This window comes from Oncorhynchus nerka, unplaced genomic scaffold (genome assembly GCF_034236695.1).
Source record: "Oncorhynchus nerka isolate Pitt River unplaced genomic scaffold, Oner_Uvic_2.0 unplaced_scaffold_1232, whole genome shotgun sequence".
NCBI lineage: Eukaryota > Metazoa > Chordata > Actinopteri > Salmoniformes > Salmonidae > Oncorhynchus > Oncorhynchus nerka.
This window is the reverse complement of record NW_027040103.1, coordinates 84,130-156,218: the sequence shown is the minus strand read 5'-3', so window position 1 is coordinate 156,218 and position 72,089 is coordinate 84,130. Positions and strand designations below refer to the sequence as shown.

At 48.7% G+C, this 72,089-nt stretch overlaps 1 protein-coding gene across 1 annotated transcript; it reads right to left on the bottom strand.

The window, feature by feature from the left end:
• Window positions 1-17,614: 17,614 nt before the first annotated feature.
• LOC115128051 (protein FAM91A1-like) lies at window positions 17,615-63,255 on the bottom strand. Its single transcript, XM_065015885.1, has 12 exons — window positions 63,015-63,255; window positions 60,005-60,089; window positions 57,500-57,651; window positions 56,274-56,331; window positions 44,025-44,076; window positions 43,871-43,920; window positions 41,433-41,500; window positions 40,984-41,097; window positions 31,042-31,132; window positions 23,846-23,908; window positions 18,044-18,150; window positions 17,615-17,809 (listed from the first exon to the last, which is right to left on the bottom strand). Exons 1-12 carry the CDS (start codon window positions 63,084-63,086, stop codon window positions 17,627-17,629), a joined length of 1,095 nt encoding a protein of 364 aa, XP_064871957.1. The 5' UTR covers window positions 63,087-63,255; the 3' UTR covers window positions 17,615-17,626.
• Between the last annotated feature and the right edge of the window lie 8,834 nt (window positions 63,256-72,089).

Here is a 72,089-nt window from a genome sequence, read left to right as displayed (position 1 = left end):
CCCTAGCCACAGCCACAGCCACAGCCCTAGCCACAGCCCTAGCCACAGCCCTAGCCCTAGCCACAGCCCTAGCCACAGCCCCAGCCACAGCCCTAGCCACAGCCCTAGCCACAGCCACAGCCCTAGCCACAACCACAGCCCTAGCCACAACCACAGCCCTAGCCACAGCCCTAGCCACAGCCACAGCCCTAGCCACAGCCCTAGCCACAGCCACAGCCACAGCCCTAGCCACAGCCCTAGCCACAGCCCTAGCCACAGCCCTAGCCATAGCCCTAGCCACAGCCCTAGCCACAGCCACAGCCCCAGCCACAGCCACAGCCCTAGCCACAGCCCTAGCCACAGCCCCAGCCACAGCCCTAGCCACAGCCCTAGCCACAGCCCTAGCCACAGCCACAGCCCTAGCCATAGCCCTAGCCACAGCCCTAGCCACAGCCACAGCCCCAGCCACAGCCACAGCCCTAGCCACAGCCCTAGCCACAGCCCCAGCCCTAGCCACAGCCCTAGCCACAGCCACAGCCCTAGCCACAGCCACATTCCTAGCCACAGCCCTAGCCACAGCCACAGCCCTAGCCACAGCCACAGCCCTAGCCACAGCCACAGCCACAGCCCTAGCCACAGCCCTAGCCACAGCGCTAGCCACAGCCACAGCCACAGCCCTAGCCACAGCCCTAGCCACAGCCCTAGCCACAGCCACAGCCCTAGCCACAGCCCTAGCCACAGCCACAGCAACAGCCCTAGCCACAGCCCTAGCCACAGCCCTAGCCACAGCCACAGCCCTAGCCACAGCCCCAGCCACAGCCCTAGCCACAGCCCTAGCCACAGCCCCAGCCCTAGCCACAGCCCTAGCCACAGCCACAGCCCTAGCCACAGCCCTAGCCACACAGCCCTAGCCACAGCCCTAGCCACAGCCCTAGCCACAGCCACAGCCCTAGCCACAGCCCTAGCCCTAGCCACAGCCACAGCCACAGCCCTAGCCACAGCCCTAGCCACAGCGCTAGCCACAGCCACAGCCCTAGCCACAGCCCTAGCCACAGCCACAGCCCTAGCCACAGCCCTAGCCACAGCCACAGCCCTAGCCACAGCCCTAGCCACAGCCACAGCCCTAGCCACAGCCACAGCCCTAGCCACATCCACAGCCCTAGCCACAGCCCTAGCCACAGCCACAGACCCAGCCCTAGCCGCAGCCCTAGCCGCAGCCCTAGCCGCAGCCCTAGCCACAGCCTAGCCACAGCCCTAGCCACAGCCACAGCCACAGCCCTAGCCACAGCCCTAGCCACAGCCACAGCCACAGCCCTAGCCACAGCCACAGCCCTAGCCACAGACCTAGGCACAGCCCTAGCCACAGCCCTAGCCACAGCCCTAGCCCTAGCCACAGACCTAGGCACAGCCCTAGCCACAGCCCTAGCCACAGCCCTAGCCACAGCCCTAGCCACAGCCCCAGCCACAGCCACAGCCCTAGCCACAGCCCTAGCCACAGCCCTAGCCACAGCCACAGCCCTAGCCACAGCCCTAGCCACAGCCCTAGCCACAGCCACAGCCACAGCCCTAGCCACAGCCCTAGCCACAGCCCTAGCCACAGCCACAGCCCTAGCCACAGCCACAGCCCTAGCCACAGCCCTAGCCACAGCCACAGCCCTAGCCACAGCCCTAGCCACAGCCCTAGCCACAGCCCTAGCCACAGCCACAGCCACAGCCACAGCCCTAGCCACAGCCCTAGCCACAGCCACAGCCCTAGCCACAGCCCTAGCCACAGCCCTAGCCACAGCCACAGCCCTAGCCACAGCCCTAGCCACAGCCACAGCCCTAGCCACAGCCCTAGCCACAGCCCTAGCCACAGCCACAGCCCTAGCCACAGCCCTAGCCACAGCCACAGACCCAGCCACAGCCCTAGCCACAGCCACAGCCCTAGCCACAGCCCTAGCCACAGCCCTAGCCACAGCCCTAGCCACAGCCACAGCCCTAGCCACAGCCCTAGCCACAGCCCTAGCCACAGCCCTAGCCACAGCCCTAGCCACAGCCACAGCCCTAGCCACAGCCCTAGCCACAGCCACAGCCACAGCCCTAGCCACAGCCACAGCCCTAGCCACAGCCCTAGCCACAGCCCTAGCCACAGCCCTAGCCACAGCCCTAGCCACAGCCACAGCCCTAGCCACAGCCCTAGCCACAGCCCTAGCCACAGCCACAGCCACAGCCCTAGCCACAGCCCTAGCCACAGCCCTAGCCACAGCCACAGCCCTAGCCACAGCCCTAGCCACAGCCACAGCCACAGCCCTAGCCACAGCCCTAGCCCTAGCCACAGCCCTAGCCACAGCCACAGCCCTAGCCACAGCCCTAGCCACAGCCACAGCCCTAGCCACAGCCACAGCCACAGCCCTAGCCACAGCCCTAGCCCTAGCCACAGCCCTAGCCCTAGCCACAGCCCTAGCCACAGCCCCAGCCACAGCCCTAGCCACAGCCCTAGCCACAGCCACAGCCCTAGCCACAACCACAGCCCTAGCCACAACCACAGCCCTAGCCACAGCCCTAGCCACAGCCACAGCCCTAGCCACAGCCCTAGCCACAGCCCTAGCCACAGCCCTAGCCACAGCCACAGCCATAGCCCTAGCCACAGCCCTAGCCACAGCCACAGCCCTAGCCACAGCCCTAGCCACAGCCACAGCCCCAGCCACAGCCACAGCCCTAGCCACAGCCCTAGCCACAGCCCCAGCCCTAGCCACAGCCCTAGCCACAGCCACAGCCCTAGCCACAGCCACATTCCTAGCCACAGCCCTAGCCACAGCCACAGCCCTAGCCACAGCCACAGCCACAGCCCTAGCCACAGCCACAGCCACAGCCCTAGCCACAGCCCTAGCCACAGCGCTAGCCACAGCCCTAGCCACAGCCCTAGCCACAGCCCTAGCCACAGCCACAGCCCTAGCCACAGCCCTAGCCACAGCCACAGCAACAGCCCTAGCCACAGCCCTAGCCACAGCCCTAGCCACAGCCACAGCCCTAGCCACAGCCACAGCCCCAGCCACAGCCCTAGCCACAGCCCCAGCCCTAGCCACAGCCCTAGCCACAGCCACAGCCCTAGCCACAGCCCTAGCCACAGCCCTAGCCACAGCCACAGCCCTAGCCACAGCCCTAGCCCTAGCCACAGCCACAGCCACAGCCCTAGCCACAGCCCTAGCCACAGCGCTAGCCACAGCCACAGCCCTAGCCACAGCCCTAGCCACAGCCACAGCCCTAGCCACAGCCACAGCCCTAGCCACAGCCCTAGCCACAGCCACAGCCCTAGCCACAGCCCTAGCCACAGCCACAGCCCTAGCCACAGCCACAGCCCTAGCCACATCCACAGCCCTAGCCACAGCCCTAGCCACAGCCACAGACCCAGCCACAGCCCTAGCCACAGCCACAGCCCTAGCCACAGCCCTAGCCGCAGTCCTAGCCACAGCCCTAGCCACAGCCCTAGCCACAGCCCTAGCCACAGCCCTAGCCACAGCCCTAGCCACAGCCACAGCCACAGCCCTAGCCACAGCCCTAGCCACAGCCACAGCCACAGCCCTAGCCACAGCCACAGCCACAGCCCTAGCCACAGCCTAGCCACAGCCCTAGCCACAGCCCTAGCCACAGCCCTAGCCACAGACCTAGGCACAGCCCTAGCCACAGCCCTAGCCACAGCCACAGCCACAGCCCTAGCCAAGGCCACAGCCCTAGCCACAGCGCTAGCCACAGCCACAGCCACAGCCCTAGCCACAGCCCTAGCCACAGCCACAGCCCTAGCCACAGCCCTAGCCACAGCCCTAGCCACAGCCACAGCCCTAGCCACAGCCACAGCCCTAGCCACAGCCCTAGCCACAGCCCCAGCCACAGCCCTAGCCACAGCCCTAGCCACAGCCCAGCCCTAGCCACAGCCCTAGCCACAGCCACAGCCCTAGCCACAGCCCTAGCCACAGCCACAGCCCTAGCCACAGCCCAGCCCCTAGCCACAGCCCTAGCCACAGCCTAGCCACAGCCACAGCCACAGCCCTAGCCACAGCCTAGCCACAGCCACAGCCCTAGCCACAGCCACAGCCCAGCCTAGCCACAGCCCTAGCCACAGCCCTAGCCACAGCCCTAGCCACAGCCCTAGCCACAGCCACAGCCCTAGCCACAGCCCCACAGCCACAGCCCTAGCAGCCCTAGCCACAGCCCTAGCCACAGCCCTAGCCACAGCCACAGCCCTAGCCACAGCCCAGCCCTAGCCACAGCCACAGCCCTAGCCACAGCCCTAGCCACAGCCCCCTAGCCACAGCCACAGCCCTAGCCACAGCCACAGCCCTAGCCACAGCCCTAGCCACAGCCTAGCCACAGCCTAGCCAGCCCAGCCACAGCCCTAGCCACAGCCCTAGCCACAGCCACAGCCACAGCCCTAGCCACAGCCACAGCCACAGCCCTAGCCACAGCCCTAGGCACAGCCCTAGCCACAGCCCTAGCCACAGCCCTAGCCACAGACCTAGGCACAGCCCTAGCCACAGCCCTAGCCACAGCCACAGCCACAGACCTAGCCACAGCCCTCTAGCCCAGCAGCCACAGCCACAGCCCTAGCCACAGCCTAGCCACAGCCACAGCTAGCCACAGCCGCCACAGCCCTAGCCACAGCCACAGCCCTAGCCACAGCCCACAGCCACAGCCCCAGCCCTAGCTACAGCCCTAGCCACAGCCCCAGCCAGCCACAGCCCTAGCCACAGCCCTAGCCAGCAGCCACAGCCACAGCCCTAGCCACAGCCCTAGCCACAGCCACAGCCCTAGCCACAGCCACAGCCCTAGCCACAGCCCTAGCCACAGCCCTAGCCACAGCCACAGCCCTAGCCACAGCCCTAGCCACAGCCACAGCCCCAGCCACAGCCACAGCCCTAGCCACAGCCCTAGCCACAGCCCTAGCCCTAGCCACAGCCCTACAGCCCTAGCCACAGCCACAGCCCTAGCCACAGCCCTAGCCACAGCCACAGCCCTAGCCACAGCCCTAGCCACAGCCCTAGCCACAGCCACAGCCCTAGCCACAGCCCTAGCCACAGCCAGCAGCAGCCTAGCCACAGCCCTAGCCACAGCCACAGCCCTAGCCACAGCCCTAGCCACAGCCACAGCCCTAGCCACAGCCCTAGCCACAGCCACAGCCCTAGCCACAGCCCTAGCCACAGCCCTAGCCACAGCCACAGCCCTAGCCACAGCCCTAGCCACAGCCACAGCCCTAGCCACAGCCCTAGCCACAGCCCTAGCCACAGCCCTAGCCACAGTCCTAGCCACAGCCCTAGCCACAGCCCTAGCCACAGCCACAGCCCTAGCCACAGCCCTAGCCACAGCCCTAGCCACAGCCACAGCCCTAGCCACAGCCCTAGCCACAGCCACAGCCCTAGCCACAGCCCTAGCCACAGCCCTAGCCACAGCCACAGCCCTAGCCACAGCCACAGCCCTAGCCACAGCCCTAGCCACAGCCCTAGCCACAGCCCCTAGCCACAGCCCTAGCCACAGCCCTAGCCACAGCCACAGCCCTAGCCACAGCCCTAGCCACAGCCCTAGCCACAGCCACAGCCCTAGCCACAGCCACTAGCCACAGCCCTAGCCACAGCCCTAGCCACAGCCCTAGCCCTAGCCACAGACACAGCCCTAGCCACAGCCCTAGCCACAGCCACAGCCCTAGCCACAGCCCTAGCCACAGCCACAGCCACAGCCCTAGCCACAACCCTAGCCACAGCCCTAGCCACAGCCACAGCCCTAGCCACAGCCACAGCCCTAGTCACAGCCCTAGCCACAGCCCTAGCCACAGCCCTAGCCACAGCCACAGCCCTAGCCACAGCCCTAGCCACAGCCCTAGCCACAGCCACAGCCCTAGCCCTAGCCACAGCCACAGCCCTAGCCACAGCCCTAGCCCTAGCCACAGCCACAGCCCTAGCCACAGCCCTAGCCACAGCCCTAGCCACAGCCACAGCCCTAGCCACAGCCCTAGCCACAGCCCTAGCCACAGACCTAGGCACAGCCCTAGCCACAGCCCTAGCCACAGCCTAGCCACAGCCCTAGCCTAGGCACAGCCCTAGCCACAGCCCTAGCCCTAGCCCAGCCCTAGCCACAGCCTAGCCACAGCCCTAGCCTAGCCACAGCCTAGCCACAGCCCTAGCCACAGCCTAGCCACATCCCTAGCCACAGCCCTAGCCACAGCCCCAGCCCTAGCCACAGCCCTAGCCACAGCCCTAGCCACAGCCCTAGCCACAGCCCTAGCCACAGCCCTAGCCACAGCCACAGCCACAGCCCTAGCCACAGCGCTAGCCACAGCCACAGCCACAGCCCTAGCCACAGCCCTAGCCCTAGCCACAGCCCTAGCCACAGCCACAGCCCTAGCCACAGCCCTAGCCACAGCCACAGCAACAGCCCTAGCCACAGCCCTAGCCACAGCCCTAGCCACAGCCACAGCCCTAGCCACAGCCCCAGCCACAGCCCTAGCCACAGCCCTAGCCACAGCCCCAGCCCTAGCCACAGCCCTAGCCACAGCCCTAGCCACAGCCACAGCCCTAGCCACAGCCCTAGCCACAGCCCTAGCAGCCACAGCCACAGCCCTAGCCCTAGCCACAGCCACAGCCCTAGCCACAGCCCTAGCCACAGCGCTAGCCACAGCCACAGCCCTAGCCACAGCCCTAGCCACAGCCACAGCCCTAGCCACAGCCACAGCCCTAGCCACAGCCCTAGCCACAGCCCTAGCCACAGCCACAGCCCTAGCCACAGCCACAGCCCTAGCCACATCCACAGCCCTAGCCACAGCCCTAGCCACAGCCACAGACCCAGCCACAGCCCTAGCCACAGCCCTAGCCACAGCCCTAGCCACAGCCCTAGCCACAGCCCTAGCCGCAGTCCTAGCCACAGCCCTAGCCACAGCCCTAGCCACAGCCACAGCCACAGCCCTAGCCACAGCCCTAGCCACAGCCACAGCCCTAGCCACAGCCACAGCCACAGCCCTAGCCACAGCCACAGCCCTAGCCACAGCCCTAGCCACAGACCTAGGCACAGCCCTAGCCACAGCCCTAGCCACAGCCCTAGCCACAGCCCTAGCCCTAGCCACAGACCTAGGCACAGCCCTAGCCACAGCCCTAGCCACAGCCACAGCCCTAGCCACAGCCACAGCCCTAGCCACAGCGCTAGCCACAGCCCTAGCCACAGCCTAGCCACAGCCACAGCCACAGCCCTAGCCACAGCCCTAGCCACAGCCACAGCCCTAGCCACAGCCCTAGCCACAGCCCTAGCCACAGCCACAGCCCTAGCCACAGCCACAGCCCCAGCCCTAGCCACAGCCACAGCCCTAGCCACAGCCCTAGCCACAGCCACAGCCCTAGCCACAGCCCTAGCCACAGCCCTAGCCACAGCCCTAGCCACAGCCCTAGCCACAGCCACAGCCCTAGCCACAGCCCTAGCCACAGCCACAGCCACAGCCCTAGCCACAGCCCTAGCCACAGCGCTAGCCACAGCCACAGCCACAGCCCTAGCCACAGCCACAGCCCTAGCCACAGCCCTAGCCACAGCCACAGCCCTAGCCACAGCCCTAGCCACAGCCACAGCCCTAGCCACAGCCCTAGCCACAGCCACAGCCCTAGCCACAGCCCTAGCCACAGCCACAGCCCTAGCCACAGCCCTAGCCACAGCCACAGACCCAGCCACAGCCCTAGCCACAGCCACAGCCCTAGCCACAGCCCTAGCCACAGCCCTAGCCACAGCCACAGCCACAGCCCTAGCCACAGCCCTAGCCACAGCCACAGCCCTAGCCACAGCCACAGCCACAGCCCTAGCCACAGCCCTAGCCACAGCCCCAGCCCTAGCCACAGCCCTAGCCACAGCCCTAGCCACAGCCACAGCCCTAGCCACAGCCCTAGCCACAGCCCTAGCCACAGCCACAGCCCTAGCCACAGCCCTAGCCCTAGCCACAGCCACAGCCCTAGCCACAGCCCAGCCCAGCCACAGCCCTAGCCACAGCCCTAGCTACAGCCACAGCCACAGCCCTAGCCACAGCCACAGCCCTAGCCACAGCCCCAGCCACAGCCCTAGCCACAGCCCTAGCCACAGCCACAGCCCTAGCCACAGCCACAGCCCTAGCCACATCCACAGCCCTAGCCACAGCCCTAGCCACAGCCACAGACCCAGCCACAGCCCTAGCCACAGCCACAGCCCTAGCCACAGCCCTAGCCACAGCCCTAGCCACAGCTCCTAGCCACAGCCCTAGCCACAGCCTAGCCACAGCCACAGCCACAGCCCTAGCCACAGCCCTAGCCACAGCCACAGCCTAGCCCAGCCACAGCCACAGCCCTAGCACAGCCACAGCCACAGCCCAGCCACAGCCCTAGCCACAGACCTAGGCACAGCCACAGCCCTACAGCCCTAGCCACAGCCCTAGCCACAGCCCTAGCCCTAGCCACAGACCTAGGCACAGCCCTAGCCACAGCCCTAGCCACAGCCACAGCCACAGCCCTAGCCACAGCCACAGCGCTAGCCACAGCCACAGCCCTAGCCACAGCCCTAGCCACAGCCACAGCCCTAGCCACAGCCCTAGCCACAGCCCTAGCCACAGCCCTAGCCACAGCCACAGCCCTACAGCCACAGCCACAGCCCTAGCCACAGCCCTAGCCACAGCCCTAGCCACAGCCCTAGCCACAGCCACAGCCAGCCACAGCCACAGCCCTAGCCACAGCCCTAGCCACAGCCACAGCCCTAGCCACAGCCCTAGCCACAGCCACAGCCCTAGCCACAGCCTAGCCACAGCCCTAGCCAGCCACAGCCCTAGCCACAGCCCTAGCCACAGCCACAGCCACAGCCCTAGCCACAGCCCTACAGCGCTAGCCCAGCCACAGCCCAGCCTACAGCCACAGCCCTAGCCACAGCCTAGCCACAGCCACAGCCCTAGCCACAGCCACAGCCACAGCCCTAGCCACAGCCCTAGCCACAGCCCTAGCCACAGCCACAGCCCTAGCCACAGCCCTAGCCACAGCCACAGCCCTAGCCACAGCCCTAGCCACAGCCACAGCCCTAGCCACAGCCCTAGCCACAGCCCTAGCCACAGCCACAGCCCTAGCCACAGCCCTAGCCACAGCCCTAGCCACAGCCCCCTAGCCACAGCCCTAGCCACAGCCCTAGCCCCACAGCCCTAGCCTAGCCCAGCCAGCCCTAGCCACAGCCACAGCCCTAGCCACAGCCCTAGCCACAGCCCTAGCCACAGCCACAGCCCTAGCCACAGCCCTAGCCACAGCCCTAGCCACAGCCACAGCCCTAGCCACAGCCTAGGCACAGCCTAGCCACAGCCCTAGCCACAGCCCTAGCCACAGCCTAGGCCTAGCCTAGCCCTAGCCACAGCCCTAGCCACAGCCCTAGCCACAGCCACAGCCCTAGCCACAGCCCTAGCCACAGCCCTAGCCACAGCCACAGCCCTAGCCACAGCCCTAGCCACAGCCACAGCCCTAGCCACAGCCCTAGCCACAGCCCTAGCCACAGCCACAGCCCTAGCCCTAGCCACAGCCCTAGCCACAGCCCTAGCCACAGCCCTAGCCACAGCCACAGCCCTAGCCACAGCCACAGCCACAGCCCTAGCCACAGAAAGAAAAAGTGAAGAAAAATGTGCAATCTAGAACCATAAAGAGTTCTTTGACTGGCCCCATAGGAGAACCCTTTTTGGTTCTAGGAAGAAACACTTTGGGTTCCATACAGAACCATTTCTACAGATGGTTTAACCTGGAACCAAAACGGGTTCTACCTGAAACCAAAAAGGGTTCTCCTATGGGGCCAGTCAAATAACCCTTTTGGTTGTAGACGTGAAATTCCTTTTAAAACCAGAGAGAGACTATAAAAGAATAGAGCAAACCGATGGTGTTTTTATGAGTGAGTTCATGTATACATTTAGATTTAGCACTGTCAATACTGTTTTTATTCAACACTGTTTTTATTCAACACCATTACATACATAAACGTGCTTCTCCCTACTTCCACTGGTGCTGCAATGAGTATTTATTTATGCATAGCTACTTTAACACTACCTACAGGTACATATTACCTCAACAAACCGGTGCCCCCGCACATTGACTCTGTACTGGTACCCCCTGTATATAGCCTCCACATTGACTCTGTACCGGTACCCCCTGTATATAGCCTCCACATTGACTCTGTACACACCCCCTGTATATAGCCTCCACATTGACTCTGTACTGGTACCCCCTGTATATAGCCTGCACATTGACTCTGTACTGGTACCCCCTGTATATAGCCTGCACATTGACTCTGTACTGGTACCCCCTGTATATAGCCTCCACATTGACTCTGTACCGGTACCCCCTGTGTATAGCCTCCACATTGACTCTGTACCCCTGTATATAGCCTCCACAGACTCTGTACCAGTAGCCCCTGCCATAGCCCTCCACATTGACTCTGTACCAGTACCCCTGTACAGCCTCCACATTGACTCTGTACCAGTACCCCCTGTATAGCCTCCACATTGACTCTGTACCACCCCTGCCATATAGCCTCCACATTGACTCTGTACCAGTACCCCTGTATATAGCCTCCAGCCCTCCACATTGACTCTGTACCAGTACCCCTGTATATAGCCTCCACATTGACTCTGTACCAGTAACCCCTGTTATAGCCTCCACATTGACTCTGTACCAGTACCACCTGTATATAGCCTCCATGGTTTGACTCTGGAACCAAAACCCCCTGTATATAGTCTCCACATTGACTCTGTACCAGTCAAATAACCCTGTTGTAGTCTCCACATTGACTCTGTACCAGTACCCTATAAAAAGAATATAGCCTCCACCCTCCATTGACTCTGTATTACCCCCTGTATATAGCCTCCACATTGACTCTGTACCGACTCCCTGTATATAGCCTTACATTGACTCTGTATTCAACACTATTTTTATTCAACACCATTATATAGCCTCCACAATGACTCTGCTGCAATGACCCCTGTATATAGCTCCACATTGACTCTAACACTCCCTGTATACAGCCTCCACATATGACTCTGTACCAAACCTGTATATAGCCTCCACATTGACTCTGTACTGGTACCCCTGTATATAGCCTCCACATTGACTCTGTACTGGTACCCCCTGTAATATAGCCTCCACATTGACTCTGTACCGGTACCCCCTGTATATAACCTCCACATTGACTCTGTACCAGTACCCCCTGTATATAGCCTCCACATTGACTCTGTACTGTATATAGCCTCCACATTGACTGTACCAGTACCCCCTGTATATAGCCTCCACATTGACTCTGTACTGGTACCCCCTGTATATAGCCTCACATTGACTCTGTACCGGTACCCCCTGTATATAGCCTCCACATTGACTCTGTACCAGTACCCCCTGTATATAACCTCCACATTGACTCTGTACCAGTACCCCCTGTATATAGCCTCCACATTGACTCTGTACCAGTAACCCCCTGTATATAGCCTCCACATTGACTCTGTACCAGTACCACCTGTATATAGCCTCCACATTGACTCTGTACTGGTACCCCCTGTATATAGCCTCCACATTGACTCTGTACCGGTACCCCCTGTATATAGTCTCCACATTGACTCTGTACCAGTACCCCTGAATATAGCCTCCACATTGACTCTGTACCAGTACCCCCTGTATATAGCCTCCACATTGACTCTGTACCAGTACCCCCTGTATATAGCCTCCACATTGACTCTGTACCGGTACCCCTGTATATAGCCTCCACATTGACTCTGTACCGGTACCCCCTGTATATAGCCTCCACATTGACTCTGTACCGGTACCCCCTGTATATAGCCTCCACATTGACTCTGTACCAGTACCCCCTGTATATAGCCTCTCCACATTGACTCTGTACCACCCCTGTATATAGCCTCCACATTGATTCTGTACCGGTACCTGTATATAGCCTCCACATTGACTCTGTACTGGTACCCCCTGTATATAGCCTCCACATTGACTCTGTACCGGTACCCCTGTATATAACCTCCACATTGACTCTGTACCAGTACCCCCTGTATATAGTCTCCACATTGACTCTGTACCGTAACACCCTGTATATAGCCTCCACATTGACTCTGTACCAGTACCCCCTGTATATAGCCTCCACATTGACTCTGTACCGCTACGCCCTGTATATAGCCTCCACATTGACTCTGTACCGGTACCCCCTGTATATAGCCTCCACATTGACTCTGTACCAGTACCCCCTGTATATAGCCTCCACATTGACTCTGTACCAGTACCCCCTGTATATAGCCTCCACATTGACTCTGTACCGGTACCCCTGTATATAGCCTCCACATTGACTCTGTACCGGTACCCCTGTATATAGCCTCCACAATGACTCTGTACCGGTACCCCCTGTATATAGCCTCCACATTGACTCTGTACCGTACCCCCTGTATATAGCCTCCACATTGACTCTGTACCGGTACCCCCTGTATATAGCCTCCACATTGACTCTGTACCAGTACCCCTGTATATAGCCTCCACATTGACTCTGTACTGGTACCCCCTGTATATAGCCTCCACATTGACTCTGTACAGTACCCCTGTATATAGTCTCCACATTGACTCTGTACCAGTACCCCTGTATATAGTCTCCACATTGACTCTGTACCAGTAACACCCTGTATATAGCCTCCACATTGACTGTACCGGTACCCCCTGTATATAGCCTCCACATTGACTCTGTACCAGTAACCCCTGTATATAGCCTCCACATTGACTCTGTACCAGTACCACCTGTATATAGCCTCCACATTGACTCTGTACCGGTACCCCCTGTATATAGCCTCCACATTGACTCTGTACCGGTACCCCCTGTATATAGTCTCCACATTGACTCTGTACCAGTACCCCTGTATATAGCCTCCACATTGACTCTGTACCAGTACCCCTGTATATAGCCTCCACATTGACTCTGTACCGGTACCCCTGTATATAGCCTGCACATTGACTCTGTACCGGTACCCCTGTATATAGCCTCCACAATGACTCTGTACCGTACCCCCTGTATATAACCTCCACATTGACTCTGTACCGTACCCCTGTATATAGCCTCCACATTGACTCTGTACCGGTACCCCCTGTATATAGCCTCCACATTGACTCTGTACCGGTACCCCTGTATATAGCCTCCACATTGACTCTGTACCGGTACCCCCTGTATATAGCCTCCACATTGACTCTGTACCGGTACCCCCTGTATATAACCTCCACATTGACTCTGTACCAGTACCCCCTGTATATAGTCTCCACATTGACTCTGTACCGTAACACCCTGTATATAGCCTCCACATTGACTGTACCAGTACCCCTGTATATAGCCTCCACATTGACTCTGTACCGGTACCCCTGTATATAGCCTCACATTGACTCTGTACCGGTACCCCCTGTATATAGCCTCCACATTGACTCTGTACCGTAACACCCTGTATATAGCCTCCACATTGACTCTGTACCGGTACCCCCTGTATATAGCCTCCACATTGACTCTGTACCAGTACCCCCTGTATATAGCCTCCACATTGACTCTGTACCGGTACCCCTGTATATAGCCTGCACATTGACTCTGTACCGGTACCCCCTGTATATAGCCTCCACATTGACTCTGTACCAGTACCCCTGTATATAGCCTCCACATTGACTCTGTACTGGTACCCCTGTATATAGCCTCCACATTGACTCTGTACTGGTACCCCCTGTATATAGCCTGCACATTGACTCTGTACCAGTACCCCTGTATATAGCCTCCACATTGACTCTGTACCAGTACCCCCTGTATATAGCCTCCACATTGACTCTGTACCGGTACCCCCTGTATATAGCCTCTCCACATACCCCCTGATATAGCTCTGTACTAACAGGTACCCCCTGTATATAGCCTCACATTGACTCTGTACCAGTACCCCCTGTATATAGCCTCCACATTGACTCTGTACCGTACCCCTGTATATAGTCTCCACATTGACTCTGTACCGTACCCCCTGTATATAGTCCTCCACAATGACTCTGTACCGGTACCCCTGTATATAGCCTCCACATTGACTCTGTACCGGTACCCCCTGTATATAGCCTCCACATTGACTCAGTACCGCAGTACCCCTGTATATAGCCTCCACATTGACTCTGTACCGGTACCCCCTGTATATAGCTCCACATTGACTCTGTACTGGTATCCCCTGTATATAGCCTCCACATTGACTCTGTATCGGTACCCCCTGTATATAACCTCCACATTGACTCTGTACCAGTACCCCCTGTATATAGCCTCCACATTGACTCTGTACCGGTACCCCCTGTATATAGCCTCCACATTGACTCAGTACCAGGTACCCCCTGTATATAGCCTTCACATTGACTCAGTACCGGTACCCCCTGTATATAGCCTCCACATTGACTCTGTACCGTACCCCCTGTATATAGCCTCCACATTGACTCTGTACCGTACCCCTGTATATAGCCTCCACATTGACTCTGTACCGGTACCCCCTGTATATAGCTCACATTGACTCAGTACCAGTACCCCCTGTATATAGCCTGCACATTGACTCTGTACCGGTACCCCCTGTATATAGCCTCCACATTGACTCTGTACAGGTACCCCCTGTATATAGCCTCACATTGACTCTGTACCAGTACCCCTGTATATAGCCTCCACATTGACTCTGTACTGGTACCATCTGTATATAGTCTCCACATTGACTCTGTACTGGTATCCCCTGTATATAGCCTCCACATTGACTCTGTATCGGTACCCCTGTATACAGCCTCCACATTGACTCTTGTACCGGTACCCCCTGTATATAGCCTCCACATTGACTCTGTACCGGTACCCCCTGTATATAGCCTCATTACTAACAGGTACCCCCTGTATATAGCCTCATTACTAACAGGTACCCCCTGTATATAGCCTCATTACTAACCGGTACCCCCTGTATATAGCCTCCACATTGACTCTGTACCGGTACCCCCTGTATATAGTCTCCACATTGACTCAGTACCGGTACCCCCTGTATATAGTCTCCACATTGACTCAGTACCGGTACCCCCTGTATATAGCCTCCACATTGACTCAGTACCGGTACCCCCTGTATATAGCCTCCACATTGACTCAGTACCGGTACCCCCTGTATATAGCCTCCACATTGACTCAGTACCGGTACCCCCTGTATATAGTCTCCATATTGACTCTGTACTGGTATCCCCTGTATATAGCCTCCACATTGACTCTGTATCGGTACCCCCTGTATACAGCCTCCACATTGACTCAGTACCGGTACCCCCTGTATATAGCCTCCACATTGACTCTGTACCGGTACCCCCTGTATATAGCCTCCACATTGACTCAGTACCGGTACCCCCTGTATATAGCCTTCACATTGACTCAGTACCGGTACCCCCTGTATATAGTCTCCACATTGACTCTGTACCAGTACCCCCTGTATATAGCCTCCACATTGACTCAGTACCGGTACCCCCTGTATATAGCCTCCACATTGACTCAGTACCGGTACCCCCTGTATATAGCCTCCACATTGACTCAGTACCGGTACCCCCCTGTATATAGCCTCCACATTGACTCTGTACCGGTACCCCCTGTATATAGTCTCCACATTGACTCAGTACCGGTACCCCCTGTATATAGCCTCCACATTGACTCAGTACCGGTACCCCCTGTATATAGCCTCCACATTGACTCTGTACCGGTACCCCCTGTATATAGCCTTCACATTGACTCTGTACCGGTACACCCTGTATATAGCCTCCACAATGACTCTGTACCAGTACCCCCTGTATATAGTCTCCATATTGACTCTGTACTGGTATCCCCTGTATATAGCCTCCACATTGACTCTGTATCAGTACCCCCTGTATACAGCCTCCACATTGACTCAGTACCGGTACCCCCTGTATATAGTCTCCACATTGACTCTGTACCAGTACCCCCTGTATATAGCCTCCACATTGACTCAGTACCGGTACCCCCTGTATATAGCCTCCACATTGACTCAGTACCGGTACCCCCTGTATATAGCCTCCACATTGACTCAGTACCGGTACCCCCTGTATATAGCCTCCACATTGACTCTGTACCGGTACCCCTTGTATATAGTCTCCACATTGACTCAGTACCGGTACCCCCTGTATATAGCCTCCACATTGACTCAGTACCGGTACCCCCTGTATATAGCCTCCACATTGACTCTGTACCGGTACCCCCTGTATATAGCCTTCACATTGACTCTGTACCGGTACACCCTGTATATAGCCTCCACAATGACTCTGTACCAGTACCCCCTGTATATAGTCTCCATATTGACTCTGTACTGGTATCCCCTGTATATAGCCTCCACATTGACTCTGTATCAGTACCCCCTGTATACAGCCTCCACATTGACTCAGTACCGGTACCCCCTGTATATAGCCTCCACATTGACTCTGTACCGGTACCCCCTGTATATAGCCTAAGGTCTAGTACACCGGTTGTATTCAGCATTTCACTGTGAGGTCTACTACTACACCTGTTGTATTCAGCATTTCACTGTAAGGTCTACTACACCTGTTGTATTCAGCATTTCACTGTGAGGTCTACTACTACACCTGTTGTATTCAGCATTTCACTGTGAGGTCTAGTACACCTGTTGTATTCAGCATTTCACTGTGAGGTCTACTGTTGTATTCAGCATTTCACTGTAAGGTCTACTGTTGTATTCAGCATTTCACTGTAAGGTCTACTGATGTATTCAGCATTTCACTGTAAGGTCTACTACACCTGTTGTATTCAGCATTTCACTGTAAGGTCTACTACACCTGTTGTATTCAGCATTTCACTGTAAGGTCTACTACACCTGTTGTATTCAGCATTTCACTGTAAGGTCTACTACACCTGTTGTATTCAGCATTTCACTGTAAAGTCTACTACACCTGTTGTATTCAGCATTTCACTGTAAGGTCAGCTACACCTGTTGTATTCAGCATTTCACTGTAAGGTCTACTACACCTGTTGTATTCAGCATTTCACTGTAAGGTCAGCTACACCTGTTGTATTCAGCATTTCACTGTAAGGTCTACTACACCTGTTGTATTCAGCATTTCACTGTGAGGTCTACTACACCTGTTGTATTCAGCATGTCACTGTGAGGTCTACTACACCTGTTGTATTCAGCATTTTATTAGACCAGGCATATAGCCAATATGCTGTGATAATGTATTAGACCAGGCATATAGCCAATATGCTGTGATAATGTATTAGACCAGGCATATAGCCAATATGCTGTGATAATGTATTAGACCAGGCATATAGCCAATATGCTGTGATAATGTATTAGACCAGGCATAAAGCCAATAGGATGTGATAATGTATTAGACCAGGCATATAGCCAATAGGATGTGATAATGTATTAGACCAGGCATATAGGCAATATGCTGTGATAATGTATTAGGGAAGGCATATAGCCATTAGGATGTGATAATGTATTAGGGAAGGCATATAGCCATTAGGATGTGATAATGTATTAGGGAAGGCATATAGCCATTAGGATGTGATAATGTATTAGGGCTACTACACAAACATCATTCTTACGAAACTGTTTTTATTCGGTTAAAGTTATATATTTTTAAGTCATGTTTTTAAAAAGATTCTGAGCGGTAGATCTCGGCTTGCTTCTTGACTGTGAAAGTGATCTTGAGTCGTAAAAGGTTGGCGACCGCCGCCATGGACAATATAACAGTGTGTGATCTGTATCGCCGTAGATACATACCTTCACCAGGCCCAAGTCGATCTCCAGAACATTAGCCAGCTGGAACAGAACAACCAGAGGATGAGGATCAAGACCAAATGGGACTGAAATCACTTTAATCAAGTCAATAAGAAAACACACCAATAAACAACATGTTTAAATAATTAATTTAATAATTAAATAATTATCCTTATATTTTATTAGCTTTATTTGAATGCTCCTACGGTATGAAATGTAATATGATCAAGACCTGGACGGTCTAACGAGGCTGAGACATAATATTATTTCACCTACCTCTGACACATTAGTCTGCTCGTCGATGGAAACAAATATTTTGTACAAAAGGGTTTCAAAGTAGTCTCCCTGGACCCTGTTCATCACGAAGCCTTCCAGGGGGGGCACTGGGAAACACAGTAATGTATTCATTAATAGATAATATATAATATCTCCCTGGACCCTGTTCATCACGAAGCCTTCCAGGGGGGGCACTGGGAAACACAGTAATGTATTCATTAATAGATCATATATAATATTAAATAATAAAATAATTACAAAGCCTTCCGGGGGGGGGGGGGCTGGGAGAGAGATGGAGCGCAACAAAAATACATAAAGGGTTGTCAATGGCAACCGACCGGGAAGTGAACAACCAACACTCAGCCCTCAGCCAGTTATAGACGGTAATGTTGTGGGGCCTCTTCAGAGCCCTCAGCCAGTTATAGATGGTAATGTTGTGGGGCCTCTTCACAGCCCTCAGCCAGTTATAGATGGTAATGTTGTGGGGCCTCTACACAGCCCTCAGCCAGTTATAGATGGTAATGTTGTGGGGCCTCTTCACAGCCCTCAGCCCTCAGCCAGTTATAGATGGTAATGTTGTGGGGCCTCTACACAGCCCTCAGCCAGTTATAGATGGTAATGTTGTGGGGCCTCTTCACAGCCCTCAGCCCTCAGCCAGTTATAGATGGTAATGTTGTGGGGCCTCTACACAGCCCTCAGCCAGTTATAGATGGTAATGTTGTGGGGCCTCTTCAGAGCCCTCAGCCAGTTATAGATGGTAATGTTGTGGGGCCTCTTCACAGCCCTCAGCCAGTTATAGATGGTAATGTTGTGGGGCCTCTTCACAGCCCTCAGCCAGTTATAGATGGTAATGTTGTGGGGCCTCTACACAGCCCTCAGCCCTCAGCCAGTTATAGATGGTAATGTTGTGGGGCCTCTACACAGCCCTCAGCCAGTTATAGATGGTAATGTTGTGGGGCCTCTTAACAGCCCTCAGCCCTCAGCCAGTTATAGACGGTAATGTTGTGGGGCCTCAGCCAGTTATAGACGGTAATGTTTTGGGGACTCTACACAGCCCTCAGCCCTCAGCCAGTTATAGACGGTAATGTTGTGGGGCCTCTTCACAGCCCTCAGCCAGTTATAGATGGTAATGTTGTGGGGCCTCTTCACAGCCCTCAGACAGTTATAGATGGTAATGTTGTGGGGCCTCTACACAGCCCTCAGCCAGTTATAGACGGTAATGTTGTGGGGCCTCTTCAGAGCCCTCAGCCAGTTATAGATGGTAATGTTGTGGGGCCTCTTCACAGCCCTCAGCCAGTTATAGATGGTAATGTTGTGGGGCCTCTACACAGCCCTCAGCCAGTTATAGATGGTAATGTTGTGGGGCCTCTTGACAGCCCTCAGCCAGTTATAGATGGTAATGTTGTGGGGCCTCTTCACAGCCCTCAGCCCTCAGCCAGTTATAGATGGTAATGTTGTGGGGCCTCTACACAGCCCTCAGCCAGTTATAGATGGTAATGTTGTGGGGCCTCTTCACAGCCCTCAGCCCTCAGCCAGTTATAGATGGTAATGTTGTGGGGCCTCTTCACAGCCCTCAGACAGTTATAGATGGTAATGTTGTGGGGCCTCTACACAGCCCTCAGCCAGTTATAGATGGTAATGTTGTGGGGCCTCTTCACAGCCCTCAGACAGTTATAGATGGTAATGTTGTGGGGCCTCTACACAGCCCTCAGCCAGTTATAGATGGTAATGTTGTGGAGCCTCTCAGCCAGTTATAGATGCCCACAGCCCTCAGCCAGTTATAGATTATAGATGGTTAATGTTGTTGGGGGCCTCTTCACAGCCCTCAGCCCTCAGCCAGTTATAGATGGTAATGTTGTGGGGCCTCTACAGCCCCTCAGCCAGTTATAGATGGTAATGTTGTGGGGCCTCTTCACAGCCCTCAGCCCTCAGCCAGTTATAGACCCTCAGCCAGTTATAGATGGTAATGTTGTGGGGCCTCTTCACAGCCCTCAGCCCTCACCAGTTATAGATGGTAATGTTGTGGGGCCTCTTCACAGCCCTCAGCCAGTTATAGATGGTAATGTTGTGGGGCCTCTTCACAGCCCTCAGACAGTTATAGATGGTAATGTTGTGGGGCCTCTACACAGCCCTCAGCCAGTTATAGATGGTAATGTTGTGGGGCCTCTTCAGAGCCCTCAGCCAGTTATAGATGGTAATGTTGTGGGGCCTCTTCACAGCCCTCAGCCAGTTATAGATGGTAATGTTGTGGGGCCTCTTCACAGCCCTCAGCCAGTTATAGATGGTAATGTTGTGGGGCCTCTACACAGCCCTCAGCCCTCAGCCAGTTATAGATGGTAATGTTGTGGGGCCTCTACACAGCCCTCAGCCAGTTATAGATGGTAATGTTGTGGGGCCTCTTCACAGCCCTCAGCCCTCAGCCAGTTATAGACGGTAATGTTGTGGGGCCTCAGCCAGTTATAGACGGTAATGTTTTGGGGCCTCTACACAGCCCTCAGCCCTCAGCCAGTTATAGACGGTAATGTTGTGGGGCCTCTTCACAGCCCTCAGCCAGTTATAGATGGTAATGTTGTGGGGCCTCTTCACAGCCCTCAGCCAGTTATAGATGGTAATGTTGTGGGGCCTCTTCACAGCCCTCAGCCAGTTATAGATGGTAATGTTGTGGGGCCTCTACACAGCCCTCAGCCCTCAGCCAGTTATAGATGGTAATGTTGTGGGGCCTCTACACAGCCCTCAGCCCTCAGCCAGTTATAGATGGTAATGTTGTGGGCCTCAGCCAGTTATAGACGGTAATGTTGTGGGGCCTCTACACAGCCCTCAGCCAGTTATAGATGGTAATGTTGTGGGGCCTCTACACAGCCCTCAGCCAGTTATAGATGGTAATGTTGTGGGGCCTCTACACAGCCCTCAGCCCTCAGCCAGTTATAGATGGTAATGTTGTGGGGCCTCTACACAGCCCTCAGCCCTCAGCCAGTTATAGATGGTAATGTTGTGGGGCCTCTTCACAGCCCTCAGCCAGTTATAGATGGTAATGTTGTGGGGCCTCTTCACAGCCCTCAGCCAGTTATAGATGGTAATGTTGTGGGGCCTCTACACAGCCCTCAGCTCTCAGCCAGTTATAGATGGTAATGTTGTGGGGCCTCTACACAGCCCTCAGCCAGTTATAGATGGTAATGTTGTGGGGCCTCTACACAGCCCTCAGCCAGTTATATATGGTAATGTTGTGGGGCCTCTTCACAGCCCTCAGCCAGTTATATATGGTAATGTTGTGGGGCCTCTACACAGCCCTCAGCCAGTTATAGATGGTAATGTTGTGGGGCCTCTACACAGCCCTCAGCCAGTTATAGATGGTAATGTTTTGGGGCCTCTTCACAGCCCTCAGCCAGTTATAGATGGTAATGTTGTGGGGCCTCTTCACAGACCCAAATGTTTCTCCTTGCCCTCCATTATCTGATTTAGATCAAGGAGCTGCTGCCATTACACATGATCCTCGCTACCATTGCCCATGATCCCCGTGACCATTACCCATGATCCCCACTACCATTGCCCATGATCTCTGTGACCATTACCCATGATCCCCACTACCATTGCCCATGATCCCCGCTGTCATTACCCATGATCCATGTGACCATTACCCATGATCCCCGCTACCATTACCCATGATCCCAGCTTCCATTACCCATGAACCCCGCTGCCATTACCCATGATCCCTGTTGCCATTACCCATGATCCCCGCTGCCATTACCCATGATCCCCGCTGCCATCACCCATAATCCCCGCTGCCATTACCCACGATCCCCGTGACCATCACCCATGATCCCCGCTGCCATCACCCATGATCCCCGCTGCCATTACCCATGATCCCCGCTGCCATTACCCATGATCCCCGCTGCCATTACCCATGATCCTCGCTGCCATCACCCATGATCCCCGATGCCATTACTCATGATCCCTGCTGACACACCGCCCCAGACCATGACGGACCCTCCACCTCCAAATCGATCCCGCTCCAGAGTACAGACCTCGGTGTAACGATCATTCCTTTGATGATATTGGCGAATCCGACCAGCACCCGTGGTGAGACAAAACCACGACTCGGGCAGTGAAGAGCACTTTTTGACAGTCCTGTCTGGTCCAACGACGGTGGGTTTGTGCCCATAGGCAACGTTGTTGCCGGTGATGTCTGGTGAGGACCTGCCTTAAGTCTACAAGCCCTCAGTCCAGCCTCTCTCAGCCTATTGCAGACAGTTTGAGCACGGATGGAGGGATTGTGCTTTCCTGGTGTAACTCGGGCAGTTGTTGTTGCCATCCTGTACCTGTCCCGCAGGTGTGATGTTCAGATGTACCGATCCTGTGCAGTTGTTACACGTGGTCTGCCACTGCGAGGACAATCAGCTGTCCGTCCTGTCTCCCTGTAGCGCTGTCTTAGGCATCTCACAGTACAGACATTGCAATTTATTGCCCTGGCCACATCTGCAGTCCTCATGCCTCCTTGCAGCATGCCTAAGGCATCTTTCTTTTGGTGTTTTTCAGAGTCAGTAGAAAGGCCTCTTTAGTGTCCTAAATTATCATAACTGTGACCTTAATTGCCTACAGTCTGTAAGCTGTTCGTGTCTTAATCGTTCCACCGGTGCAGGTTCATTGTTTATGGTTCATTGAACAAGCACTTTCTTTGTTGAGTTTACCTAGGGGGAAAAATGTTCTTTCTTCCAATGCCTCTGACCTTCTCCCCAACCCATGTTGCCTGAGAGTATGTCGGGAGCTCCTCCAGTTGACTTTCGGGGGCTGAAAGAACGACGTATCCAGGATAATTTGGAGAGTTATGCGACCTCGAAAGCATCATATTCGGTTCACTTCCTGACGTATTTGTGGTTCCCGTCTGTAGGTGTAACCTTCATGCACCAGGATATTCTTTTGAGGCATAAATTCGGTTTCCATTGTTTGTCAGGGACGTCACCGGGAACATGGATTAGTGAGCGTCGCCACTGGGAAGTTGGTGAACAACAATTTCCTCCTCATATTGTAGACCAACAATCGGTGTATAAATTGGCCTAAGCTATTGGTTGCATTTAACACAATGGGTGGTTCATTTTATTGATCTCAAGTATGTCAATGTCAGAGTCTCTTGTCATGTTGGTAATTCATGAAAAAAATATTAATTGTAATGTCTCCAGTCATGTAAAAGGACAAAGAATTGCAGGATTTTTTCATTTATTGTTTTCTCAGACCAGCAAAATACGATTATTTGCAGGTCCCTGTCACCCCCTGGTATTGGGGCCTGAGCCCCTGGTATTGGGGTTTGAGCCCCTGGTTCTGGCGCTCCGGTGAGGTCCCTGTCACCCCCTGGTATTGGGGTCTGAGCCCCTGGTATTGGGGTCTGAGCCCCTGGTATTGGGGTCTGAGCCCCTGGTATTGGGGTCTGAGCCCCTGCTATTGGGGTCTGAGCCCCTGGTTCTGGCACTCCGGTGAGGTCCCTGTCAGCCCCTGGTATTGGGGTCTGAGGCCCTGGTTTAGGCCATATGAAGAGCAGCTATGCATGATGTCATGAAAAGCAGCATAGAGACACATTTTTTCACATTCTTTAATAAGACTCAGGCAATAGGATATACAGCAGGCTTCACAGTTCCCCCGACAAATAGGCCCTACAAGGAAACTCGACATATCTCGACGACGCTTAGTGGGCGAGGGGGTCTGTGCGGGGTGTGGTACCTTCCACAAAGACATGTAAGCGATATACTGTACCACAGCTTTCAGCCAATCACCATTAAGGGCTAGAACCACTCAGTTTATAATGTTGAGTACCTGACATGCAGCTGTCATCAGAGATGGGCACGTCTAGATAGATGTATCCCCTGTTGTACAGACCTGAAGGAGAGAGAAGTCATATTCATGTGAAAACGATGAAAAAGCGCTAAAAAAAAGTATTAGCGCTAAGGAAGCGTTTACTACGTATCACACCAGAATAAGTTCTGTTATGGCACAGCAGAATATGCACCTCTACCCAACATCTTTCCCAATCTTCAATAAACATAGAACAGAGCATAGATGCCCCAACATCTTGCCCATCTTCTCCAGGCTCCCATCTTACTGGTCACTCGACCACCCTCCCCGACACTCCGAAACCCACCCCGACACTCCGACACCCTCCCCGACACTACACTCCGACACCCACCCCGACACTCCGACACCCACCCGACACGCCGACACCCTCCCCGACAATCCGACACCCACCCCGACACTCCGACACCCACTCTGACACTCCGACACCCACCCCGACACCCTCCCCGACACTACACTCCGACACCCACCCCGACACTCCGACACCCACCCGACACGCCGACACCCTCCCGACACTCCGACACCCACCCCGACACTCCCGACACCCACTCCGACACTCCGACACCCTCCCGACACTCCGACACCCACCCCGACACTCCGACACCTACCCCGACACTCCGACACCCTCCCCCGACACTCCGACACCCTCCCGACACTACACTCCGACACCCACCCCGACACTACACTCCGACACCCACCCGACACGCCGACACCCTCCCGACACTCCGACACCCACCCCGACACTCCGACACCCACCCCGACACTCCGACACTCCGACACCCTCCCGACACTCCGACACCCACCCCGACACTCCGACACCTACCCCGACACTCCGACACCCACCCGACACGCCGACACCCTCCCGACACTCCGACACCCACTCCGACACTCCGCCCGACACTCCGACACCCACCCCGACACTCCGACACCCACCCGACACGCCGACACCCTCCCCGACACTCCGACACCCACCCCGACACTCCGACACCCACTCCGACACTCTCCCCGACACTCCGACACCCACCCCGACACTCCGACACCTACCCCGACACTCCGACACCCACCATGACACCCACCCCGACACTCCGACACCCACCCGACACCCACCCCGACACTCCGACACCCACCATGACACCCACCCCGACACTCCGACACCCACCCGACACCCACTCCGACACCCACTCCGACACCCACCCCGACACTCCGCCACCCTCCCCGACACTCCGACACCCACCCCGACACCTACCCCGACACTCCGACACCCACCCCGACACCCTCCCCCCGACACTCCGACACCCACCCCGACACTCCGCCACCCACCCCGACACTCCGACACCCACTCCGACACCCACCCCGACACTCCGCCACCCTCCCGACACTCCGACACCCACCCCGACACCTACCCCGACACTCCGACACCCACCCCCGACACCCTCCCGACACTCCGCCACCCACCCCGACACTCCGACACCCACCCCGACACTCCGCCACCCACCCCTGACACTCCGACACCCACCCCGACACCCACTCCGACACCCACCCCCCGACACTCCGACACCCACCCCGACACCCACCCCGACACCCACTCCGACACCCACTCCGACACCCACCCCGACACCCACTCCGACACCCACTCCGCCACCCACCCCGACACTCAGCCATCCTATAATTTATTCTAACATCTTTCACTACCATTCTAGCTGTCACTCTACCATCCTAGCTGTCACTCACGCTACCATCCTAGCTGTCACTCACGCTACCATCCTAGCTGTCACTCACGCTACCATCCTAGCTGTCACTCACGCTACCATCCTAGCTGTCACTCACGCTACCATCCTAGCTGTCACTCACGCTACCATCCTAGCTGTCACTCACGCTACCATCCTAGCTGTCACTCACGCTACCATCCTAGCTGTCACTCTACCATCCTAGCTGTCACTCTACCATCCTAGCTGTCACTCTACCATCCTAGCTGTCACGCTACCATCCTAGCTGTCACGCTACCATCCTAGCTGTCACTCTGGTACTCTCTTCCATCCTACCTGGTGCTCTCTTCCCTCCTACCTGGTACTCTCTTCCCTCCTACCTGGGACTCTCTTCCCTCCTACCTGGGACTCTCTTCCCTCCTACCTGGGACTCTCTTCCCTCCTACCTGGGACTCCCTTCCCTCCTACCTGGGACTCTCTTCCCTCCTACCTGGGACTCCCTTCCCTCCTACCTGGGACTCCCTTCCCTCCTACCTGGGACTCCCTTCCCTCCTACCTGGGACTCCTTCCCTCCTACCTGGTACTCCTTCCCTCCTACCTGGTACTCTCTTCCCTCCTACCTGGTACTCTCTTCCCTCCTACCTGGTACTCTCTTCCCTCCTACCTGGTACTCTCTTCCCTCCTACCCGGTACTCTCTTCCCTCCTACCTGTTAACCTACCCTCCTACCTGTTAACCTACCCTCCTACCTGTTAACCTACCCTCCTACCTGGTACTCTCTTCCCTCCTACCTGTTAACCTACCCTCCTACCTGTTAACCTACCCTCCTACCTGGTACTCTCTTCCCTCCTACCTGTTAACCTTCCCTCCTACCTGTTAACCTACCCTCCTACCTGGTACTCTCTTCCGTCCTACCTGGTACTCCCTACCCTCCTACCTGGTACTCTCTTCCCTCCTACCTGTTAACCTTCCCTCCTACCTGTTAACCTACCCTCCTACCTGGTACTCTCTTCCGTCCTACCTGGTACTACCTACCCTCCTACCTGGTACTCTCTTCCCTCCTACCTGTTAACCTTCCCTCCTACCTGTTAACCTACCCTCCTACCTGGTACTCTCTCCCGTCCTACCTGGTACTCTCTTCCGTCCTACCTGGTACTCTCTTCCGTCCTACCTGTTAACCTTCCCTCCTACCTGTTAACCTACCCTCCTACCTGGTACTCTCTTCCCTCCTACCTGTTAACCTACCCTCCTACCTGTTAACCTACCCTCCTACCTGGTACTCTCTTCCCTCCTACCTGTTAACCTACCCTCCTACCTGTTAACCTACCCTCCTACCTGGTACTCTCTTCCCTCCTACCTGTTAACCTACCCTCCTACCTGGTACTCTCTTCCCTACCTGGTACTCCCTACCCTCCTACCTGGTACTCTCTTCCCTCCTACCTGTTAACCTTCCCTCCTACCTGTTAACCTACCCTCCTACCTGGTACTCTCTTCCGTCCTACCTGGTACTCTCTTCCGTCCTACCTGTTAACCTTCCCTTCTACCTGTTAACCTACCCTCCTACCTGGTACTCTCTTCCCTCCTACCTGTTAACCTACCCTCCTACCTGTTAATTAACCTACCCTCCTACCTGGTACTCTCTTCCCTCCTACCTGTTAACCTACCCTCCTACCTGTTAACCTACCCTCCTACCTGGTACTCTCTTCCCTCCTACCTGTTAACCTACCCTCCTACCTGGTACTCCCTACCCTCCTACCTGGTACTCTCTTCCCTCCTACCTGGGACTCTCTTCCCTCCTACCTGGGACTCTCTTCCCTCCTACCTGGTACTCCCTTCCTCCTACCTGGTACTCCTTCCCTCCTACCTGGTACTCCCTTCCTCCTACCTGGTACTCCCTTCCCTCCTACCTGGGACTCTCTTCCCTCCTACCTGGGACTCTCTTCCCTCCTACCTGGTACTCTCTTCCCTCCTACCTGGTACTCTCTTCCCTCCTACCTGGTACTCTCTTCCCTCCTACCTGGGACTCTCTTCCCTCCTACCTGGTACTCTCTTCCCTCCTACCTGGTACGCTCTTCCCTCCTACCTGGTACGCTCTTCCCTCATACCTGGTACGCTCTTCCCTCATACCTGGTACGCTCTTCCCTCCTACCTGGTACGCTATTCCCTCCTACCTGTTAACCTACCCTCCCTCCTAACTGGTACTCTCTTCCCTCCTACCTGGGACTCTCTTCCCTCCTACCTGGGACTCTCTTCCCTCCTACCTGGGACTCTCTTCCCTCCTACCTGGGACTCCCTTCCCTCCTACCTGGGACTCCCTTCCCTCCTACCTGGTACTCTCTTCCCTCCTACCTGGTACTCTCTTCCCTCCTACCTGGTACTCTCTTCCCTCCTACCTGGTACTCTCTTCCCTCCTACCTGGTACTCTCTTCCCTCCTACCTGGGACTCTCTTCCCTCCTACCTGGTACTCTCTTCCCTCCTACCTGTTAACCTACCCTCCCTCCTACCTGGTACGCTCTTCCCTCCTACCTGGTACGCTCTTCCCTCCTACCTGGTACGCTCTTCCCTCCTACCTGGTACGCTCTTCCCTCCTACCTGTTAACCTACCCTCCCTCCTAACTGGTACTCTCTTCCCTCCTACCTGGTACTCTCTTCCCTCCTACCCGGTACTCTCTTCCCTCCTACCTGTTAACCTACCCTCCTACCTGTTAACCTACCCTCCTACCTGTTAACCTACCCTCCTACCTGGTACTCTCTTCCCTCCTACCTGTTAACCTACCCTCCTACCTGTTAACCTACCCTCCTACCTGGTACTCTCTTCCCTCCTACCTGTTAACCTTCCCTCCTACCTGTTAACCTACCCTCCTACCTGGTACTCTCTTCCGTCCTACCTGGTACTCCCTACCCTCCTACCTGGTACTCTCTTCCCTCCTACCTGTTAACCTTCCCTCCTACCTGTTAACCTACCCTCCTACCTGGTACTCTCTTCCGTCCTACCTGGTACTCCCTACCCTCCTACCTGGTACTCTCTTCCCTCCTACCTGTTAACCTTCCCTCCTACCTGTTAACCTACCCTCCTACCTGGTACTCTCTTCCCTCCTACCTGTTAACCTACCCTCCTACCTGTTAACCTACCTGGTACTCTCTTCCCTCCTACCTGTTAACCTACCCTCCTACCTGGTACTCTCTTCCGTCCTACCTGGTACTCCCTACCCTCCTACCTGGTACTCTCTTCCCTCCTACCTGTTAACCTTCCCTCCTACCTGTTAACCTACCCTCCTACCTGGTACTCTCTCCCGTCCTACCTGGTACTCTCTTCCGTCCTACCTGGTACTCTCTTCCGTCCTACCTGTTAACCTTCCCTCCTACCTGTTAACCTACCCTCCTACCTGGTACTCTCTTCCCTCCTACCTGTTAACCTACCCTCCTACCTGTTAACCTACCCTCCTACCTGGTACTCTCTTCCCTCCTACCTGTTAACCTACCCTCCTACCTGTTAACCTACCCTCCTACCTGGTACTCTCTTCCCTCCTACCTGTTAACCTACCCTCCTACCTGGTACTCTCTTCCGTCCTACCTGGTACTCCCTACCCTCCTACCTGGTACTCTCTTCCCTCCTACCTGTTAACCTTCCCTCCTACCTGTTAACCTACCCTCCTACCTGGTACTCTCTTCCGTCCTACCTGGTACTCTCTTCCGTCCTACCTGTTAACCTTCCCTCCTACCTGTTAACCTACCCTCCTACCTGGTACTCTCTTCCCTCCTACCTGTTAACCTACCCTCCTACCTGTTAATTAACCTACCCTCCTACCTGGTACTCTCTTCCCTCCTACCTGTTAACCTACCCTCCTACCTGTTAACCTACCCTCCTACCTGGTACTCTCTTCCCTCCTACCTGTTAACCTACCCTCCTACCTGGTACTCCCTACCCTCCTACCTGGTACTCTCTTCCCTCCTACCTGGGACTCTCTTCCTCCTACCTGGGACTCTCTTCCCTCCTACCTGGGACTCTCTTCCTCCTACCTGGTACTCTCTTCCCTCCTACCTGGTACTCCCTTCCCTCCTACCTGGTACTCCCTTCCCTCCTACCTGGGACTCCTTCCCTCCTACCTGGGACTCTCTTCCCTCCTACCTGGGACTCTCTTCCCTCCTACCTGGTACTCTCTTCCCTCCTACCTGGTACTCTCTTCCCTCCTACCTGGTACTCTCTTCCCTCCTACCTGGTACTCTCTTCCCTCCTACCTGGGACTCTCTTCCCTCCTACCTGGTACTCTCTTCCCTCCTACCTGGTACGCTCTTCCCTCATACCTGGTACGCTCTTCCCTCATACCTGGTACGCTCTTCCCTCATACCTGGTAACCTCCTACCTGGTTAACCTATTCCCTCCTACCTGTTAACCTACCCTCCCTCCTAACTGGTACTCTCTTCCCTCCTACCTGGGACTCTCTTCCCTCCTACCTGGGACTCCCTTCCCTCCTACCTGGGACTCCCTTCCCTCCTACCTGGTACTCTCTTCCCTCCTACCTGGTACTCTCTTCCCTCCTACCTGGTACTCTCTTCCCTCCTACCTGGGACTCTCTTCCCTCCTACCTGGGACTCTCTTCCCTCCTACCTGGTACTCTCTTCCCTCCTACCTGTTAACCTACCCTCCCTCCTACCTGGTACGCTCTTCCCTCCTACCTGGTACGCTCTTCCCTCCTACCTGGTACGCTCTTCCCTCCTACCTGGTACGCTCTTCCCTCCTACCTGTTAACCTACCCTCCCTCCTAACTGGTACTCTCTTCCCTCCTACCTGGGACTCTCTTCCCTCCTACCTGGGACTCTCTTCCCTCCTACCTGGGACTCTCTACCTCCTACCTGGGACTCTCTTCCCTCCTACCTGGGACTCCCTTCCCTCCTACCTGGTACTCTCTTCCCTCCTACCTGGTACTCTCTTCCCTCCTACCTGGTACTCTCTTCCCTCCTACCTGGTACTCCCTTCCCTCCTACCTGGTACTCCCTTCCCTCCTACCTGGTACTCCCTTCCCTCATACCTGGTACTCCCTTCCCTCCTACCTGGTACTCCCTTCCCTCCTACCTGGTACTCCCTTCCCTCCTACCTGGTACTCTCTTCCCTCCTACCTGGTACTCTCTTCCCTCCTACCTGGTACTCTCTTCCTCCTACCTGGTACTCTCTTCCCTCCTACCTGGTACTCTCTTCCCTCCTACCTGGTACTCTCTTCCCTCCTACCTGGTACTCTCTTCCCTCCTACCTGGTACTCTCTTCCCTCCTACCTGTTAAACATCCACCAGAGCCACAATAGGCCGTAATGACAGGGAAGGCATCTCATCACACTAAACTGTTTTCCAACACCCTGATGGCGAGCGACTACCATTTATCCAGACCACTGGGCCATTTAGCAGTGAGCTGGGATGAACATACACACAGAGACAGACACAAGAATACATTCCACTCACTCAGCACCACATTGTACTCCATCGACCCGGCCAGTTGGGGTCCTGAATCGATCAGCTTATCAATCGTCTTCCTCTCTGCCACCGAGCAGATCTGAAATCAGACAGGACAGAGGGAGGACACAGACAGACGTTAGCTGGGTGGAGGGGGAGAGAAAGAAGGAGAGGAGGAAAAAGGTGGTTGGAGAGGAGGAGGAGGAGAGGAGGAAACAGGTAAAGAGGGGGAAACCACACACTTCATCTACCAGAAGAGAAAGAACACAGCAACATCAGGCTGGAGATCAGTCTAGCTAGTGAGCTGAATCTTTTTTTATGTTTGTAGTGTGGTATAACATTTAGACTTTTCTAATGGGAACCTGCACAGATTCCAGATGACAAAGTCAGTGTGTAACTCCTAGCTAGATAGGTAGAGTCCTGGGTCAGATAGGTAGTGTCCTGGGTCAGATAGATAGAGTCCTGGGTCAGATAGGTAGTGTCCTGGGTCAGATAGGTAGTGTCCTGGGTCAGATAGGTAGTGTCCTGGGTCAGTCCTGGGTCAGATAGGTAGAGTCCTGGGTCAGATAGGTAGTGTCCTGGGTCAGATAGGTAGAGTCCTGGGTCAGATAGGTAGTGTCCTGGGTCAGATAGGTAGTGTCCTGGGTCAGATAGGTAGAGTCCTGGGTCAGATAGGTAGAGTCCTGGGTCAGATAGGTAGAGTCCTGGGTCAGATAGGTAGTGTCCTGGGTCAGATAGGTAGAGTCCTGGGTCAGATAGGTAGAGTCCTGGGTCAGATAGGTAGAGTCCTGGGTCAGATAGGTAGAGTCCTGGGTCAGATAGGTAGAGTCCTGGGTCAGATAGGTAGAGTCCTGGGTCAGATAGGTAGAGTCCTGGGTCAGATAGGTAGAGTCCTGGGTCAGATAGGTAGAGTCCTGGGTCAGATAGGTAGAGTCCTGGGTGGGATAGGTAGTGTCCTGGGTCAGATGTAGATAGGTAGTGTCCTGGGTCAGATATAGATAGGTAGTGTCCTGGGTCAGATATAGATAGGTAGTGTCCTGGGTCAGATATAGATAGGTAGTGTCCTGGGTCTGATATAGATAGGTAGTGTCCTGGGTCAGATATAGATAAGTAGTGTCCTGGGTCAGATGTAGATAGGTAGTGTCCTGGGTCAGATGTAGATAGGTAGTGTCCTGGGTCAGATGTAGATAGGTAGTGTCCTGGGTCAGATGTAGATAGGTAGTGTCCTGGGTCAGATGTAGATAGGTAGTGTCCTGGGTCAGATGTAGATAGGTAGTGTCATGGGTCAGATGTAGATAGGTAGTGTCCTGGGTCAGATGTAGATAGGTAGTGTCCTGGGTCAGATGTAGATAGGTAGTGTCCTGGGTCAGATGTAGATAGGTAGTGTCCTGGGTCAGATGTAGATAAGTAGTGTCCTGGGTCAGATGTAGATAGGTAGTGTCCTGGGTCAGATGTAGATAGGTAGTGTCCTGGGTCAGATGTAGATAGGTAGTGTCCTGAGTCAGATATAGATAAGTAGTGTCCTGGGTCAGATGTAGATAGGTAGTGTCCTGGGTCAGATGTAGATAGGTAGTGTCCTGGGTCAGATGTAGATAGGTAGTGTCCTGGGTCAGATGTAGATAGGTAGTGTCCTGGGTCAGATGTAGATAGGTAGTGTCCCGAGTCAGATATAGATAAGTAGTGTCCTGGGTCAGATGTAGATAGGTAGTGCCTAGTATCAGATATACAGTGCATACAGGAAGTATTCAGACCACTTCCCTTTTCAACATGTTGTTACGTTACAGCCGAATTCTAAAATGGATTCAAATTGCCATCCTATGTAGAAGAATCGAGGCTGTAAAAAACTATTTAATCCAATTGAGAATAAAGCTGTAACGTAACAACATTTGGAAAAAGTCCAGGGATACTTCCCGAATGCGCTGTACATACCTTCTACAGACCCTACTGGGTATTCCCGACAATATACTTTCACTGCTGCACCCAAAACAGTTATTGATCTAAGCCAATCTGTATTCTATATACAGTGATTGGCATTGGGGACATTCATTTGACTTTGGGAACATGGTTTTAAAACCTACATTTAATTCAAATGTTCACTTAAATATGAACAGATATGAATCATTGTTAATGTTAACACCATTTTTTTTTCCTAAATCATGAACGGTTGAGACATCTCTACTATTACGTGGGGAACTTTTATTTAGAACATTTAAAACATTACGTGACCCAGAAGTACTCTTTAAACTGACGAGACGCTGAACATGTGATGAGTCCGCAAATCAAATACCCACGTGTGTTGCCACTGGACAGCGGAAAAACAAGTTAACCTTTATTTATTGTAATTATTTATTTATTTATTGTAATTATAAAATGAGTTTGTAGTAGTTAAGTTTTGAGTTAGAATACATTACATTACATTTAAGTCATTTAGCAGACGCTCTTATCCAGAGCGACTTACAAACACCTTATGACATCCAGTGGAACAGCCACTTTACAATAGTGCATCTAAGTCTTTTAAGGGGGGGGGGGGGTGAGAGGATTACTTTATCCTATCCCAGGTATTCCTGAAAGAGGTGGGGTTTCAGGTGTCTCCGGAAGGTGGTGATTGACTCCGCTGTCCTGGCGTCGTGAGGGAGTTTGTTCCAACATTGGGGGGCCAGAGCAGCGAACAGTTTTGACTGGGCTGAGCGGGAACTGTACTTCCTCAGTGGTAGGGAGGCGAGCAGGCCAGAGGTGGATGAACGCAGTGCCCTTGTTTGGGTGTAGGGCCTGATCAGAGCCTGGAGGTACTGAGGTGCCGTTCCCCTCACAGCTCTGTAGGCAAGCACCATGGTCTTGTAGCGGATGCGAGCTTCAACTGGAAGCCAGTGGAGAGAGCGGAGGAGCGGGGTGACGTGAGAGAACTTGGGAAGGTTGAACACCAGACGGGCTGCGGCGTTCTGGATGAGTTGTAGGGGTTTAATGGCACAGGCAGGGAGCCCAGCCAACAGCGAGTTGCAGTAATCCAGACGGGAGATGACAAGTGCCTGGATTAGGACCTGCGCCGCTTCCTGTGTGAGGCAGGGTCGTACTCTGCGGATGTTGTAGAGCATGAACCTACAGGAACGGGCCACCGCCTTGATGTTATTTGAGAACGACAGGGTGTTGTCCAGGATCACGCCAAGGTTCTTAGCGCTCTGGGAGGAGGACACGATGGAGTTGTCAACCGTGATGGCGAGATCATGGAACGGGCAGTCCTTCCCGGGAGGAAGAGCAGCTCCGTCTTGCCGAGGTTCAGCTTGAGGTGGTGATCCGTCATCCACACTGATATGTCTGCCAGACATGCAGAGATGCGATCGCCACCTGGTCATCAGAGGGGGAAAGGAGAAGATTAATTGTGTGTCGTCTGCATAGCAATGATAGGAGAGACCATGTGAGGTTATGACAGAGCCAAGTGACTTGGTGTATAGCGAGAATAGGAGAGGGCCTAGAACAGAGCCCTGGGGGACACCAGTGGTGAGAGCGCGTGGTGAGGAGACAGATTCTCGCCACGCCACCTGGTAGGAGCGACCTGTCAGGTAGGACGCAATCCAAGCATGGGCCGCGCCGAGATGCCCAACTCGGAGAGGGTGGAGAGGAGGATCTGATGGTTCACAGTATCGAAGGCAGCCGATAGGTCTAGAAGGATGAGAGCAGAGGAGAGAGAGTTAGCTTTAGCAGTGCGGAGTGCCTCTGTGATACAGAGAAGAGCAGTCTCAGTTGAATGACTAGTCTTGAAACCTGACTGATTTGGATCAAGAAGGTCATTCTGAGAGAGATAGCGGGAGAGCTGGCAAAGGACGGCACGTTCAAGAGTTTTGGAGAGAAAAGAAAGAAGGGATACTGGTCTGTAGTTGTTGACATCGGAGGGATCGAGTGTAGGTTTTTTCAGAAGGGGTGCAACTCTCGCTCTCTTGAAGACGGGAGGGACGTAGCCAGCGGTCAGGGATGAGTTGATGAGCGAGGTGAGGTAAGGGAAAAGGTCACCGGAAATGGTCTGGAGAAGAGAGGAGGGGATAGGGTCAAGCGGGCAGGTTGTTGGGCGGCCGGCCGTCACAAGACGCGAGATGTCATCTGGAGAGAGAGGGAGAAAGAGGTCAGAGCACAGGGTAGGGCAGTGTGAGCAGAACCAGCGGTGTCGTTTGACTTAGCAAACGAGGATCGGATGTCGTCGACCTTCTTTTCAAAATGGTTGACGAAGTCATCTGCAGAGGGAGGAGGGGGAGGGGAGGAGGGATTCAGGAGGGAGGAGAAGGTGGCAAAGAGCTTCCTAGGGTTAGAGGCAGATGCTTGGAATTTAGAGTGGTAGAAAGTGGCTTTAGCAGCAGAGACAGAGGAGGAAAATGTAGAGAGGAGGGAGTGAAAGGATGCCAGGTCCGCAGGGAGGCGAGTTTTCCTCCATTTCCGCTCGGCTGCCCGGAGCCCTGTTCTGTGAGCTCGCAATGAGTCGTCGAGCCACGGAGCAGGAGGGGAGGACCGAGCCGGCCTGGAGGATAGGGGACATAGAGAGTCAAAGGATGCAGAAAGGGAGGAGAGGAGGGTTGAGGAGGCAGAATCAGGAGATAGGTTGGAGAAGGTTTGAGCAGAGGGAAGAGATGATAGGATGGAAGAGGAGAGAGTAGCGGGGAGAGAGAGCGAAGGTTGGGACGGCGCGATACCATCCGAGTAGGGGCAGTGTGGGAAGTGTTGGATGAGAGCGAGAGGGAAAAGGATTCAAGGTAGTGGTCGGAGACTTGGAGGGGAGTTGCAATGAGGTTAGTGGAAGAACAGCATCTAGTAAAGATGAGGTCGAGCGTATTGCCTGCCTTGTGAGTAGGGGGGGAAGGTGAGAGGGTGAGGTCAAAAGAGGAGAGGAGTGGAAAGAAGGAGGCAGAGAGGAATGAGTCAAAGGTAGACGTGGGGAGGTTAAAGTCGCCCAGAACTGTGAGAGGTGAGCCGTCCTCAGGAAAGGAGCTTATCAAGGCATCAAGCTCATTGATGAACTCTCCGAGGGAACCTGGAGGGCGATAAATGATAAGGATGTTAAGCTTGAAAGGGCTGGTAACTGTGACAGCATGGAATTCAAAGGAGGCGATAGACAGATGGGTAAGGGGAGAAAGAGAGAATGACCACTAGGCTGAGATGAACTCTGCCTTGTTGGCCGCAGATCGGCAGTTCCAGAGGCTACCGGAGACCTGGAACTCCACGTGGGTCGTGCGCGCTGGGACCACCAGATTAGGGTGGCCGCGGCCACGCGGTGTGGAGCGTTTGTATGGTCTGTGCAGAGAGGAGAGAACAGGGATAGACAGACACATAGTTGACAGGCTAGAGAAGAGGCTACGCTAATGCAAAGGAGATTGGAATGACAAGTGGACTACATACTTACTGTACCTACCTCAATTGTTATTTCAAATAATTTTTGGTAAATTCACAGCAATTGCTAGGTAGCCAAAATGTTGCTTGCTAGCAGGCTTCCATAAATACAAATCCCCCTAGATACAGCCAAGTCTCAGAGTCACGTCATGAGATTTGTAAATGAAAGAGGAATATAATAATACGAATTTAATTGGCCCAGCGTCGTCTGGGTTAGACGAGGGTTTGGCCGGGGTAGGCCGTCACTGTAAACAATATATTTTTCTTAACCGACTTGACTAAATAAAGGTTAAATTAAAATAAAATACCCATCTTCCCATTTAGAGTTTCTGGCGCAGCACAAAAAGGCTGTTGACCAATTGGTGGGACAAAGGCATTTCCTAACCAGACCTGGCAACCAGATGGTGGGACAAAGGCATTTCCTAACAGACCTGGCAACCAGATGGTGGGACAAAAGCATTTCCTAACAGACCTGGCAACCAGATGGTAGGACAAAGGCATTTCCTAACAGACCTGGCAACCAGATGGTGGGACAAAGGCATTCCCTAACAGACCTGGCAACCAGATGGTGGGACAAAGGCATTTCCTAACAGACCTGGCAACCAGATGGTGGGACAAAGGCATTTCCTAACAGACCTGGCAACCAGATTGTGGGACAAAGGCATTTCCTAACAGACCTGGCAACCAGATGGTGGGACAAAGGCATTTCCTAACAGACCTGGCAACCAGATGGTGGGACAAAGGCATTTCCTAACAGACCTGGCAACCAGATGGTGGGACAAAGGCATTTCCTAACAGACCTGGCAACCAGATGGTGGGACAAAGGCATTTCCTAACAGACCTGGCAACCAGATGGTGGGACAAAGGCATTCCCTAACAGACCTGGCAACTTTCTTTAAGGTTGGAACCAACATGCAGTACCTCCAGCAGGCAGAGAGGTAAGAACCATTAATCCACTAGCTCAGGGACAGGATACACTATTCACAGCCCGGTGTAATGTTCAATATAAGAAGGTACCATTCATTTAACATGATACAGCCCGTATAAACATGTATAAACATCAAAACTATGCTCAGGAATCATGTAGTAACCAAAACAAGTGATAAACAAATCAAAATATACTTTATATTTCAGATTATTCAAAGCAGCCACCCGTTGCATTAACGACAGCTTTGCACACTATATGATTCCATATGTTATTTCATAGTTTTGATGTTGTCACTATTATTCTACAATGTAGAAAATAGTAAAAAAATAAAGAAAAACCCTTGAATGAGTAGGTGTGTCCAAACGTTTGACGGGTACTGTATTTGAATTGTTTAAAACATGAAGAAAAAAAATAAAATAATAATTGTACATTATTTAACCAGGTAGGCTAGTTGAGAACACCTTTATTTAACCAGGTAGGCTAGTTGAGAACACCTTTATTTAACCAGGTAGGCTAGTTGAGAACACCTTTATTTAACCAGGTAGGCTAGTTGAGAACACCTTTATTTAACCAGGTAGGCTAGTTGAGAACACCTTTATTTAACCAGGTAGGCTAGTTGAGAACACCTTTATTTAACCAGGTAGGCTAGTTGAGAACACCTTTATTTAACCAGGTAGGCTAGTTGAGAACACCTTTATTTAACCAGGTAGGCTAGTTGAGAACACCTTTATTTAACCAGGTAGGCTAGTTGCGAACACCTTTATTTAACCAGGTAGGCTAGTTGAGAACACCTTTATTTAACCAGGTAGGCTAGTTGAGAACACCTTTATTTAACCAGGTAGGCCAGTTGAGAACACCTTTATTTAACCAGGTAGGCCAGTTGAGAACACCTTTATTTAACCAGGTAGGCTAGGTGAGAACACCTTTATTTAACCAGGTAGGCTAGTTGAGAACACCTTTATTTAACCAGGTAGGCCAGTTTATTTAACCAGGTAGGCCAGTTGAGAACACCTTTATTTAACCAGGTAGGCTAGTTGAGAACACCTTTATTTAACCAGGTAGGCTAGGTGAGAACACCTTTATTTAACCAGGTAGGCTAGTTGAGAACACCTTTATATAACCAGGTAGGCTAGTTGAGAACACCTTTATTTAACCAGGTAGGCCAGTTGAGAACACCTTTATTTAACCAGGTAGGCCAGTTGAGAACACCTTTATTTAACCAGGTAGGCCAGTTGAGAACACCTTTATTTAACCAGGTAGGCTAGTTGAGAACACCTTTATTTAACCAGGTAGGCTAGTTGAGAACACCTTTATTTAACCAGGTAGGCTAGTTGAGAACACCTTTATTTAACCAGGTAGGCTAGTTGAGAACACCTTTATTTAACCAGGTAGGGCTAGTTGAGAACACCTTTATTTAACCAGGTAGGCCAGTTGAGAACACCTTTATTTAACCAGGTAGGCCAGTTGAGAACACCTTTATTTAACCAGGGCTAGTTGAGAACACCTTTATTTAACCAGGTAGGTGAGTTGAGAACACCTTTATTTAACCAGGTAGGTGAGTTGAGAACACCTTTATTTAACCAGGTAGGCTAGTTGAGAACACCTTTATTTAACCAGGTAGGCTAGTTGAGAACACCTTTATTTAACCAGGTAGGCTAGTTGAGAACACCTTTATTTAACCAGGTAGGGCTAGTTGAGAACACCTTTATTTAACCAGGTAGGCTAGTTGAGAACACCTTTATTTAACCAGGTAGGCTAGTTGAGAACACCTTTATTTAACCAGGTAGGCTAGTTGAGAACACCTTTATTTAACCAGGTAGGTAGTTGAGAACACCTTTATTTAACCAGGTAGGCTGAGTTGAGAACACCTTTATTTAACCAGGTAGGCTAGTTGAGAACACCTTTATTTAACCAGGTAGGCTAGTTGAGAACACCTTTATTTAACCAGGTAGGCTAGTTGAGAACACTCTTTATTTAACCAGGTAGGCAGACAACAGTTGGAGAAACAATAAACAAGTCAATAAACAGCACAGTTATTTAACCAGGTAAATGGATGGTCATGTACAGTTGAGATATTGAACACCTTTATTTAACCAGGTAGGCTAGTTGAGAACAAGTTCTCATTTGCAACTGCGACCTGGCCAAGATAAAGCATAGCAGTGTGAACAGACAACACAGAGTTACACATGGAGTAAACAATTAACAAGTCAATAACACAGTAGAAAAAAAAGGGGGGAGTCTATATACAATGTGTGCAAAAGGCATGAGGAGGTAGGAGAATAATTACAATTTTGCAGATTAACACTGGAGTGATAAATGATCAGATGATCATGTACAGGAAGAGATATTGGTGTGCAAAAGAGCAGAAAAGTAAATAAATAAAAACAGTATGGGGATGAGGTAGGTAAAATTGGGTGGGCTATTTACCGATAGACTATGTACAGCTGCAGCGATCGGTTAGCTGCTCAGATAGCTGATGTTTGAAGTTGGTGAGGGAGATAAAAGTCTCCAACTTCAGCGATTTTTGCAATTCGTTCCAGTCACAGGCAGCAGAGAACTGGACGAAAGGCGGCCAAATGAGGTGTTGGCTTTAGGGATGATCAATGAGATACACCTGCTGGAGTGCGTGCTACGGATGGGTGTTGCCATCGTGACCAGTGAACTGAGATAAGGCGGAGCTTTACCTAGCATGGACTTGTAGATGACCTGGAGCCAGTGGGTCTGGCGACGAATATGTAGCGAGGGCCAGCCGACTAGAGCATACAAGTCGCAGTGGTGGGTGGTATAAGGTGCTTTAGTAACCAAACGGATGGCACTGTGATAAACTGCATACAGTTTGCTGAGTAGAGGTTTGGAAGCAATTTTGTAGATGACATCGCCGAAGTCGAGGATCGGTAGGATAGTCAGTTTGCGTGAAGGAGGCTTTGTTGCGGAATAGAAAGCCGATTCTAGATTTTATTTTGGATTGGAGATGTTTGATACGAGTCTGGAGAGTTTACAGTCTAGCCAGACACCTAATATAAGGCAATGATAGTGATTATTCTCTAATACATGCGTTAATACTTTATGTACACTATATATACAAAAGTATGTGGACACCCCTTCAAAATAGTGCATTTGGCAATTTCAGCCCCAAGCACACAGCCACGCAATCTCCATAGACAAACATTGGCCTTACTGAAGAGCTCAGTGACTTTCAACGTGGCACCGTCATAGGATGGCTTGACATCAACCCCATCAAACACCTTGGCCTAACTCTGCAGGGGACGGTTGGCATAGTGACAGGAAAACCAAATCAGTTGGTGTTTGGCTGTGTGTTTATGGTATGTTGTCTCGTCTGAATAAATAAACACAACAATTGAATGGCCATAAGCGGTGAAAGGTCACCATGCAGTTCTCACCCTGATGTCATCCTCTGTGATGTAACCGGTCTGAGCCACCCACCACGCCTCTACAGAGACTCACCCTGACGTCATCCTCTACCACTATCAGGAAGCTCTACAGAGACTCACCCTGACGTCATCCTCTACCACTATCAGGAAGCTCTACAGAGACTCACCCTGACGTCATCCTCTACCACTATCAGGAAGCTCTACAGAGACTCACCCTGACGTCATCCTCTACCACTATCAGGAAGCTCTACAGAGACTCACCCTGATGTCATCCTCTGTGATGTATCCGGTCTGAGCCACCCACCACGGCTCTACAGAGATCTCTACTGGCTTGGAGGGGAGCAGGTCTCGCGCCGTTTTCCTACGGAAGAATTTCTGACAAGAGACGACACAGGCATGTTATGAAAAGTAATTCAAATCAATAAAATGTATTTTTTCAAGTCATTTTTACATCAGCGGACATCTAGTGGCCGACGTTTAGTGACAGTCTGTCTCCACAGCCAGACAAGTGTATTCAACTAAAAAGAGGAACTGAATCTTTTCAGGAAGCTCACTGCAATGTTTAGTCCCTAGAAAACATCTAGAATTAAAAACTATCTGTGTGTTGCGGGTATAATAACCGTACTATTGTCTAAGTATTTCATCACTTAGAGTACATGTTGACAAACAGAAATAAGGATATTATTTAATTATGTTTAAGTTGTTGTTACCTTGGAAGACCTGCACTGGTTCATCAAGTCAATATACTGGTTCCTCCCGATGCCCAGCAGTCTTAGACCTAGAAGACAGACAGGAGACATTAATCACTGGTTCATCAAGTCAGTATACTGGTTACTCCCGATGCCCAGCAGTCTTAGACCTAGAAGAGACAGGAGACATTAATCACTGGTTCATCAAGTCAATATACTGGTTCCTCCCGATGCCCAGCAGTCTTAGACCTAGAAGACAGACAGGATACATTAATCACTGGTTCATCAAGTCAGTATACTGGTTCCTCCCGATGCCCAGCAGTCTTAGACCTAGAAGATAGACAGGAGACATTAATCACTGGTTCATCAAGTCAGTATACTGGTTCCTCCCGATGCCCAGCAGTCTTAGACCTAGAAGACAGACAGGAGACATTAATCACTGGTTCATCAAGTCAATATACTGGTTCCTCCCGATGCCCAGCAGTCTTAGACCTAGAAGACAGACAGGAGACATTAATCACTGGTTCATCAAGTCAATATACTGGTTCATCAAGTCAATATACTCCCGATGCCCAGCAGTCTTAGACCTAGAAGAGACAGGAGACATTAATCACTGGTTCATCAAGTCAATATACTGGTTCCTCCCGATGCCCAGCAGTCTTAGACCTAGAAGACAGACAGGAGACATTAATCACTGGTTCATCAAGTCAATATACTGGTTCCTCCCGATGCCCAGCAGTCTTAGACCTAGAAGAGACAGGAGACATTAATCACTGGTTCATCAAGTCAATATACTGGTTCCTCCCGATGCCCAGCAGTCTTAGACCTAGAAGACAGACAGGAGACATTAATCACTGGTTCATCAAGTCAATATACTGGTTCCTCCCGATGCCCAGCAGTCTTAGACCTAGAAGACAGACAGGAGACATTAATCACTGGTTCATCAAGTCAATATACTGGTTCCTCCCGATGCCCAGCAGTCTTAGACCTAGAAGACAGACAGGAGACATTAATCACTGGTTCATCAAGTCAGTATACTGGTTCCTCCCGATGCCCAGCAGTCTTAGACCTAGAAGAGACAGGAGACATTAATCACTGGTTCATCAAGTCAATATACTGGTTCCTCCCGATGCCCAGCAGTCTTAGACCTAGAAGAGACAGGAGACATTAATCACTGGTTCATCAAGTCAATATACTGGTTCCTCCCGATGCCCAGCAGTCTTAGACCTAGAAGATAGACAGGAGACATTAATCACTGGTTCATCAAGTCAATATACTGGTTCCTCCCGATGCCCAGCAGTCTTAGACCTAGAAGACAGACAGGAGACATTAATCACTGGTTCATCAAGTCAATATACTGGTTCCTCCCGATGCCCAGCAGTCTTAGACCTAGAAGACAGACAGGAGACATTAATCACTGGTTCATCAAGTCAATATACTGGTTCCTCCCGATGCCCAGCAGTCTTAGACCTAGAAGACAGACAGGAGACATTAATCACTGGTTCATCAAGTCAGTATACTGGTTCCTCCCGATGCCCAGCAGTCTTAGACCTAGAAGACAGACAGGAGACATTAATCACTGGTTCATCAAGTCAATATACTGGTTCCTCCCGATGCCCAGCAGTCTTAGACCTAGAAGAGACAGGAGACATTAATCACTGGTTCATCAAGTCAATATACTGGTTCCTCCCGATGCCCAGCAGTCTTAGACCTAGAAGACAGACAGGAGACATTAATCACTGGTTCATCAAGTCAATATACTGGTTCCTCCCGATGCCCAGCAGTCTTAGACCTAGAAGAGACAGGAGACATTAATCACTGGTTCATCAAGTCAGTATACTGGTTCCTCCCGATGCCCAGCAGTCTTAGACCTAGAAGAGACAGGAGACATTAATCACTGGTTCATCAAGTCAGTATACTGGTTCCTCCCGATGCCCAGCAGTCTTAGACCTAGAAGACAGACAGGAGACATTAATCACTGGTTCATCAAGTCAATATACTGGTTCCTCCCGATGCCCAGCAGTCTTAGACCTAGAAGACAGACAGGAGACATTAATCACTGGTTCATCAAGTCAATATACTGGTTCCTCCCGATGCCCAGCAGTCTTAGACCTAGAAGACAGACAGGAGACATTAATCACTGGTTCATCAAGTCAATATACTGGTTCCTCCCGATGCCCAGCAGTCTTAGACCTAGAAGAGACAGGAGACATTAATCACTGGTTCATCAAGTCAATATACTGGTTCCTCCCGATGCCCAGCAGTCTTAGACCTAGAAGACAGACAGGAGACATTAATCACTGGTTCATCAAGTCAGTATACTGGTTCCTCCCGATGCCCAGCAGTCTTAGACCTAGAAGAGACAGGAGACATTAATCACTGGTTCATCAAGTCAATATACTGGTTCCTCCCGATGCCCAGCAGTCTTAGACCTAGAAGAGACAGGAGACATTAATCACTGGTTCTCAAGTCAATATACTGGTTCCTCCCGATGCCCAGCAGTCTAGACCTAGAAGACAGGAGACATTAATCACTGGTTCATCAAGTCAATATACTGGTTCCTCCCGATGCCCAGCAGTCTTAGACCTAGAAGAGACAGGAGACATTAATCACTGGTTCATCAAGTCAATATACTGGTTCCTCCCGATGCCCAGCAGTCTTAGACCTAGAAGAGACAGGAGACATTAATCACTGGTTCATCAAGTCAATATACTGGTTCCTCCCGATCTGTGGCGACGCATCCTTCAGGGCAGTTGGGACTTGCCGTTTAATGCATGTTATTTTGGCATTAATACATATCAGTTTGCAAACAAAGTAAAACATTTTTTTTTAACGTCATCGAGTTAATTAATAAAGCTGCATACAAACATGGTCCCTTTTTTGTTTTCTTGAGTAAGACAGTTCCAAAATGCAGGTGTTTCAGCCTAGCCCAGTGCTTTCTGTGGTGGTGTGGCAAGCCAGCAGAAAATACAGAGCATTGCGCCTGATTGGCTCAGTTTTCTGTCACATCATCCCCAAGTCTAAGGTTAGAATGTTAGCCCCTTGTGTTCTGCCATAGAGTTATATTAGAAGTGCCCCATCCAAGAAGGCTCAAGGTCATTGGCCACAGATAGAATGACATCAAAGCACATTCTATCTACAGTAGCTTTGATTGGACTCATCATGTCAACATCTTACTTTCAAAATCTCAGCTGTCAGTCATCATCCGTTGTCATCACGTCGACAATCTACTGGCAAAATCCATTTTAATCCTTGTAATATGAAGAGAAATAATGAAGGGAAATAATAGATCAAACGTATCGGTGCTCATCGGCCATCGGACATAAACATTACTCAAGTTGGAAATCGCTAATTCAACAATGAGTCATTTGGAAGGAATCAGTGGCTAACCACGAACGTTGGTTTCTTTGCCAGACTATGATGACAACGTTTTGATGACAGAATTTGCCCAGAACGACCGCTGCTGCTGCTCCTTCACAAGGTGAGTCCAAAAAGGTCTTGTATGCTGCTGCATAAATGATGTAATATACCAGGGAGATGTGTATACTGTAGCTAAGAAAGTAGTACTAAGTGTATGTTGTGTAGTAATATACCAGGGATATGTGTACTGTAGCTAAGAAAGTAATACTAAGTGTATATTGTGTAGTAATATACCAGGGAGATGTGTAGACTGTAGCTAAGAAAGTAGTACTAAGTGTATGTTGTGTAGTAATATACCAGGGATATGTGTACTGTAGCTAAGAAAGTAATACTAAGTGTATATTGTGTAGTAATATACCAGGGAGATATGTACTGTAGCTAAGAAAGTAATACTAAGTGTATATTGTGTAGTAATATACCAGGGAGATATGTACTGTAGCTAAGAAAGTAACACTAAGTGTATGTTGTGTAGTAATATACCAGGGAGATATGTATACTGTAGCTAAGAAAGTAGTACTAAGTGTATGTTGTGTAGTAATATACCAGGGAGATGTGTACTGTAGCTAAGAAAGTAATACTAAGTGTATATTGTGTAGTAATATACCAGGGAGATATGTACTGTAGCTAAGAAAGTAATACTAAGTGTATGTTGTGTAGTAATATACCAGGGAGATATGTATACTGTAGCTAAGAAAGTAATACTAAGTGTATGTTGTGTAGTAATATACCAGGGAGATGTGTACTGTAGCTAAGAAAGTAATACTAAGTGTATGTTGTGTAGTAATATGCCAGGGAGATATGTACTGTAGCTAAGAAAGTAATACTAAGTGTATGTTGTGTAGTAATATACCAGGGAGATATATATACTGTAGCTAAGAAAGTAACACTAAGTGTATATTGTGTAGTAATATGCCAGGGAGATATGTACTGTAGCTAAGAAAGTAATACTAAGTGTATGTTGTGTAGTGTGCATCCCAGTGATGTGTGTGCTTTGGGGACCTTTAACAGAATGTGCCTGGCAGAACGGGTGTTGTATGTGGAGGATGAGGGCTGCAGTAGATATCTCAGATAGAGGGGAGTGAGGCCTAAGAGGGTTTTATAAAAAAGCATCAACCAGATATACAGAGATGACCAGTTTACAGAGGAGTATAGAGTGCAGTGATGTGTCCTATAAGGAGCATCAGTGGCAAATCTGATGACTGAATGGTAAAGAACATCTAGCCTCTCGAGAACACCCTTACCTGCCGATCTATAAATTACGTCTCCGTACTCTAGCCTGGGTAGGATGGTCATCTGAATCAGGGTTAGTTTGGCAGCTGGGGTGAAAGAGGCTCGATTCCGATAGAGGAAATCAAGTCTAGATTTAACTTTAGCCTGCAGCTTTGATATGTGCTGAGAGAAGGACAGTGTACCGTCTAGCCATACTCCCATGTACTTGTATGAGGTGACCACCTCAAGCTCTAAACCCTCAGAGGTAGTAATAACACCTGTGGGAAGAGGGACATTCTTCTTACCAAACCACATGACCTTTGTTTTGGAGGTGTTCAGAACAAGGTTAAGGGCAGAGAAAGCTTGTTGGGCACTAAGAAAGCTTTGTTGTAGAGCATTTAACACAAAATCCTGACTGTATCATCTGCATATAAAAGGATGAGAGAGCTTCCTACTGCCTGAGCGGTGTTGTTGACGTAAATTGAGAAGAGCGTGGGGTCTAGGATTGAGCCCTGGGGTACTCCCTTGGTGACAGGCAGAGGCTGAGACAGCAGATGTTCTGACTTTCTACACTGCACTCTTTGAATTCTAATTTTCTTTATGGGGGGGATGTTTGTTAACAATAACACTGAAAATATAAAAAAAGAAGGTCCAAGCGTCTTCGACTAAGGGGATCTATACCATTTTACCGAGGTCAGTTCATGAAGGAAGGCCTGCTCATTAAAGTTGTTAAGAAAGCGTCTATGACAAATCAGGAAAGGTTGTTTCACTTTGCAGCCATTACCAACACAGGCTGTAAAACAGTGATCACTAAGGACCTGATAGAAAACACCAGACTGACTCCTATCAGGATTATTTGTGAGGATAATGTCGAAGAGAGTAGCCTTTTCTGGGTGTTTAGGGTCATATTTTGTGGGATTGGTAATAATCTGAGAAAGATTTAGGGAGTCCCATTGCTTTAGGAATGGGTCAGGTGGTTTAAGCATGTCCCAGTTTAGGTCACCAAGCAAGACAGATTCAGACTTAGTGTAAGGGGCGAGGAGAGCGCTTAGGACAGGTAGGGTACAGGGTGGTGCTGATGGTGGACGATAACACCCAGCAACAGTCAACAAAGGGCTATTTGAAAGTTTAATACTTAAAACCAGCAAATCAAATTTTGGGGGAAAAGACAACTGAGCACTTAAGGTGATCCTTGGAAAATACCTAACTTTAGTAGTTGTGGTAGTTGGCTTGCACACACACAACATTCTATAGTAGAATCGTGTTATTTGATGTGTCAAATTAAAAGCTTATGTAACGCATCACATAGTGTTATAGGACCTATATCTTTCTTGACACGCAAAGAACCAAACAGCATTCCATGTGCCTCGCGAAAATTGACCAAATTATTAGGGTTTCTTAATTTCACCTACTGTTCTAACTTGGTGGTGCACATGTAGCCTACAACCTGTTTTCTAGAAATGTAATTATTGAATATTGTAAGAGCTTTCATTGTCTGTTTATATGCCCCCTTTATTTATCATACGGTTCTGACTTGGTGTACAGGGAGAATACTGTTAAGAACGGCCCATGTTCTGAATTCTGTCGCTGTACATTTCAAAAGTGCTGAACGAATAGTTATATTGACTACATCCGTCGTCGCTTGCTCATTAATGTCTTAATAAAAATTATAGATTGCATCTTATCCGCTTGTCGTCCCCTTAAGCCATAGTGTGTACATCTCAATTGTCAATAGAAACCACATTTGTTTAAGCAAGTCAGCCATATCGGTTATGTTTTTTTAAAAGGCAGAATGAACTGTTTCGTTGACAGACAAGGCTCCGCTGAAAGCCAGGTGTAACAGTGGTAAGGTGTTGGGACTCTGCTGATAACCAGGTATAACAGTGGTAAGGTGTTGGGACTCTGCTGATAACCAGGTGTAACAGTGGTAAGGTGTTGGGACTCTGCTGATAACCAGGTATAACAGTGGTAAGGTGTTGGGACTCTGCTGATAACCAGGTGTAACAGTGGTAAGGTGTTGGGACTCTGCTGATAACCAGGTGTAACAGTGGTAAGGTGTTGGGACTCTGCTGATAACCAGGTGTAACAGTGGTAAGGTGTTGGGACTCTGCTGTTGGGACAGATTTCTGTAGGCCCTAACAGTTTGTCACAGTGTTAAGGTGCTGGGACTCTGCTGTTGGGACAGATTTCTGTAGGCCCTAACAGTTTGTCACAGTGTGTTGGGACAGATTTCTGTAGGCCCTAACAGTTTGTCACAGTGTTAAGGTGCTGGGACTCTGCTGTTGGGACAGATTTCTGTAGGCCCTAACAGTTTGTCACAGTGTTAAGTGTTGTGGCTTTGCTGGCATGCATCTCACACATTTTTATTTTGCCCCACCAAGATTTACATGCTAAGATGGCCAGGGAATAAACAGGAATGTTTGGCGTGCCTCCATAACACTCCTCTTTGATCTACAACATCTGAAATGCAAAGTGGTTTCATTGGTTTCCTGAAACTTCACCACCATCACAGAGCTGAGCTATTTCTTAGAAAGTGTGTGTGTGTCTGTGGGTGTGTGTGGGTCTGTGTGTGGGTGTGTGTCTGTGTGTGTGTGGGTCTGTTTGTGGGTGTGTGTCTGTGTGTTGAGAGTGACTCATCCAAAACTGTACAGCAATCTCTCCACTACCCAGCACCCCTCCCATTCCCGGTGTGTCACCAGCCTGTCCCTCTGCGTGCGTACACACACACACACACACACACACACACACACACACACGGTGAATATGGAGGGGGAGCAGGGTGCTGGTTTTCCCGATAATCCATTATTAATGTCGTTCTGAAACGTGGTTCTGTAACTCTGTTCTGTAATGCCGTTCTGTAATGCCTTTCAGTAACGTGGTTCTGTAACGTGGTTCTGTGACGTGGTTCTGTAACGTGGTTCTGTAATGCCGTTCAGTAACGTGGTTCTGTAACTCTGTTCTGTAATGTCGTTCTGTAACGTGGTTCTGTAACGTGGTTCTGTAATGCCGTTCTGCAACGTGGTTCTGTAATGCCGTTCTGCAACGTGGTTCTGTAACTCTGTTCTGTAACGTGGTTCTGTAACGTGGTTCTGTAACGTGGTTCTGTAACGTGGTTCTGTAACTCTGTTCTGTAACGCCATGGTTCTGTAATTGTGTCCTTCTGTAAGAACCTGGTTCTGTAACACCCTGTTCTGTAACATCAAGTGGTTCTGTAACTGTTCTGTAATGCGTTCTGTACACAGGAAGTTCTAATAGGCACTTGTTCTGTAATGCCGGTTCTGTAACTCGCTGTTCTGGGCTCCTGCCTGTGCCATTACTGTAAACTCATCCAGAACGCCGTTCTGTGTTCAACCTTCCCAAGTTCTCTCCACGTCACCCGCTCCTCCGCTCCCTCCACTGGTTCTGTTGAAGCTCGTCCGGACCATGGTTCTGCCTAACTGTGGGGGAGCTGTCAGTACCTCCAGGCTCTGATCAGGCCTACACCCAAACAAGGGCACTGGTTCATCCACCTCTGGCCTGCTCGCCTCCCTAACTGAGGAAGTACAGTTCCCGCTCCAGCCCAGTCAAAACTGTGGTTAAATCCAATGGTGGAACAAACTCCCTCACGGTTAACAGCGGAGTTAAATCCTTCCCGGGTTAAACACCTGAAACCCCACCTCTTTAAAATACCTAGGATAAACCCGTAATCCCTTAAATCCCCTGGTTAAACCCTTAAGTGAATGTTAAATCCCGTGGTTAAACGTCTGCTAAATGGTTAAATGGTAAATGTAATGGTTAACGTGGTTCTGTGGTTCTGTAAATCTGTTCTGTTAAATGCCGTTCTGTAACGTGGTTAAAATGCCCTGTGTGGTTAAACCCAGTGGTTAAATCCTGTGGTTAAATCCGTGGTTAAATCCTGTGTTTAAACACCAGTTAAATCCCAGCGGTGGTTAAATCCCGTGGTTAAATCCCATGGTTAAACCCCGTGGTTAAATCCCGTGGTTAAACCCCGTGGTTAAATCCCGTGGTTAAATCCCGTGGTTAAACCCCGTGGTTAAATCCCGTGGTTAAACCCCGTGGTTAAACCCCATGGTTAAACCCTGTGGTTAAATGCAGTGGTTAAACCCAGTGGTTAAACCCCGTGGTTAAATCCCGTGGTTAAATCCCGTGGTTAAATCCCATGGTTAAATCCCATGGTTAAATGTGGTGGTTAAATCCCGTGTTTAAATCATGTGGTTAAATCCCGTGCTTAAATCCTGTGGTTAAACCCTGTGGTTAAATCCCGTGGTTAAATCCCGTGGTTAAATCCTGTGGTTAAATCCTGTGGTTAAATCCCGTGGTTAAACCCTGTGGTTAAATGCAGTGGTTAAACCCAGTGGTTAAATCCTGTGGTTAAATCCAGTGGTTAAATCCCGTGGTTAAATCCAGTGGTTAAATCCTGTGGTTAAATGCATGGTTAAATCCCATGGTTAAACCCCGTGGTTAAACCCCGTGGTTAAATCCCGTGGTTAAATCCCATGGTTAAATCCAGTGGTTAAATCCTGTGGTTAAATGCAGTGGTTAAATCCCGTGGTTAAATGCAGTGGTTAAATCCCGTGGTTAAATGCAGTGGTTAAATCCTGTGGTTAAATGCAGTGGTTAAATCCTGTGGTTAAATCCTGTGGTTAAATCCTGTGGTTAAATGCAGTGGTTAAATCCTGTGGTTAAATCCTGTGGTTAAATGCAGTGGTTAAATCCTGTGGTTAAATGCAGTGGTTAAATCCCGTGGTTAAATGCAGTGGTTAAATCCCGTGGTTAAATGCAGTGGTTCAACCCATTTAAATGCAGTGGTTAACAACCTGTTCAAATCAATCAACAATCCTGATCAAATGCAACGGCCTGATCAATCAACTGCCTGATCAAATGCAGTGGTTAAATCCTGATCAAAACAGCCTGATCAAATCAACGGCCTGATCAACCAACAGCCTGATCAAATCAACGGCCTGAATCAATCAACAGCCTGACAACCACATGTTCAATCAATATACAGCACCTTCACACAGCCATTTGAAGAGGAGTGGAACAACATTCCACAGACCACAATCAACAGCCTGATCAACCAACGGCCTGATCAACCAACGGCCTGATCAATCAACGGCCTGATCAACCAACGGCCTGATCAATCAACGGCCTGATCAACCAACGGCCTGATCAACCAACGGCCTGATCAACCAACGGCCTGATCAACCAACGGCCTGATCAATCAACGGCCTGATCAACCAACGGCCTGATCAACCAACGGCCTGATCAACCAACGGCCTGATCAATCAACGGCCTGATCAACCAACGGCCTGATCAACCAACGGCCTGATCAACCAACGGCCTGATCAACCAACGGCCTGATCAACCAACAGCCTGATCAATCAACAGCCTGATCAACCAACAGCCTGATCAACCAACAGCCTGATCAACCAACAGCCTGATCAATCAACAGCCTGATCAACTCATGAGCCTGATCAATCAGCGGCCTGATCAAATGGTGGTCACTGATCAATCTGACGGTTTTCTGATCAATCAACTGACCTGATCAATCAGATACTGACCTGGTTTTCAACCACACGGATACTGATCAATTTTCTGATCACACCTGATCAACCAGCGGTTTTCCTGATCAACCACCAGATACTGACTGGTTTTCAATCAACAGCCAGATCAACTGGTTTTCTATCAGACCAGATACTGACTGGTTTTCTGATCCACACAGAATGACTGGTTTTCATCACCAGATACTGACTGGTTTTCTGATCCACACCAGATACTGACTGGTTTTCTGATCCACACCAGATACTGACTGGTTTTCTGATCCACACCAGATACTGACTGGTTTTCTGATCACACCAGATACTGACTGGTTTTCTGATCACAACAGATACTGACTGGTTTTCTGATCACACCAGATACTGACTGGTTTTCTGATCACACCAGATACTGACTGGTTTTCTGATCAACACCAGATACTGACTGGTTTTCTGATCACACCAGATACTGACTGGTTTTCTGATCACACCAGATACTGACTGGTTTTCTGATCACAACAGATACTGACTGGTTTTCTGATCACACCAGATACTGACTGGTTTTCTGATCAACACCAGATACTGACTGGTTTTCTGATCCACACCAGATACTGACTGGTTTTCTGATCCACACCAGATACTGACTGGTTTTCTGATCCACACCAGATACTGACTGGTTTTCTGATCCACACCAGATACTGACTGGTTTTCTGATCCACACCAGATACTGACTGGTTTTCTGATCCACACCAGATACTGACTGGTTTTCTGATCCACACCAGATACTGACTGGTTTTCTGATCACACCAGATACTGACTGGTTTTCTGATCCACACCAGATACTGACTGGTTTTCTGATCACACCAGATACTGACTGGTTTTCTGATCCACACCAGATACTGACTGGTTTTCTGATCACACCAGATACTGACTGGTTTTCTGATCCACACCAGATACTGACTGGTTTTCTGATCCACACCAGATACTGACTGGTTTTCTGATCCACACCAGATACTGACTGGTTTTCTGATCCACACCAGATACTGACTGGTTTTCTGATCCACACCAGATACTGACTGGTTTTCTGATCACACCAGATACTGACTGGTTTTCTGATCACACCAGATACTGACTGGTTTTCTGATCCACACCAGATACTGACTTGTTTTCTGATCCACACCAGATACTGACTGGTTTTCTGATCACACCAGATACTGACTGGTTTTCTGATCCACTCCCCTAACTTTATTGTACCTGTGATCAACAGATGTATTTCTGTATTCCCAGTCATGTGAAATCCATAGATTAGGGAATGAATTCATTTAACCCAATTTCCTTATATTAATTTATATGTAACTCAGTAAAATAATTTAAAACTGTTGCATGTTTATATATATTATATTATATATTAGACCTTATATATATTATATGTGTGTGTATTGGGGGCGGCAAGTAGCCTAGTGGTTAGAGCATTGGGCCAGCAACTGGGTCCTGAACTTCCTGAGGGGTATTCAGCATTTCACTGTAAGGTTTCACTGTTGTATTCAGGTTTCTGTAAGGTCTACTACACCTGTTGTATTCAGCATTTCACTGTGAGGTCTACTACACCTGTTGTATTCATTTCACTGCTACCTATTTCATTTCTGTAAGGTCTACCTACACCTGGTATCTTTCACTGTAAAGTCTACTACACCTGTTGTATTCAGCATTTCACTGTAAGGTCTACTACACCTGTTGTATTCAGCATTTCACTGTGAGGTCTAGGTCTACTACACCTGTTGTATTCAGCATTTCACTGTGAGGTCTACTACACCTGTTGTATTCAGCATTTCACTGTAAGGTCTACTACACCTGTTGTATTCAGCATTTCACTGTGAGGTCTACTACACCTGTTGTATTCAGCATTTCACTGTAAGGTCTACTACACCTGTTGTATTCAGCATTTCACTGTGAGGTCTACTACACCTGTTGTATTCAGCATTTCACTGTGAGGTCTACAGCTGTTGTATTCAGCATTTCACTGTAAGGTCTACTACACCTGTTGTATTCAGCATTTCACTGTAAGGTCTACTACACCTGTTGTATTCAGCATTTCACTGTAAGGTCTACTACACCGGTTGTATTCAGCATTTCACTGTAAGGTCTACCACACCTGTTGTATTCAGCATTTCACTGTGAGGTCTACCTACACCTGTTGTATTCAACATTTCACTGTAAGGTCTACTACACCTGTTGTATTCAGCATTTCACTGTAAGGTCTACTACACCTGTTGTATTCAGCATTTCACTGTGAGGTCTACCAACACCTGATGTATTCAGCATTTCACTGTGAGGCATTTCACTGTGAGGTCTACTACACCTGTTGTATTCAGCATTTCACTGTAAGGTCTACTACACCTGTTGTATTCAGCATTTCACTGTAAGGTCTACTACACCTGTTGTTTCATTCAGCATTTCACTGTGAGGTCTACCTACACCTGTTGTATTCAGCATTTCACTGTAAGGTCTACTACACCTGTTGTATTCAGCATTTCACTGTAAGGTCTACTACACCTGTTGTATTCAGCATTTCACTGTAAGGTCTACTACACCTGTTGTATTCAGCATTTCACTGTGAGGTCTACTACACCTGTTGTATTCAGCATTTCACTGTAAGGTCTACTACACCTGTTGTATTCAGCATTTCACTGTAAGGTCTACTACACCTGTTGTATTCAGCATTTCACTGTGAGGTCTACTACACCTGTTGTATTCAGCATTTCACTGTGAGGTCTACTACACCTGTTGTATTCAGCATTTCACTGTAAGGTCTACCACACCTGTTGTATTCAGCATTTCACTGTGAGGTCTACCACCTGTTGTATTCAGCATTTCACTGTGACACCTGTTGTATTCAGCATTTCACTATGAGGTCTACTACACCTGTTGTATTCAGCATTTCACTGTGAGGTCTACTACACCTGTTGTATTCAGCATTTCACTGTGAGGTCTACTACACCTGTTGTATTCAGCATTTCACTGTAAGGTCTACTGATGTATTCAGCATTTCACTGTAAGGTCTACTACACCTGTTGTATTCAGCATTTCACTGTAAGGTCTACTACACCTGTTGTATTCAGCATTTCACTGTAAGGTCTCCTACACCTGTGGATTCTTCTTCTTTACTGAAGACTCATCTCTTCAGTGGGTCATATGATTGAGTGTAGTCTGGCCCAGGAGTGGGAAGGTGAACGGAAAGGCTCTGGAGCAACGAACCGCCCTTGCTGTCTCTGCCTGGCCGGTTCCCCTCTTTCCACTGGGATTCTCTGCCTCTAACCCTATTACAGGGGCTGAGTCACTGGCTTACTGGGGCTCTCTCATGCCGTCCCTGGAGGGGGTGCGTCACCTGAGTGGGTTGATTCACTGTTGTGGCCATCCTGTCTGGGTTGACGCCCCCCCCCCTTGGGTTGTGCCGTGGCGGAGATCTTTGTGGGCTATACTCAGCCTTGTCTCAGGATGGTAAGTTGGTGGTTGAAGATATCCCTCTAGTGGTGTGGGGGCTGTGCTTTGGCAAAGTGGGTGGGGTTATATCCTTCCTGTTTGGCCCTGTCCGGGGGTGTCCTCGGATGGGGCCACAGTGTCTCCTGACCCCTCCTGTCTCAGCCTCCAGTATTTATGCTGCAGTAGTTTATGTGTCGGGGGGCTAAGGTCAGTTTGTTATATCTGGAGTACTTCTCCTGTCCTATTCGGTGTCCTGTGTGAATCTAAGTGTGCGTTCTCTAATTCTCTCCTTCTCTCTTTCTTTCTCTCTCTCAGAGGACCTGAGCCCTAAGACCATGCCCCAGGACTACCTGACATGATGACTCCTTGCTGTCCCCAGTCCACCTGGCCATGCTGCTGCTCCAGTTTCAACTGTTCTGCCTTATTATTATTCGACCATGCTGGTCATTTATGAACATTTGAACATCTTGGCCATGTTCTGTTATAATCTCCACCCGGCACAGCCAGAAGAGGACTGGCCACCCCACATAGCCTGGTTCCTCTCTAGGTTTCTTCCTAGGTTTTGGCCTTTCTAGGGAGTTTTTCCTAGCCACCGTGCTTCTACACCTGCATTGCTTGCTGTTTGGGGTTTTAGGCTGGGTTTCTGTACAGCACTTTGAGATATCAGCTGATGTAAGAAGGGCTATATAAATAAATTTGATTTGGATTCAGCATTTCACTGCTATTTTGTATTCAGCATTTCACTGTAAGGTCTACTACAGCTGTTGTATTCAGCATTTCACTGCTATTTTGAATTCAGCATTTCACTGTGAGTTCTACCTACACCTGTTGTATTCAGCATTTCACTGTACGGTCTACTACACCTGTTGTATTCAGCATTTCACGGTGAGGTCTACACCTGTTGTATTCAGCATTTCACGGTGAGGTCTACACCTGTTGTATTCAGCATTTCACGGTAAGGTCTACACCTGTTGTGTGCATGTGACAAATAAAGTTAGATTTTTACAATACAACTAACAGCTAGCAGAACCACATTACAGAACCACGTTACAGAACCACATTACAGCAGCTAGTTTATCCCTGAGAGAGGGAGTACTACAATACTAGTAACAGTCAGCAGTTGTGGAGGCAACACACACACACACACACACACACACACACACACACACACACACACACACACACACAGCTCAGAAAAATACAGCAACAGTCTACTTACAGTCAGCAGCAGTGAAGTTGGGCAGCGAGTCGTAACTCTTCTCTACGTTCATGATGTCCTGGAGGTGGAGAGAGGGAGGAGAGGAAAGAGAAGAGGGAAGAGGAGAGAGGGAGGTGAAGAGAGGGAGGTGGAGAGAGGGAGGAGAGGAAAGAGAAGAGGGAAGAGGAGAGAGGGAGGAGAGGAAAGAGAAGAGGGAAGAGGAGAGAGGGAGGAGAGGAAAGAGAAGAGGGAAGAGGAGAGGGGAGGAGAGGAAAGAGAAGAGGGAAGAGGAGAGAGGGAGGAGAGGAAAGAGAAGAGGGAAGAGGAGAGAGGGAGGAGAGGAAAGAGAAGAGGGAGGTGGAGAGAGGGAGGTGGAGAGGGGGAGGAGAGGAAAGAGAAGAGGGAAGAGGAGAGAGGGAGGTGAAGAGAGAGGAAGAGGAGAGAGGGAGGAGAGGAAAGAGAAGAGGGAAGAGGAGAGAGGGAGGTGGAGAGAGGGAGGAGAGGAAAGAGAAGATGGAAGAGGAGAGAGGGAGGAGAGGAAGAGAAGAGGGAAGAGGAGAGAGGGAGGTGGGAAAGAGAGGAGAGGAAAGAGAAGAGGGAAGAGGAGAGAGGGGAGGTGAAGAGAGGGGAAGAGGAGAGAGGGAGGAGAGGAAAGAGAAGAGGGAAGAGGAGAGAGGGAGGTGGAGAGAGGGAGGAGAGGAAAGAGAAGAGGGAAGAGGAGAGAGGGAGGTGGAGAGAGGGAGGAGAGGAAAGAGAAGAGGAAGAGAAGAGGGGGAGAAGGAAGAGAGGGAGGGAAGAGAAGAGAGGGGGAAGAGAAGAGAAGAGAGGGGGAAGAGAAGAGGGAAGAGAAGGAAGAGAGGGAGGGAAGAGGGAGGGAAGAGAAGGATGGAGAAATTGAGGGAAATGGGAGTAGCAAATTAAACCAATTTCTCTTCCTACACCATTCCTTCCTTCCCTGAGCCTTCATTAATCACCAAATATGTGTTAGTGTGCACTACTTTTGACCATGGCTCCATGGCTCTATGGCTCTATGGCACCCCATTAGTTCCTCCATGATTATATATAGTAATAGTATATATTATTATAGTATCTCCATGATGTTGATATAGTAGGAGAAGGGGTGACTACAGTAGATATATTATATATAGTAATAGTATATAGTATTATAGTACCTCAATGATGCTGATATAGTAGGAGAAGGGGTGACTATAGTATATATATTATATATAGTAATAGTATTATAGTACCTCCATGATGCTGATATAGTAGGAGAAGGGGGTGATGCGGAGGCCTTTGACCATGATGTCTGACAGGTGGTAGGGGTAGAGCATCAGGTGATCTCGGCTGTACTTCAGCAGCTCCTCATAGTACTTCCTCTCATCCTTCCTCACGTGTCTCACTGGACAGACATGGGGGGAGAGGACAGACACACTCAGATCAGATAGGGACTGATAAGGACAGAGACACTCAGATCAGACAGGGACAGGGCAGGACAGACACTCAGATCAGATAGGGACAGGGCAGGACAGAGACTCTCAGATCAGATAGGGACAGGGCAGGACAGAGACACTCAGATCAGATAGGGACAGGGCAGGACAGAGACACTCAGATCAGATAGGGACAGGGCAGGACAGAGACACTCAGATCAGATAGGGACAGGGCAGGACAGAGACACTCAGATCAGATAGGGACAGGGCAGGACAGAGACACTCATATCAGATAGGGACAGGGCAGGACAGAGACACTCAGATCAGATAGGGACAGGGCAGGACAGAGACACTCAGATCAGATAGGGACAGGGCAGGACAGAGACACTCAGATCAGATAGGGACAGGGCACAGTCTCTAAATGTTGTTGATTGGCCCAGCCAGACCACAGACTTGAACCCGATCGAACATCTCTGGAGAGACCTATTGTGATGTTCTAACCTGACAGAGCGTAGAGGACCTGATGGGAGAAACTCCCCAAATACAGGTGTGAGTATTGAAGACTCCAGGCTGTAATCGCTGCCAAAGGTGCTTCAACAAAGTACTGAGTAAAGGGTCTGAATATGTATGTAAGTGTAAGTTCAGTTTTTTTTATATACAGAAGCAGAAATGTCTAAAAAAAAACTGTTTTTGCTTTGTCATTATGGAGTATTGTGATGTCATTATGGAGTATTGTGATGTCATTATGGAGTATTGTGATGTTATTATGGGGTATTGTGATGTCATTATGGGGTATTGTGATGTCATTATGGGGTATTGTGATGTTATTATGGGGTATTGTGATGTTATTATGGGGTATTGTGATGTCATTATGGGGTATTGTGATGTCATTATGGGGTATTGTGATGTCATTATGGAGTATTGTGATGTTATTATGGGGTATTGTGATGTCATTATGGGGTATTGTGATGTCATTATGGGGTATTGTGATGTCATTATGGGGTATTGTGATGTTATTATGGGGTATTGTGATGTCATTATGGAGTATTGTGTGTAGATTGAGGAGGGGAAAAAATTATGTAATCAATTTTAGAATATGGCTGTAACGTAACAAAATGTGGAAAAAGTCAAGGGGTCTGAATACTTTCCTAATGCACTGAATATATTTATATTCCTGTCTCTGACAATGCTCGTTATATTTCTTCATATTTTTTTGTATATATTCTGGATTATGTGTGTATTGTTTTATTCTTATTGCGAGGTATTACTGTTGCAGCTAGAAACACAAGAATGTTGATGCTCCTGCGATAACAATTGCAAAACTGTGTACGCGACCAATAAACTTTGATTTGAGGCCTGTTTCTATGGACCGTTAGTATTGGCCTACCAGACAATAACAGAGGATTTCAGATACATGTCAATGTAATAATGCATTTATACCCAGCAATAAATGATTTATGATTGGTTATAATTGAATGGATATAAGTGTATGGGATATGAGCCTCTGTTCGCACTGAAAAATGGGGTGGATATTATGGTCTACGGCATTGTTATTCTGACAAGCCTGACTCCTCCCATGCTGACTCCTCCCATGCTGACTCCTCCCATGCTGACTCCTCCTATGCTGGCTCCTCCCATGCTGACTCCTCCCATGCTGACTCCTCCCATGCTGACTCCTCCCATGCTGGCTCCTCCCATGCTGACTCCTCCCATGCTAGCTCCTCCCATGCTGACTCCTCCCATGCTAACTCCTCCCATGCTGACTCCTCCCATGCTGACTCCTCCCATGCTGACTCCTCCCATGCTGACTCCTCCCATGCTGACTCCTCCCATGCTGACCATGCTGACCATGCTGACTCCTCCCATGCTGACTCCTCCCATGCTAGCTCCTCCCATGCTGACTCCTCCCATGCTGACTCCTCCCATGCTGACTCCTCCCATGCTGACCATGCTGACCATGCTGACTCCTCCCATGCTGGCTCCTCCCATGCTGGCTCCTCCCATGCTGACTCCTCCCATGCTGACTCCTCCCATGCTGACTCCTCCCATGCTGACTCCTCCCATGCTGACTCCTCCCATGCTGACTCCTCCCATGCTGACTCCTCCCATGCTGACTCCTCCCATGCTGACTCCTCCCATGCTGACTCCTCCCCATGCTGACTCCTCCCATGCTGACTCCTCCCATGCTGAGCTCCTCCCATGCTGACTCCTCCCATGCTGACTCCTCCCATGCTAGCTCCTCCCATGCTGACCATGCTGACTCCTCCCATGCTGACTCCTCCCATGCTGACTCCTCCCATGCTGACTCCTCCCATGCTGACTCACCTAGGTTACTGCGGAACCTTAGCTGGTTGCGGATACTGTACAACTGCACATGTTTCTCATATTCACGCTGTGAGTTCCCAACACTCTGTAAATGAAAACAGGACATTTAAATGCATTAATATACAGAAACATATACAGTAACTCTGTAAATGAAAACAGGACATTTAGATATACAGAAACATATACAGTAACTCTGTAAATGAAAACAGGACAATGAGATCAATTCATATACAGAAACATATACAGTAACTCAGTAGAAACATATACAGTAACTCAGTAGAAACATATACAGTAACTCAGTAGAAACATATACAGTAACTCAGTAGGCATGATTGCAAGTATTATACCACATATGTCTCAAGTTATGAGGGAGCGTGCTGTTGGCATGCTGAGTGCAGGAATGTCCACCAGAGCTGTTGCCAGAGAAGGTAAATGTTCATTTCTCTACCATAAGCCACCTGTCGTTTTACAGAATTTGGCATTACCAACTGGCCTCACAACCGCAGACCACGTGTATCCACGGCAACCCAGGACCTCATCATGTTTGGCATTACCAACTGGCCTCACAACCGCAGACCACGTGTAACCACGGCAACCCAGGACCTCATCATGTTTGGCATTACCAACTGGCCTCACAACCGCAGACCACGTGTATTACCAACGGCAAACCCAGGACCTCATCATGTTTGGCATTACCAACTGGCCTCACAACCGCAGACCACGTGTAACCACGGCAACCCAGGACCTCATCATGTTTGGCATTACCAACTGGCCTCACAACCGCAGACCACGTGTATCCACGGCAACCCAGGACCTCATCATGTTTGGCATTACCAACTGGCCTCACAACCGCAGACCACGTGTAACCACGGCAACCCAGGACCTCATCATGTTTGGCATTACCAACTGGCCTCACAACCGCAGACCACGTGTAACCACGGCAACCCAGGACCTCATCATGTTTGGCATTACCAACTGGCCTCACAACCGCAGACCACGTGTGTTTGGCATTACCACGGCAACCCAGGACCTCATCATGTTTGGCATTACCAACTGGCCTCACAACCGCAGACCACGTGTAACCACGGCAACCCAGGACCTCATCATGTTTGGCATTACCAACTGGCCTCACAACCGCAGACCACGTGTAACCACGGCAACCCAGGACCTCATCATGTTTGGCATTACCAACTGGCCTCACAACCGCAGACCACGTGTAACCACGGCAACCCAGGACCTCATCATGTTTGGCATTACCAACTGGCCTCACAACCGCAGACCACGTGTAACCACGGCAACCCAGGACCTCATCATGTTTGGCATTACCAACTGGCCTCACAACCGCAGACCACGTGTAACCACGGCAACCCAGGACCTCATCATGTTTGGCATTACCAACTGGCCTCACAACCGCAGACCACGTGTAACCACGGCAACCCAGGACCTCATCATGTTTGGCATTACCAACTGGCCTCACAACCGCAGACCACGTGTAACCACGGCAACCCAGGACCTCATCATGTTTGGCATTACCAACTGGCCTCACAACCGCAGACCACGTGTAACCACGGCAACCCAGGACCTCATCATGTTTAAATGTATATTTTTGTTTAGGAGTTACTCCTCTTCCTGGGATTAATGTTCCCACACGGACCCATTTCCATGTTACAGTGTTTAACAGAAGACAACGGACGGAAGACAGAGTGGACTACCTGTGCTAATTAACAACAACAACAAAAAAACGCTAACTGTAATCCATTACCAGCAAAAATATTGTTATCAGATTACATATACTTTTTTTAAAAAACGAGATGATTACTTTGAGGATTAATTTACTTTTGTATTATTTTTTTAAACCAGTGGACAAACAGTGGAAAAATGTGCTCTTGCAACACCTGCATGGTGTGGACACCAGCCTATGGAATACAAGTGGGGCTTTTATTGCTCAATCTAATTCATGCTGACCATTTTTTTTTTATCCATAGGCCTAACGGAGACATGCTCAAACCCACCCACTTTTGATAGATTTAAAAGGGCCAATCTGTAGTTGCTACATCCATGTTTGGACTTGTATATTATACATATTCATGTAAAGATATAGTTTAATCACATTATTATATGTCGTAGAAAGTGATGGGTTAGAATATACCTACAGAACCAACCCATAAAGTAAAATTTAAACATCCATGTATGGCCAGCTATGTAAACTTTAACATTGATTTATCCTGCAATAGATGTGGTTCAATTGGTAACATACATTTATTTATGTCTTCTTCTAATGCCTCTTAATAAGGGGAAAGTAATCTAAAAGTAATTGAATGTAATCAGATTACGTTAACGGAGTTTGGGTAATCCAAAAATTACGTTACTGATTACAATTTTGGACAGGTAACTAGAAACTAACGGATTACATTTAGCAAGTAACCTACCCAACCCTATTAGTTCAATCAATCAAATGTATTTATAAAGCCCTTTTAACATCAGCTGATGTCCTAAAGTGCTGTACAGAAACCCAGTCTAAAACCGCAAACAGAAAGCAATGCAGGTGTAGAAGCATCTCCAAACGCTCGTGTGTAAACGGAAAATTTAGGCTACAAACATGTCAATAAAAAAATCATGTCTGCTGCAATGGAGTTAAAACAGTGTCCAGTAAGTGTATTATTTTACATTTGTGAAATTATTTTGATGTGATATGAAAGTAGAGGGACTTATGTTTTAAGAACCATACCGCAATTGTTTCACTGTTAGATGGACTATTTGGCTGTTTTGGTTTCCAGAATCAATTAGTCCTTCAAACAGAACATGTCAGGTCCTTGGACTAAGAAGTAAGGTTACTGGGCTAGACAGCTACCTAGCTAACGGAGCTGTGTGCTTTAGTGATGCTTTCAGGTTATTGACCAAATCACTGTTGTTGCAGATGCGCCGGAGACTCATAATAAACGCACGGAGAACGTTAACGGACAGATGTAGCTGGCCAGCTGTGGCAAAACGTGTCAGCAAGATCACATACCTGTTTGACATTTGCTGGTAGCTTGTTCCACGGATAATTCTGCCTAATGTGGAATTCAACGTCTGTGTTCATTGCTTGAGTGAATATGGATCCACGATACGACGAACTATAGTCCAAAATAACTATATCTCTCGAAACATCAAAAATCGACAAAAATTAACTTGATAATTCAAAACGTTTTCCTATCTAACTAATTTTGCTTTTTAATAAATATCCGCTTCCTTGTTGTATTTTCGTCACGTTTTTGGGCTACATTCGTCACTTCCGTCCAAGACGTGACCAACGGATGATGATTGGTCGATGAGGGACTGCAGTTGAAGTGTACACTGATAAAAATGAGTATTGCATCAAACTCAATGGAAATGTTTTTGTGTCAATTAAGAAAATCATACGGTTGGCTCCCTTCCAGCAATGTGTACTGACCTTGTAAAGTAAATGTCCATAATTATTCTTAAAGTCGAGCATAATGCTCATATAAACGGTCTGGCTGGTGGCTACTAATGTCAAACTATCATACGTGTCCACATGAAACTGGTCCAACAAGGTCTAATTGAGAAATGTTTAAATCAAACTTATTAGATATAAATTATAACCTCCAGTTGGTCTGATATGGCAATGCTTTTTTGCATTTGACCACATAGATATTCCAACTTTCAGACTGTATAAATTCATGACATAAATCAACTGTCTGAAATGCTGGACTGGAAGTCAACCTTTACCACAGGCTTTCAGTGTGAGAAGACGTCGAGCTCAAAGATGAGTACAAGCACCGCAACTCACTTAGGCTGCATACCAATGACTAACTATAGTGCACTACTTTTGACCAGAACCACCCAGTAGAAACAGTGTTGGGGTACAGCTCTTGGTAACCACCCAGTAGAAACAGTGTTGGGGTGCAGCTCTTGCAACCACCCAGTCTTGGTAACCACCCAGTAGAAACATTGTGGGGTACAGCTCTTGGTAACCACCCAGTAGAAACAGTGTTGGGGTGCAGCTCTTGGTAACCACCCAGTAGAAACATTGTGGGGTACAGCTCTTGGTAACCACCCAGTAGAAACAGTGTTGGGGTACAGCTCATGGTAACCACCCAGTAGAAACAGTGTTGGGGTGCAGCTCTTGGTAACCACCCAGTAGAAACAGTGTTGGGGTACAGCTCTTGGTAACCACCCAGTAGAAACAGTGTTGGGATACAGCTCTTGGTAACCACCCAGTAGAAACAGTGTGGGGGACAGCTCTTGGTAACCACCCAGTAGAAACAGTGTGGGGTACAGCTCTTGGTAACCACCTGGTAACCATCAGTAGAAACAGTGTTGGGGTACAGCTCTTGGTAACCACCCAGTAGAAACAGTGTGGGGTACAGCTCTTGGTAACCACCTAGTAGAAACAGTGTGGGGTACAGCTCTTGGTAACCACCCAGTAGAAACAGTGTTGGGGTACAGCTCTTGGTAACCACCCAGTAGAAACCGTGTTGGGGTGCAGCTCTTGGTAACCACCCAGTAGAAACAGTGTTGTGGTGCAGCTCTTGGTAACCACCCAGTAGAAACAGTGTTGGGGTACGGCTCTGACTACTAGCTGCCTAGTAGCTGACGTCTTACTCTAATTTTTATTTAATTGTACCTATATTTAACTAGGCTAGTCAGTTAAGAACAAATTCTTATTTACAGTTAAGCCTATCCCGGCCAAAACCAGATGATGCTGGGCCAATTGTGCGCCACCCTATGGGCTCCCAATCACGGCCGGCTGTGATACAGCCTGGAATTGAACCAGGGTCTACACAGTTCACATGATATGGATGTAAATACCCTCAAATTAAAGCTGAAAGTCTATACTAATAGCTCACATTCGTGATTTCAATATGCGGTGGTAGATAGCTAACCAAAATAACTTGGTCAATGTCCAAATATTTATGGACCTGACTGTAAATAGTGGACTACTTTTGTCCAGGGCTCATTGTGTAGTAGTAGTAGTGCCATAGGGAATAGGGTGCTATTTGGGATCCAGGTGAAAATACATAGGAAATACATATAGGAAAATGATTCTGATTATATAGATGAAAATACAGCTGTAGGAAAGGATTCTGATTATATAGATGAAAATACAGCTGTAGGAAAGGATTCTGATTCTATAGATGAGTTCAGAGCTATAGGAAAGGATTCTGATTTATAGATGAGTTCAGAGCTATAGGGCAGCCTTCTGATTCTATAGATGAGTTCAGAGCTATAGGACAGCCTTCTGATTCTATAGATGAGTTCAGAGCTATAGGACAGCCTTCTGATTCTATAGATGAGTTCAGAGCTATAGGACAGCCTTCTGATTCTATAGATAAGTTCAGAGCTATAGGACAGCCTTCTGATTCTATAGATGAGTTCAGAGCTATAGGACAGCCTTCTGATTCTATAGATAAGTTCAGAGCTATAGGACAGCCTTCTGATTCTATAGATGAGTTCAGAGCTATAGGACAGCCTTCTGATTCTATAGATAAGTTCAGAGCTATAGGACAGCCTTCTGATTCTATAGATAAGTTCAGAGCTATAGGACAGCCTTCTGATTCTATAGATGAGTTCAGAGCTATAGCAAAGGATTCTGATTATATAGATGAGTTCAGAGCTATAGGTTCACAGCCTTCTGATTCTATAGATGAGTTCAGAGCTATAGGACAGCCTTCTGATTCTATAGATGAGTTCAATTTTCCCAAATATGGTTGCCTTCTGTATACCCCATTACCTTGTCACAACACAATACATTTGAAAGTTTCTTCAAGTGCAGTCTCAAAAACCATCAAGCGGTATTATGAAACTGGCTATCATGAGGACCGCCACAGGAAAGGAAGACCCAGAGAAACACGAGCAATGGACATTAGACCGGTGGAAATCTGTCCTTTGGTATGGAGTCGCAGAGTAGGTGAACGGATTATCTTTGCATGTGTGGTTCCCACCGTGAAGCATGGAGGAGGTGGTGTGATGGTGCTTTGCTGGTGACACTGTTTGTGTTTTATTTAGAATTCAAGGCACACTTCACCAGCATGGCTACCACAGCATTCTGCAGCAACATGCCATCCCATCTGGTTTGTGCTTAGTGGGACTATCATTTGCACACCTCCAGGCTGTGTAAGGGCTATTTGACCAAGAAGGAGAAAGATGGAGTGCTGCATCAGATGACGTGGCCTCCACAATTATTTTTTTAATTTAACTAGGCAAGTCAGCTGAGAACAAATTCTTATTTACCCAACCTAAACCCAATTGAGATGTTTGGGATGAGTTGGATCACAGAGTGAAGGAAAAGCAGCCAACAAGTGCTCAGCATACATGGGAACTCCTTCAAGACTGTTGGAAAAGCATTCCAGGTGAAGCTGGTTGAGAGAATGCCAAGAGTGTGCAATGCTGTCATCAAGGCAAAGGGTGGCTACTCTGACAAATCTAAATTAAAAAATATATTTTGATTTATTTAACACGTTTTTGTTACTACATTATTCAATATGTCTTATTTCATAGTGTTGATGTCTTCACTATTATTCTACAACGTAGAAAAAAGTCAAATAAAGAAAACCCTTTAATGAGTAGGTGTTCTAAAACCCTTTAATGAGTAGGTGTTCTAAAACTTTTGAATGTTACTAAAACCTTTAATGAGTAGCTAAAACCCTCAGATTATAATTACAGATCTGGTTTGTAGTTATAGACCTGACTGTGGTTAGAGATCTTTTGGTTTGTAGTTATATACATGATCAGAAGTAATTAGATCTGACTATAGTTATAGATCTGACTATTGTTATAGATTTGACATATTGTTATGTTATAGATCTGACTATAGTAGTAGATCTGGTTTGTAGTTGTAGATCTGTCTATAGTTATAGATTTGACATAGTAATAGATCTGACTATAGTCCTAGCTGGTCTGTCATAATATAATAGAGACAGTAGATCTAGCTGGTCTGTCATAATATAATAGAGACAGTAGATCTAGCTGGTCTGTCATAATACAATAGAGACAGAGACAGTAGATCTAGCTGGTCTGTCATATTATAATAGAGACAGTAGATCTAGCTGGACAGTAGATCTAGCTGGTCTGTCATAATATAATAGAGACAGTAGATCTAGCTGGTCTGTCATAATATAATAGAGACAGTAGATCTAGCTGGTCTGTCATAATATAATAGAGACAGTAGATCTAGCTGGTCTGTCATAATATAATAGAGACAGTAGATCTAGCTGGTCTGTCATAATATAATAGAGAGACAGTAGATCTAGCTGGTCTGTCATAATATAATAGAGACAGTAGATCTAGCTGGTCTGTCATAATATAATAGAGACAGTAGATCTAGCTGGTCTGTCATAATATACAATAGAGACAGTAGATCTAGCTGGTCTGTCATAATATAATAGAGACAGTAGATCTAGCTGGTCTGTCATAATATAATAGAGACAGTAGATCTAGCTGGTCTGTCATAATATAATAGAGACAGTAGATCTAGCTGGTCTGTCATAATATACAGTAGATAGAGACAGTAGATCTAGCTGGTCTGTCATATTATAATAGAGACAGTAGATCTAGCTGGTCTGTCATAATATAATAGAGACAGTAGATCTAGCTGGTCTGTCATAATATAATAGAGACAGTAGATCTAGCTGGTCTGTCATAATATAATAGAGACAGTAGATCTAGCTGGTCTGTCATAATATAATAGAGACAGTAGATCTAGCTGGTCTGTCATAATATAATAGAGACAGTAGATCTAGCTGGTCTGTCATAATATATAGATCTAGCTGGTCTGTCATAGAGACAGTAGATCTATAATATAATAGAGACAGTAGATCTAGCTGGTCTGTCATAATATAATAGAGACAGTAGATCTAGCTGGTCTGTCATAATATAATAGAGACAGTAGATCTAGCTGGTCTGTCATAATATAATAGAGACAGTAGATCTAGCTGGTCTGTCATAATATAGAGACAGTAGATCTAGCTGGTCTGTCATAATATAATAGAGACAGTAGATCTAGCTGGTCTGTCATAATATAATAGAGACAGTAGATCTAGCTGGTCTGTCATAATATAATAGAGACAGTAGATCTAGCTGGTCTGTCATAATATAGAGACATAGAGACAGTAGATCTAGCTGGTCTGTCATAATATAATAGAGACAGTAGATCTAGCTGGTCTGTCATATTATAATAGAGACAGTAGATCTAGCTGGTCTGTCATAATATAATAGAGACAGTAGATCTAGCTGGTCTGTCATAATATAATAGAGACAGTAGATCTAGCTGGTCTGTCATAATATAATAGAGACAGTAGATCTAGCTGGTCTGTCATAATATAATAGAGACAGTAGATCTAGCTGGTCTGTCATAATATAATAGAGACAGTGTATCTACCTGGTCTGTCATAATATAACAGAGACAGTAGATCTAGCTGGTCTGTCATAATATAATAGAGACAGTAGATCTAGCTGGTCTGTCATATATATAATAGAGACAGTAGATCTAGCTGGTCTGTCATAATAATATTAGAGACAGTAGATCTAGCTGGTCTGTCATAATATAATAGAGACAGTAGATCTAGCTGGTCTGTCATAATATAATAGAGACAGTAGATCTAGCTGGTCTGTCATAATATAATAGAGACAGTAGATCTAGCTGGTCTGTCATAATATAATAGAGACAGTAGATCTAGCTGGTCTGTCATAATATAATAGAGACAGTAGATCTAGCTGGTCTGTCATAATATAATAGAGACAGTAGATCTAGCTGGTCTGTCATAATATATAATAGAGACAGTAGATCTAGCTGGTCTGTCATAATATAAATAGAGACAGTAGATCTAGAGACAGTAGATCTAGCTGGTCTGTCATAATATAATAGAGACAGTAGATCTAGCTGGTCTGTCATAATATAATAGAGACAGTAGATCTAGCTGGTCTGTCATAATATAATAGAGACAGTAGATCTAGCTGGTCTGTCATAATATAATAGAGACAGTAGATCTAGCTGGTCTGTCATAATATAATAGAGACAGTAGATCTAGCTGGTCTGTCATAATATAATAGAGACAGTAGATCTAGCTGGTCTGTCATAATATAATAGAGACAGTAGATCTAGCTGGTCTGTCATAATATAATAGAGACAGTAGATCTAGCTGGTCTGTCATAATATAATAGAGACAGTAGATCTAGCTGGTCTGTCATAATATAATAGAGACAGTAGATCTAGCTGGTCTGTCATAATATAATAGAGACAGTAGATCTAGCTGGTCTGTCATAATATAATAGAGACATAGATATCAATATAATAGAGACAGTAGATCTAGCTGGTCTGTCATAATATAATAGAGACAGTAGATCTAGCTGGTCTGTCATAATATAATAGAGACAGTAGATCTAGCTGGTCTGTCATAATATAATAGAGACAGTAGATCTAGCTGGTCTGTCATAATATAATAGAGACAGTAGATCTAGCTGGTCTGTCATAATATAATAGAGACAGTAGATCTAGCTGGTCTGTCATAATAGACAGTAGATCTAGCTGGTCTGTCATAATATAGTAGAGACAGTAGATCTAGCTGGTCTGTCATAATATAATAGAGACAGTAGATCTAGCTGGTCTGTCATAATATAATAGAGACAGTAGATCTAGCTGGTCTGTCATAATATAATAGAGACAGTAGATCTAGCTGGTCTGTCATATATATAATAGAGACAGTAGATCTAGCTGGTCTGTCATAATATAATAGAGACAGTAGATCTAGCTGGTCTGTCATAATATAATAGAGACAGTAGATCTAGCTGGTCTGTCATAATATAATAATAGATAGAGACAGTAGATCTAGCTGGTCTGTCATAATATAATAGAGACAGTAGATCTAGCTGGTCTGTCATAATATAATAGAGACAGTAGATCTAGCTGGTCTGTCATAATATAATAGAGACAGTAGATCTAGCTGGTCTGTCATAATATAATAGAGACAGTAGATCTAGCTGGTCTGTCATAATATAATAGAGACAGTAGATCTAGCTGGTCTGTCATAATATAATAGAGACAGTAGATCTAGCTGGTCTGTCATAATATAATAGAGACAGTAGATCTAGCTGGTCTGTCATAATATAATCATAGCTGGTCTGTCATATAGAGACAGTAGATCTAGCTGGTCTGTCATATAATATAATAGAGACAGTAGATCTAGCTGGTCTGTCATAATATAATAGAGACAGTAGATCTAGCTGGTCTGTCATAATATAATAGAGACAGTAGATCTAGCTGGTCTGTCATAATATAATAGAGACAGTAGATCTAGCTGGTCTGTCATAATATAATAGAGACAGTAGATCTAGCTGGTCTGTCATATAGAGACAGTAGATCTAGCTGGTCTGTCATAATATAATAGTAGAGACAGTAGATCTAGCTGGTCTGTCATAATATAATAGAGACAGTAGATCTAGCTGGTCTGTCATAATATAATAGAGACAGTAGATCTAGCTGGTCTGTCATAATATAATAGAGACAGTAGATCTAGCTGGTCTGTCATAATATAATAGAGACAGTAGATCTAGCTGGTCTGTCATAATATAATAGAGACAGTAGATCTAGCTGGTCTGTCATAATATATAACAAAGACAGTAGATCTATCTGGTCTGTCATAATATAATAGAGACAGAAATCTAGCTGGTCTGTCATACTATAATAGAGAAAGTAGATCTAGCTGGTCTGTCATAATATAATAGAGACAGTAGATCTAGCTGGTCTGTCATAATATAATAGAGACAGTAGATCTAGCTGGTCTGTCATAATATAATAGAGACAGTAGATCTAGCTGGTCTGTCATAATATAATAGAGACAGTAGATCTAGCTGGTCTGTCATAATATAGAGACAGTAGATCTAGCTGGTCTGTCATAATATAATAGAGACAGTAGATCTAGCTGGTCTGTCATAATATAATAGAGACAGTAGATCTAGCTGGTCTGTCATAATATAATAGAGACAGTAGATCTAGATCTAGCTAGATCTAGCTGGTCTGTCATAATATAATAGAGACAGTAGATCTAGCTGGTCTGTCTGTAATATAATAGAGACAGTAGATCTAGCTGGTCTGTCATAATATAAGACAGTAGAGACAGACAGTAGATCTAGCTGGTCTGTCATAATATAATAGAGACAGTAGATCTAGCTGGTCTGTCATAATACAATAGAGACAGTAGATCTAGCTGGTCTGTCATAATATAATAGAGACAGTAGATCTAGCTGGTCTGTCATAATATAATAGAGACAGTAGATCTAGCTGGTCTGTCATAATATAATAGAGACAGTAGATCTAGCTGGTCTGTCATATTATAATAGAGACAGTAGATCTAGCTGGTCTGTCATAATATAATAGAGACAGTAGATCTAGCTGGTCTGTCATAATATAATAGAGACAGTAGATCTAGCTGGTCTGTCATAATATAATAGAGACAGTAGATCTAGCTGGTCTGTCATAATATAATAGAGACAGTAGATCTAGCTGGTCTGTCATAATATAATAGAGACAGTAGATCTAGCTGGTCTGTCATAATATAATAGAGACAGTAGATCTAGCTGGTCTGTCATAATATAATAGAGACAGTAGATCTAGCTGGTCTGTCATAATATAATAGAGACAGTAGATCTAGCTGGTCTGTCATAATATAATAGAGACAGTAGATCTAGCTGGACTGTCATAATATAATAGAGATAGTAGATCTAGCTGGTCAGTCATAATATAATAGAGACAGCAGATCTAACTGGTCTGTTATAGTATAATAGAAACAGTAGAGACAGTAGATCTAGCTGGTCTGTCATATACAATAGAGACAGTAGATCTAGCTTGTATGTCATAATATAATAGAGACAGCAGATCTAGTTGGTCTGTCATAATATAATAGAGACAGTAGATCTAGCTGGTCTGTCATAATATAATAGAGACAGTAGATCTAGCTGGTCTGTCATAATAAATAGAATAGAGACAGTAGATCTAGCTGGTCTGTCATAATATAATAGAGACAGTAGATCTAGCTGGTCTGTCATAATATAATAGAGACAGTAGATCTAGCTGGTCTGTCATAATATA

Bases quoted from the DNA above. Each gene is read 5' to 3' on its own strand.
- LOC115128051 (XM_065015885.1), bottom strand. From the start codon at position 63,086: ATGAACACAGACGTTGAATTCCACATTAGGCAGAATTATCCGTGGAAC. The intron at 44,077-56,273 runs GTAAGTAGACTG...TGTCTCTTCTAG, and splicing joins CAACTTCACTGCTGCTGACT to GTCTAAGACTGCTGGGCATC. The intron at 41,098-41,432 runs GTAACAACAACT...GTCTCTTGTCAG, and splicing joins ACCAGTGCAGGTCTTCCAAG to AAATTCTTCCGTAGGAAAAC.